The sequence below is a fragment of the Protopterus annectens genome, chromosome 8.part0 (assembly GCF_019279795.1).
Source record: "Protopterus annectens isolate FY-2018-M chromosome 8.part0, PAN1.0, whole genome shotgun sequence".
NCBI lineage: Eukaryota > Metazoa > Chordata > Ceratodontiformes > Protopteridae > Protopterus > Protopterus annectens.
In genome coordinates, this window is record NC_056741.1 from 1,618,265,515 (window position 1) to 1,618,337,603 (window position 72,089).

Genomic DNA, 72,089 nt, shown 5'->3' on the forward strand with positions numbered 1-72,089 from the left:
GTGTGTTATGCGAGGTTCAGAACTGCATGTCCTCATCAAAGTGAAAAAGTTCAGTATGTAATATTTACCATTACTTCATCCTTAAGGAAAGGAGAAGAAGTGTCCATCCTTAATCCCCAGTCCTGTTTAGTTTTGAATGTAGAAGGTGAAAGTTGGAGATAAGGGGGTGCCATCTGCCCTTACTAGTGGAAGTTATTTAGATTCACTGCCATCTTATATGAAACACATTCACCATCAAAATGACGCATACAGGGACATATAGAATACCTTCCTTCCTTTGGATGTTTATCTTGTGACTGAAGTAAAAGTGATTCATGGTTATCACTTGGCACAGATCTTTTCCCAGGTTTGAATTTGGTCAGATAATTGTCAGATAGCTGCTATCTGAAATTCACTTGTCAATATTAAAGTAGTCTGATGGAGGTTTTCTCCCCAGGTCTCACAGTTGGACTTTCCCAGATAACAAAGGCAACAAAATAAATAAATAAATAATTAAATAAAGTACTCTCCCTCCCATTCATTTGCCTGTGAATTCACTGATCATAAAACAAAATAAGATATAAGGCAGAGGCTGCTGAAAACTACCACTATAAATATCATGCACCTTTTTTTATTTGCCTCTTACAATAAAATTACAAACACAAACTCACTAACAAGTACACAGAAATCCCGATGTTTATGTGCCGTTAGAATCATACAATTGAAAGGAATTTTAAAATGAAATTTATGAAAGCAATCATTTTGCAAATGCAGTTAAAAAAGATTGCTACATTCCTTGTCAGTTTAGAAAAAAGCTGCATGACTTGTGCTAACACTCATATTATCAAATCGTCTCAAGATTAACAAACCTTTAACAGATGAAAAAGTGTCTGTGAATGTGTGGGTCTGTGAACTTGAGGTTGTGACTTATGCTGATTTATATTAGAGAGAGGTAAATCATTCTTGCATTCTTCAATTTGTGTACAGAAAATGTATGCCTGCATCATACTGATAGTTGCTTACACCATGGTTAGACACAAGAGCAGGATCTAGGGAAGCTATTGTTTGCTCTCAGTGTGGGAGGGGGGCATTGCTGGGTCACATAGTCTGAGTGATCAAACTAGAATCTTCCACCATGGGTAAATATGCAACTTGCTGTCATCCTGGTATGATGTGCTACTATTATAAAACAGTGTTATTAAAAAAAGAAAAAGAAACTTACCTTTTTAATAATGTCACTTTATAAAATAAACTCTTTATTTCATTCATGTCTTTGCACTGATATGACTCAGCAGAGACACCTAGAGGATGTACTGTGAAATACCCTCTCCATGGCTATAAACAAGACTAGATACAAACAGTAAGAACATCATTTTGATTGAAGTGACTCCCATTGATTGTGTGTGTGGGAGAAGTTTATTTTATTGTTTTTGTATGTGGAGGGGGGAGTAATATGGTTCACAATGTGTCTCTTGAAGCTCCTTGAACAGATCAAATTCTTGCAAGAATGTTTTTAACCTTTGCATTAAGAGGTAGCTGCCAATTTGGTAATGACAGCAAACTCTATGTTTTACTTCAGTGCTGAAAACCATGGCTAACTACAATGTAAGAATATTCCTCCTGCAAAATTCTGTGTTAAATTATTTCTAAGGAAAATGTATATTTCACATTTTATAATTTGCTTCCATATGGGAACATAGAAAATACACATGAACACCTTTTAAATAGCCTGTTCCCTGACCCCATCCTTGCATGCTGCTTTTTGTTCATCTTGCATGTTATTTGTGATTTATCATTGGTTATCCTTCATCCCTACATCGTCTTTTATGCAAAATTCTCAACCAGTCATTTTCCATTCCCCTACCCTACTCCCAATTCCTACCTACCCCCACTACAACTGCATTTATTTTAACCTCATCGCACCCACTGCACATAATCATCCAATCACCACCTCAAACCCTCCCACACAACCAATTAGCCACTAATTAACCATCAGATACATCCTTTTTATCTCTCCACCTTACCCCTTAGCATTCATTATCAAACCTGTACATTCCCCCAGAAACTATCCACTCAATAATTCTTCACTATCTTCACCCATAAAATAATACACCACATATAGTACAATGTTACACTTACATATTTCCATCCTGAGCTTACTCACAATAGTCCTACAACTCACCTCATATCATAATCACACAATCAGAAGCATCCACTCTCCCACTTACCCCTTCACCCACCCACCCCATACCTTTCCATACTAATATTTACATAGCACCACACCTCTTTAACACCTCCAAGGCAGAACTATTTACATACAGATATACTTAACTACAAGTTTCCCCAAAACCAGCCTGTAAATGTACTACACCAGCACCTAAACTCTCACACTACTTCTTACACACAAAAAAAAACAAATAAAACTAAGTGGCAACATCTACCCAAACCAAGGCCCCAAACCCACACAGCAAGTACATCTCAGTCAAAGCACTACTCACCCCCCACCAATCTATGATGCATCAGCTCCAACTTCTTATTCATTAACATGCATGTGAGGAGCATCCTAAATAAAATAAAGAATTTCATGCTACCTCTCCCTTTACACCCCCAGCATAGCAGTGATAACAGAAACCTGGCTAAAACCCCTTATAAAAGACAATGAAAGCCTACTCCCAGGTTACAAAATCCACAAACACTGAGGAGGCATAGCCACAATATAAAAAGATTCTCTAAAACTTGAACAATTACAAGTAACCCGCAAGGCCTCGATAACACTGAAATACTAACTGGCTGTCTTGAAGTCAACCCAAAAAAACACATTGTCATCATCTCAGTCTATATCCCTCCTGGAAACAATCCATCCATTATTGAGAACCTTCTATCGTGGTTATCTTCCACATTTAATCAAGAGACCATAATAATGAGGGATTTCAACATTTACTGGTATACCTGTGCTCCAGATCACCCCTCCAATTTCATAAACGTATATGGTTTTACCCAATTGATTAATCGCCTACTAGGATGGATAAACATAGTAGCAGACAGTCAATATTAGATTGGTTCTTAACCAACAAACCTGCACTGGTCTATTGCTCTTGGTGCCTACCAGATAGCCTAAGTGATCAACTGCCCACCTATCTACTTAAGCATTGCAACCCACCAAAAAGGTCATTTACAAACAGCTCAGCAACATAAAAGAATTTTCAGCTGCAACATTTAATTTACTATTGCAATGCTGTGACTGGACCCCTTAATCACAACTACATCGAGACTCAGCTGTGGTATATTTTAACACCAAATTCCTCAACATTCTAAGCAGTCTAGCTCCCCTAAGAAAGGTCTGAGTTAAATCTAACTAAACTCTATGGCTGACCAAAGAAACTAAACAGTTACCCAAAGAAAGAGACAAAGCTTGATTCCTATATCGGGTAACAAAAGCCAATCTTCCTTCAAAATCTACCGTCATTTAAGAAACAAGTCCAAAAAAAATCAAAAATGACAAAAAGCATCCTATAGCAAAATACAACAAACACATCTAAATACCACCCCCCCACACACAATTTCTTGCACTCTATTAAAAAACTCCTACCACCTGTTCAGTCCTTAACCCCAACCTGAACAACCATAAAAAATCAAGACAGCATAGCCACCCAGTTCAACTCATTCTTTGCCAGCTCAATACTATCCCTGGTGAATAATAAAAACAATACTCCCCTATTTATTCATTCCATGTCATCAACCACCAACAATTCCTTCTTTCTAAAACCAATCCAAACAAGCACCATAAAAAATTGCTAAATAAGCTAAAGTCCACAACCCTAGCCACAGATGTCCTACCTAAAAATATCTGAAGTTAGCAGGTGATGCCATTTCCTACCCAATCTCATTATAGAGCAATTGATCAATCACAGAGCAATATATCCCCAAAATCTGGAAAATTTCTTATATCGTTCTTCTACACAAAGTTGACACCTTAACAGAATTTTCCAGCTATAGACCAATAGCCATTTTATCACTCCTATCAAAAATCCTAGAAAAAATGCATACACTTGCAACTCATGAACTATCTAACCAGTAACAACTTGTTAACAAACTCCCATCATGGTTTTTACCCCAAACATAGCACCACAACTGGCCTCTTAAGCTTCACTAACTCCATAAACCAACTCAAAAATGAAGGCCCCCATATCTCCTCTATTTTCCCAGGTATGTCAATAGCATTTGACACAATATCTCACCAAAAGCTCCTCACTGAGCTCCCTTTACTAAATCTGTCCCACTCAGCCCTCTCTTGGTTTCAGAATTCCCTATCAGATGGACAGCAACTGGTAAAGTGGCAAAATGAACTCTCATCCCATCTACCCATTACAGCTGGTGTCCCCCAAGGATCAATTTTAGGACCACATCTCTTCACCATCTTTACCAGTAAACGTCACACTGCCACTCATCTTGCAGACATAATTCAATAAATTGATGATTTCACTCTAGTTTGAGCTGCATCTTCCCTCCTGCAATTACAAGCAAAAAATCCTTCTCAACCATAAAATCCTACCTCTCCAGCCACCAGCTCATCTTAAACCCAAATAAAACCAAATTAATGATTTTCACCAATAAAAAGTCCACAGATCAGCTATCACCCTTTTTCATTTATTCAGCCAGCAAAACAATAATCGTACCTGTCTCTCAACCCAAAATTATTGGTGTAACTATCGATATCAGCTTTAGATGTGATAAACACATAGCAGTCAGCAACAAAAAGACCCTCATCAAACTAGGCTCACTCTACACAGTCAAGCCATTTCTAAACACCACCACCAGACTGGAAATTGCCAAGACCCACCTTCTTTCTACTCTGCTGTATGCCTCTCCTGTCTTCAAAAAACCTTAAAAAACTGACCTGTCCAAACATCAGGCATACTACTACAAAATCACCAAATTTGCCACAAATGTACCATATAGATTTCACCACTTTGCAGCCCTACACCAACTAAAATGGGTAGAATTACCAAACCTTGTGTCTCTAAATCAAGTCACAACTGTCCATGCCATCATAAATCAACCACACAAATGCCTAGCATTCCAAAATCTCATTCAACCCTACTCAAATAATAGAACACTAAGATCTGCTGGCAAACTCCTGTTAAAAGTCACCAAATAAAATAACAGCTTTGGTGATTCTCTTTACTCCAACACTATTTCCAAATCCTGTAATTCCATCCCCTAACACATCCTTAATACTCCCAGCCTAACTAAGTTTAAGCAACTTCTCAAGGCACACTTAACTAATAACTGGCTCACCTCATCCACTTCCCTTGGCTGACTGATGTATTAACCCCTTTCATTTCCTGCCTCTTCTCTCATTAATCTACAGTTCAAATCTCATCTCACATTCTCCTCTTCTGCTTGAAAGACTTTCCCACTTCTCCACCACCCCACCACCCTTCAACCGTCTCATCACCTTCACCCCTACCACTTTCACCCCTAATTCCCTCTAATTGTCTCTCTCTTTTATACCATCAGGAATGTATTAATGGCAATTCATCAAACTTAGATATAGATGTTTATTGTTATATAATATTAGTCAGTCATCTTGTTCTCATCACTTGCATCCAGGGTTCAATGGCCCACCTACTGTATTCAACATATTGTACATTGTAAATACTATTGTATATACCTATGCCTTCTGAATAATCTGTGCTAGTCATTTTATTGGTATCATTTCTCTCCATGTGTAAATTACCTACTGGTACTATTCTAATTATTACTGTAAATTATGTTTGATGAACTCTCAGTACTTGACATAGTGTTCTATGAACTTTTACAAAGAATAATGCATTGCAAATCATTCTTGAACTCAGAGCTTTTCTCCCTGGGGCCTGCAGTGAAAATGAGCTACTAGCCCTTTTGGACCTCCCAGGTAAACAAATGTTAAATCAATCAATCAATCAATCAATCAATCAATCAATCAATCAATCAATCAATCAATCAATCAATCAATCAATAAATGTATTGTTTGTAGCATTATATATGAATATTGGTAATAATATATTCATGATTATCATAAAAATGGTATGCTGTACATGTTAGGGTACGATATCATCTGAGTAAGATACTATTGTGTAGCTATCAGTGAGGCTTGGCATCCAACTGCTGCATTTAGAGACCAGATGTTTGCAAAAGTTAATATAAAGCATAAGCAAAATTTCCACATTCTGTAATTATTTTAATATAAATCTATAGGAGTGGCATGTAGGTCATCCACACTGTATAAACAACACTGGTGAGGTAATATTTTCTGGCAGGTAGTGATACTAAGAGAAAAAAGGCAATATTGTTGCTTCTCATCACTGATCTGGACTGACTACCAACGGTGCTTACCAACACTGATCTGGGATGACTATAAATGGTGCTTCCCAACACTGATCTGGACAGACTACAAATAGTGCTTCCCAACACTGATCTGGACTGACCACAAATGGTGCTTCCCAACACTGATCTGGGCTGACTACAAATGGTCCTTCCCAACATTGATCTGTACTGACTACAAATGGTGCTTCCCAACAATGATCTGGGTTGACTACAAATGGTGCTTTCCAAAACTGATCTGGACAGACTACAAATGGTACTTCTCAACACTAATCTGGACTAACTACAAACGGTGCTTCCCAACACTGATTCTTCCCAACACTGATCTGGGCTGACTACAAATGGTGCTTCCCAACACTGATCTGGACAGACTACAAATGGTACTTCCCAACACTGATCTGGACTGACTACAAACGGTGCTTCCCAACACTGATCTGGACAAACTACAAATGGTGCTTCCCAACACTGATCTGGACTGACTACAAATGGTGCTTCCCAACACTGATCTCGGCTAGCTACAAATGGTCCTTCCCAACACTGATCTGTACTGACTACAAATGGTGCTTCCCAACACTGATCTGGGCTGACTACAGATGGTGCTTCCCAACACTGATCTGAACAAACTACAAATGGTGCTTCCCAACACTTATCTGGGCTGACTACAAATGGTGCTTCCCAACACTAATCTGGACTGACTACAAGTGGCGCTTCCTAACACTGATCTGGACTGACTACAAATGGTGCTTCCCAACACTGATCTGGACAGACTACAAATGGTACTTCCCAACACTTATCTGAACGGACTACAAACGGTGCTTCCCAACACTGATCTGGACTGACTACAAATGGTGCTTCCCATCACTGATCTGGATAGTCTACAAATGGTGCAGGACTCTGTGGCCAGGTTACTTATTGGTATGAGTCATTACTTACATCTTACCCGTGTTCTGCACTGCCTTTATTGGATGCCATTTCAGTTCAGAATTATCTGTAAAGTTTTGGTGTTGGTATATTTGTCCATTCTTTTTCTTGGGTCTCAGTTAGTTGATTTTCTGGTCTACTATTCAAGGCCAACTAGCTGTTCCACAGATGTTTCTTGAGAATTCAGGTGTCCGAGTTTTTCCTTTTCAGGCCCTGCACCCATAAAGCTTATTACTGCATTAAATTCAGGAGTGTTCCTACTTGCTTGGCTTCTACAAGTCACTTAAAATGTGCCCTTTCAGGATGACATTCTGTACACAAACACACACCTTCCTCCTCACACACAAACACAAGCTCTGTCCTACATAAAAGCAGGGGGGCAAGCCCACCTGCACTCCCACAACTTCCTACTTAAATATTCTAACTCCGAGGTCGGACTACATACCAAAACACACAAAACACCACCTCACAAGCTACATTCTCCTCGCACGCACACATCACCACATCACAGCAACAAAACACACTAACACACACCACAACCCCTACCCAAAACCCTTACCACATAAACACTTACCTGAATCTAGAACCACAGTGAAACACCAGAAGTGCTAATTCAAAATCTCCTGTATGAGAGGTTTTGTATTTTGTGCTTCTGAGTTTTCATTCTTTTCAGGATTCTACTTTATGGGTGTGAAATACTGAATTTCGATAGTTCAGTATTTCGAGTTTCTAAAGTGAATTCATATATATATATATATATATATATATATATATATATATATATATATATATGTATAGACATACTTCCATTTTTTTAAATATTTAACAAGTAATTGAATAATACCAGCCAATCATCAGATGATCAAAAAATGCACAAAAACAAACTCAAACACTTTTTTAGCGTATTAAGAATAAACTCCACCTTTAATGACACATGACAGCTTTATATCCATCTGGGGCAATAGTAAGCCATGCACTGCATGCTAATTATGTGTGGGGAGGTCCATCTGTCTACACACACACACACACACACACACACACACACACACACACACACACACACACACACACACACACACATATGTAGACACACATGGGTGTTGTAAAGTTATCTATCCTACAAGGAAAAAAAAGGTCAGTAGATACATGAGACAGATGGAGCCTGAGGGCTGCAGGAAGAAGTGGACCAAAAGTACCTTCATAACACAACTAAAAAATAAATCAAAATCAGTGTTTTATCTTCAGACTGTTATTCCCTTGTCTGACAGCTCTGACCCCCTTCAAGCTAAGCTTTATCTAAGGACATTAAAACACCTCTGGTGTGTGCCACATTTTGCATTTCCATGTACCTCAAATTACACTTAAAATGTGGTATCATACAAACATAAAATATACCCTGCCAAATGTTGGAGTTTAAATGACATAGAAATGATTTGCGCATAAAATATATTAAATATGTTTTACAAAAATAATCAGATATTGTAATATTAGAAAGAAGACTTGCAAAGAGAGTACTGATTAATGGTTAGCAGACATATATTTGTTTACATTTATTATCAGTCACAGTATTGTATTTCACTCAGAAAGATGAACCACACAGCTTAGTTGTATCTCTGCAGGTCAAGTAAAAATTAATTAGACTCATGACTCATATTACATGAGAATGAAAAACTAAACTGTCAAGGATGCTTTTTTATTATTTTTATTTTTATCATTAAATTTAACTTAAACCATGTTGTTTTAGAAGTGTTTTGCATTGCATTACTGCTTCAAGTAACTGGGGATCTGCTTTACAGATTGTTCTGATTGTCATTAGATTGCCTTCAGTGGTACATCTAGGCTCCTGACCAAAGGCTAAAACTCCATGAGGCATTTTATTCTTACAAAGACTTGGCCGCCTTTCTTAACAAAATTAAGCCTGAGCTAATTGTGCTCACAGAAAATGACATTTTTTTAATGTAACTCTAGCATCACTAGATGTTGATTGGGGGAAATAAAGAGATCATTAATGTATCCATTTTAAAATCTATTGATAGGTTCTTGAAATGTTATTGTTAATTTATATTATTTATTCCATTGTGCAAGCTATTACATCAATTGACAGAAATACCTATTGCAATTTACAATAAATGGAAAAAGCCACTCTTGGTTATTAGAACATAAATCTCAATGCAGATTCTAGTAGGCTTCAGAAAAAGCCTGACATCTATAAAACTGGGTGGAAATGTCATACAGACACACCATTTGGTAAAAACTGCAAGAAAGATCCAGCAAAGTTAGAATTTAAGGCTTATTTTTAAGCTCTGTATATAAGTATGATCAAACAATCCAAAAAGGGTGAAACATGGATGTCGACAGCTAATGGAATTTCACTTCATAAGCCTCAGTGCACCAGTTGTTGTATCTTTTGTCTTTTCCCAGTTAGGGGTCACCACAGCAAAACTCCGGTCCGCTAATGATTGGCAGAAGAGTTTTACGTACCGAGTTGCCAGCCCTGAAGTACAACCTTCAACAAAGGTACACCCATTCACGCATGTCTCCACACAGAAGATGCTTTAGCTGAGAATCAAACGGGACAACGTCTTGCTGTGAGGCGACAATGCTACCGCAGCACCACCACTGCAGTATAAGCCTCAGTGCACCAGTAAAGACTTAAATTAAAAAGTCATGGACATTCAGAAACTATGTAACCAAAACACTGGCATGTACTTAAGGGATCACTTGCATATATCCCATGGGCTTCCACTAGGTTCATAGCTGTTTACTAGCTAATGACCACAAGTCCTTTTTAAGCCTAGCCATGCATCCCAAATCTCTGTCAAGTTCTGATGCCCTTGATAAGTGTAAGCATGGGCCTGAAAGATGAACCATTTACATGTTACCTGTGTCCATTAGAGACATAAGTGCCAAACCAGGGATGAATTTCCAGTTTCCCATCCAATTGTCAAAGTTGTACTTGAATTGGGTTACGGAGAAACTCTGCTTCACATGGATGGGGAGCCAGTTCCATAAACGCAGTAGTCTCTGCGATACATACCTCTCTCTCCAGCAGGTCCTATTTATATCACAGGCAAGGTTTAAGCCTTTAGAATGGTAATTCTGGTACTGTTTGTTTTGTGGATATACAGGGCATCCAAAAACTACAGGTGGTTTAAGGTATTACATGGTGAAGACTCTAGTTTTTCTGGGTCTTTCTTGTGGCCAGTGTGTATGTGTGTGTGTGTGTGTGTGTGTGTGTGTGTGTGTGTGTGTGTGTGTGTGTGTGTGTGTGTGTGTGTGTGTGTGTGTGTGTGTATATATATATATATATATATATATATATATATATATATCTGAATGTATTTCCATTTGTTAAAAATATTTAACAAGTAATCTAATAATACCGGCCAATCACTAGATTATCCTTCTGTTCATCTTCCCATCCCTGTTCCCACCTCATTTTAAAGGTAACATCACTGTATCTTTACACAAGTGGTTCTGAGCTCTGCAGTTAGCTGATTTGCAGACACTTTCCATCTAGCAGTCCTCTCTGTTTCTCCCACTGTCTTAGCCAATGTATTTCTCTACATCCCCGAAGTTAGCAGGTGTAGTCCTTTATCTAAATTGTCTAGTTGGATTACACACTGGTACTTGTAAAACCTTATAAAAGACCAGTGTATAACACAGGTTGTTACCCACTGCCAGTACCTTCTTGGCCCTTCTGTTCAGTACTTCCTGTAACACCCTTAGAGCTCGGTGTTTCTCACTTGCAAGTCCAAAACAAATTTATTTTAACTGCACACTACTACACTTCTGGTTTTTCATTATGAAGAGTCAAAACATATGTTTCTAACTGCCTTCTTCCCCTCTTATTTGTTTGTGCAAGTGAAAAGGACTCAAACAAAGACATTACTATTTCAGTGCAGCTGACCTGCTTGTGATCACCATCTACATTGTTCCTTACAGGTTCAGACAAAAGGCAGCCATTGATAATGTATTATTCAAAGACCAAGCTCATATATTCTGCCTTTCTTACTTTTTTTAATCAGAACTGTACCTATCACCAGTGTTTGATTACAAAGTAGTCACCAGCAAAGCTGTTATTAGTTCAACTGTCTATCCATTTCCAGGAGTGCTTCTTGCCAGCTAGTTGTTGAAAATGTGAGTCAAGGGTTTTATCTAGCTGTAATAACTTGCTTTTAGCTTGTTGTGCTGACAATGTTTTTCTACCCTGACCTCGATGCCTTCTTGTTGTTGTGCTTTGCCCTCTGCACTTCTGGTTGCTTTATTCCCATCTCTCCAACATGCTGCACTTTTATTTTCTTTTTCCTTGGCTTTCTACAATCATTAAATGATGAGATCTTAATCAGATCATGGAAACAGCCAAGCTGCATTTTATGACAACATTTGAATTGTTGGTGAAACCACACTAACATACACTCTCATTGGGATTCATGAAGCTTGCGCCAGGCGCAGGTGTAGCGTTGGCGTTCAAACACCAAATAAGGCCGGTGAGTGATCCAGGTATGAGCTGTTTCCATGTGCACTACCTGTGAATGCTACCCCTGCACAGCTCCCGGCCTCTGTATGCTAATTACCCCATTTGCAGCAGTGTAGCATGCAAATGAAGGTATTTAGCGATCCAGGAAGTGGTGCAGGCATAGTGTAAGCATGCAAAAATGTAAACCGTAAAAAATGGTTTACATTTCTGCAAACATAAAATTGAAGCAATGACAGCCAACCAAACACATGTATTATATTGTTAATATATGCCAATGGCTAAATATATAGCCATTAGCATAAAAAAACATGTAAAAAATATAAAAAAAACATTTAATTTTATATTTTTCACTATCATGAAGTTTAAGCGCAGGGCTGTGGCGCACAAATGGGATCACAAGGAAAATAGAAAAATATAGACTAAAACTGCAATGTAACAGATACCATGATTTCCCCATAATAGTCAATGGCAGGCATGTTACACCACACCACGGTGCAAGGGTTGCTAAGGGACTGTGACAGTGTTTTGCATGGTAGCTAGGAATTAGTAGGCAATGCCATGCAAATAAGAGGAGTAATAGTGAATCACAGATTCCCTGCTGGTGTAAGGATGCACCTCACAGTGTAGCGTTATAACACTGAGGTGTGCCCTTGAGATAAAAATGACATCAAGAGAGGGGTGTGTCACCTTTGCTGTAAGCAGATTGGAGCATTGCTAATCCAGTTTTCCCGTAGCTAAGCAAAGCTGCAGGAAAGGGGTGTGATGTGTGATGAACTGGCTATAGCTTTGCTTAGCTGAGAGCACACAAGGTAACTGAGTAAACATGTGAACGGAGATTAAAAAGCGCTTAAACTCGGTAAATGGGTTTGCGTGGTACGCACCGGAGCTGAAACAGGAAGGATATAGGAAAAAAATAAGGAAATGCTGCAGCAGGGAAATTGGAGTTCAAATGACTAATTAACACCTAGGAACCTACAGTGGGCCATTGACAACAGCTACAAGGCTGCAAGCAGCTACCTTGCAGAACAAGAAAGGGGAGGGGCTGTACTTCAAAGAAAACAGTAAATTGTCACAGCAGAACAAAGCAGAATTGCATTATATCAGCTACAAAGCTCATTTTGCAACACATGACTGAATAGGGAAAGTACAAAACAAGAATGCTGTCAGGTGGATGCATGCCTGACAATGGGAGGGGATCCAGATTTAAAAGTGGATTAAAGAGCAACAGATTAATCAGGAGAGGCAAGCGTAACTCTGCACTACAGGTCTCACACTTGCAGTATTCACTGTAACACCCATAATTAAGATACCCTGCAGCTGGAATTGCTCATACACAACCAATGACATCAGCAGCATCCATAGCACAATAGTATAAAGTGTGAAAGCACCTCGCACACACTTGTGTATTCCCATACACTCTGCACCATTGGTGTATACATACGGGGAACTTTTAATATGTACATGTTAGGGGCTGCCATAGCTTTGATCCACCAGCATGTGTTGGAGACTGAAGGTGGTGTGGAGGGTGATGCTGACAAGCACCTCAGGCACCAGAGGAGGAGAAGACTGTTCAGACCCAGGGTAACCTACCAGGGGCTACATGATCTGGAGATAGCAGAGCATTACAGGGTGACCAAGTACACCCTACAGCAACTTGTGGAGCTGTGCTGGCCACACCTAAGAGCCAGAACAAACAAAGGGGAACCCATCCCAGTGGATACAAAGGTATGTGTAAGCCTGAGAATACTAGCCACAGGTACCTTTCAAAGGCCAACTGGGGATATCATGGGGATCTCACAGGCATGGGCATACAAGGTACTTCACCAGTTCCTGAATGCCATGTTACCACATGCCAATGAGCACATATACTTCTCCCAAATGCAGGAGGAGATGGCCAGCAATATGCATCTCTTCCACCGTATGGCAGAATACCCGGAGGTACTGGGTGCAATAGACTGCATGCACATACACATCAAGTCAGCACCCGGTGAGCAGGGTAGATGCTACATAAACTGCAAGGGACACCCCTCCATCAATTTCCAGGTCATGTGCAATGCCCAGCGCATTATCATGGATGTGTGTGCTGGCAGCCCTGGAAACTATCATGACACCCACATCTGGCATGCCTCACAGCTATATCAGGTGTTTACCAGAGGGGACATCCCAAATGGCCACCTGGTGGGGGATGCTGGCTATAGACTGAAACCGTGGATGATGACTCCCATCAGAAATGCACACACACCCATGCAAGAATGCCATAATGAGACACACGCACAGACCAGAATCATCATAGCGCGTGTCTGGGATGCTGAAATCATGGTTCCATTGCTTGGACATATCTGATGGAGCCTTGCAATACTCTCCAGCAAGTCATCAGAGTATGCTACACAATATGATCCTGCAGAAACAGCTGCAGCAGGGACAGAATGGTAGAGGCCCTCACAGCCCACCACCATTGTCAAGGGCCCCACAGGCAAGGAGGTACTCAGACCACGAACACCCTGAGCCAGCCCCAGTAGGCAGACAGAGGCATGCCCAGTATGCCCATGCCTTGACAAGATGATAACGTATAGCACACACACTGACAGTGTAGGCACCTAGGGATGACACCTTTCTCCACCTTCACACACACAGTAAAAATGGATGGCACACACACACAAGACTACCTGTAAATTGGCATGTATAGGCAGTCTACTGTGTGGATCCAACATAGGCAGCCCTCAACTATTGCACACACAACTGCTATTGGCACAAGGTTAGTCAACACCTGAACAGTAAATTAAGCTATTAGCATGTGCTGATACTGTATGTATAGGTTATAGGTTCATAGGTAGGTACTTGGCTAACTGCCCAAGGGCATTCATAAGCCTAGCCAAAATGTGTCAGCTTTTGCCACCCCATTGATTAATTAACTGTCTCTCTGTGGAGCAGAGCCAATGGCAGAATCCTTGGGCTGTATCTACTGTTCCCCATCCATTCTTCAAGGTTTCTCTTGAAGAGTGTTAGTGAGGTGCTCTGTATAATTTAATTAGGGATGTTATTCCAAAGCATGGGGAGTTTCTGTGACAGGAATCTGTCCCTCCAGCATGTTCTAATTATTGTTGTGGGAAGGTTTAGCTCACTACAGCATGTGGCTCAATGTGACATGGATTCCCATAGGTGAAGCATATCCATTAAGCCTGAGTTGGACATGGCTTTCTTGGCCAGTAGAGATCATCTCTGAGTAAACGGGATGCCACTGAGTAAAGCAGGAGTTTATTCAGTCTGGCTGCATAGGGCATATGTTTGAGGCCAGCAATTCTCTTGGCAAGGTACATTTGTGGACCTTCCAGCTGTCGGAAGCGTCTTCTGAGGTACATCCCAAATGGGTTATCATACTCTATGATGTGACTGATGAGTGACGAGTAAAGGGGCACTATAACCTCAGTATGTCTAGATGTGAACCCTTTAGTAATCAGATGGCCTACATAGAAGGATGTCCTAACTACTTTGGAGATATCACAAAGACAGGCACAAGAAGAACCAATACCAGCTAAAAGCCTAACAACAAGTTAGACACGTCCGTAGCGTCTGGTTTAGATGAACTGAATATATTAGGGCTGGTAGGGCTCTCCATGAGCGCAAAGACAGACTGCTGAAGTAAACAAAAAGAAGCACCAGTTGGAATCCACAAAGACAGGCACAAGAAGAACCAATACCAGCTAAAAGCCTAACAACAAGTTAGACACGTCCGTAGCGTCTGGTTTAGATGAACCGAATATATTAGGGCTGGTAGGGCTCTCCATGAGCGCAAAGACAGACCGCTGAAGTAAACAAAAAGAAGCACCAGTTGGAATCCACTTTCATCCATCAGTCTTTGTGGATTCCAACTGGTGCTTCTTTTTGTTTACTTCAGCGGTCTGTCTTTGCGCTCATGGAGAGCCTTACTGTTCATCAGCTTCATCGCGTCTAGCTGGTATTGGTTCTTCTTCCTGTCTTCTTGTGGATTCCAACTGGTGCTTTCTTTGTTTCAGCGGTCTGTCTTAAGGGGAGCCCTACCAGCCTAATATATTCGGTTCATCTAAACCAGACGCTTGGTCTTTGTTGAACTTTGCTGGTATTGGTTCTTCTTGTAATAATTCTCCAACTGGTGCTTCTTTTTGTTTACTTTGGAGATGTGATTGTTAAAGGAGAGATCACTATCTACCTTAGTCCCCAGATCCCGTATTACCTCGTCTTTATTAAGGTGGCTGCCACTTATGTGTTAATATGTGGGTGTTTAGTTTTTCCCAAATGGAATGACCATGCAGTTTGTGGCAATTAGCTTGAGGCCATGACTTTGACACCCTGTGTTGGTCTCTGTGAGGCCATTTGAAGGATGTCTGTGTCAGCTGGACTGTCAATTATGGCTCCCAGTTTGCAGTCATTGACAAACATGGTCTGCCGTAGTCCACCTGTGTTTGTCTGTACCTCTGAGAAGTATATGCCAAACAGTAGGGGTCCCAGGACTGAGTAATGTGGGACACCAGTTGTGACTGGTTAAGAGATGGACCTGGATGTTGCTAGTGTTACCACGTGGGTTCTGTGTATAAGCCTGTTGGCAACCCATCCTGTGATGTGTAGGTTCATGTACAGGCTGATGAGTTTATCAATAATACCTGAGTGGGGAATGGTGTCAAAAGCCTTGGCGAGGTCCAGGTAGTATGTGTGAACCACCTCTCCCCTCATCTAATGCCTTGATGACTGTCTGTAAGACGTGAAACAAGTTCAGTAAGCATGGTCTGCATTCAACCAAGCTGATCTGGGTTGGGTCAAGTGTTTGGAGGTTACCAATGTCTTTGTTAATGAGTGCCATGAGGATGCACTCCATAGCTTTGCAGACCAGGCTAGTCAAGCTTATGGGGTGGTAGTTAGTTGTGTTTCCACCTTGGTGGAGTGGAATAACTGTTGCTATGCGCCATTGTATGGGCATGTAGCCTGTGTAGAGGCTGAGGTTGAAAAGCTTAATTAGGTGGGGGGGTTACTTCATCTTGTAGTGTTTGGAAGACGTAGTCTGGAACACCATCTGCCTCCACTGATGCTGTGTTTTGTTGTTTGAGAGGGCTATTTCTACCTGTGTGTCTCTGATGTCTGGGATACTGTACTTTATGGGTATTGTTGTGGGCTCTTTAGGGGCTGAAGTTTGCAGTGATTGTATCTGCAAGGATGTTGGCGATATTATTAGGTTCAGTATATTTTGTGCTATATTGCACCGGCAGAGTGCAAATGTGTGTGTTACCACTTAGATCCTTGACATAGCCAAAGAAGGCTTTGTGGTTATCTTTTGAATACTTGCCTATTTTCCTGTTGAAGTTAGTCTTGGATGATTTTATGAGGGACCTATGTTTCTTAATAATACTGGTCATGGATGTCTGCCCTTCTTGGGATTTGCTGTTTTTCTGGACTACTGTCCTACTTCTGTTATATAGCCTGTTTATTGCAGCGGTCCACCAGACTGGTGTCCTTGTCTTGGAGGAGCGAGTCTTGGTTTACCAGTGATGGCACAATCCATACATCCATGTAGGTGCTTATAGAGTGCATTTGTAAATCTTTCTGTATCTTGAGCAGTGTTTTCCCTTACCGTGGGGGCTGTGAAACCTCCCACCTCTGTCTTTAGTAGTGTAAAGTTAGCTGTAGGAAAGATTTTCACTGTGGTTACCTTGGGTGGGGGAGATGGTTGGGTGTGGAAATCATCAGTGAATAGTTCATGGTCAGATCTAACCAGTGACTGGTTTACCTCTGCTGTGGTGCACCTGTTGCCCATTTTGGTGATTACCACTTCTACTATGTGTTCACCTCTGGTTAAGGAGTTTACCACCTCATACAGGGCATTTGAGGTGATAAATTCCATGAAGCGCTGGGCCTGGAAGTGAGTACTCGAGTAGGTTTCCCAGTTAATGGTAGGGTAGTTGAGATCGACCAATACCAGGGTATTTGGTAGGACTGTCATGCTTTCCACTGACTCCAGGTAGGTGGAGTGGTGGTCCTGGGTCATGGAGGGTGATCTGTAGCAGGCCACAGTTTGCATTGCAGTTGTGGCTGATGTTAGCGGCACATGGATGATCTCAGAGGTATCATGCTGCCCCACTAACCTGGAGGTATAGGTATCCCTGATGAATATGGATAGACCCCCTTCATGTCTGTGTCAGTCCATGTTTTGTGGCCGAAATGTGTGGTATGGGTTGTGGTACGGTATTGCTGGTGTGCTCTCAGCAGCCTTAAAACTGGTTTCAGTTACTCCACAAATGTTGATGTTGTCCATACTGAAGAGTGCTGTGAGTGCATGCATTTTGTGATTACAACTCCTAGCATTGAGTAGCATAACCCTCATTGATTTTGCTATTGTGCTGTTTATGGAGGTGGGATTCACCTGTGAGACTTGCCTAAAAAAGGCACCATGGGGCCGCCAATAGCCTTGGCCAGTATTCAAAAGTCTAAGGTTGACACATGCAAGCTGGTATGGTATTGCTGCATGCATGTTTCCCATCTGTGCTTGTTTCTCATCATTCCTGTAGGTAACCTACTGGTAAGAAAGACAGCCTTAAACTGATACAAGTCTTCTAGCTTCCAAGATAGGCTTTTGGAATGACTAAGTATCAGTGTTCTGTATGTTCTTGCTGTACTTAACTGTTTTCTGACTACATGGTGATTTCTCACTGTATATTGTGATCTGAAAGCTTTGTTCATTCACATATTATTTCTGTGATGGCCTGCACTTTAGAGGTTCACAGATAGGTAGTAGGCTATCTGTCCAAGGGCATTTAGAAGTATAGCTACAGTGTGTTGGCTTTCTCTGCACCATTTATGAAGTAACTAAGCCTCTGTCAAGCATAGCCAATGAAGTGATTCCAGGCAGAGTTGCCAGAAGCTGTTAAAGACTGGGGTGGTGGAGGGTGATAGGGGCACTTAGTGATCTAAAAAGGGCATGTTAACATGAAAAATCAACACCATTCAATTTCCCCAACAGGTCTTTCAGCTGTAAAACTGGAGGGACTCCCCCTCCCCCTGGCTGTATGGTTCTGGGACACATGATCCCAGGGGTGCATATTCTGTTACCCATTCACACATCAAGGTTTCTCTTGAAGTGTGTCAGTGAAGGGCTATGCCTAATGTAGTTAGGAATTTAATTTATAGTCCCACATTTCATTTGTTATGTTTTGATTTCAAGAGTAAGTGAAGCTCAGTGGGTTTGGGCACCTCTGCCCTTTGCTTAGCCTAGATTACACATAGAAATCATCTAAATAGGAAATAGGCATAACAATGTCAATGTTAATAGTGTAATGGTTACAGCATTCACATAGTATCTGTGCATTTGTGGTTCAAATCCCAATAAAGTCAAAGATGTTTTTCATGTTAAAAAGTATACCTTAACCACAACTTGCATATTTAGGTAGTATTCTTCAGTATAATAAAACTTTGAAACACCCATATAAACCCATGTGTGCCGGTCCAGAGAGTAAAGTCAACAGAGATTGTAATGTTATGTAAGAACATAGTTTGATGTTACTTCACTGAAATGTATATATCCTGAGTAGTTAGCAGATGTGGCCGTGTTTGTACGCACAGGTCATATGTTTTTAAATTTTGTTTAACCACGTTTAACTGCTGTTTTAATGTCGCACAAACACTTTTAAACATGCTTACAACTGCTTAAATGAGCCTTATTCTGGAATAAAAAACATTTTTAAAGCATGGCATGTCTTGAACCCTGGACCATGGACACCATAGTCATGGGACTTACCACTAAGCCATCTGAGCTGCATGCATGCTTTATAGGTTCATAGGTTCATAGGTTCATACTAGGCTATCTGCCCAAGGGCATTTATAAGCCTAGCCCAAAGTTATGTGGCTTTCGCCACCCCTTTAGTTTGAAGAAAACTATGCCTATTATTTTGCTGTGCCACTGTCAAGCAGTGACACTGAAGTAATCCCTGGGGTATATCTGCGATTTCCCATCCATTGGTCAAGATTCCTCTTGAACAAGGCCAGCGAGGTGCTCTGCCTCACATGTACCGGGATTTTGTTCCACAGCACAGGGAGTCTCTGGGTGATGAATCTGTCCCTCCAGCACGTTCTATTAATAACCGTGTCAAGGTTTAAGTCTCCCGCCCTTGTGGTTCTGAGGGATCTAGATTTTTTGAGGTGAAGCATATTCATCAAATCTGGGTTTGACATGGCCTTATATGTCAGGCACAGGTCACCTCTGAGCAAGCGGTATGCAACTGAATAGAGCTGGAGTTCTTTCAGTCGGGCAGCATAAGACATATTTTGAGACCCTTTATCCTTTTGGTGAGGAACTTTTGGGGCCTTTCCAGCTGCTGCAGGTGTCGGGTCAGATACATTCGAATGGGGCATTGTACTCAATCATAGGTCTAATGAGTGATGAGTACAGGGGACGATGACCTCCCTAGATCTAGATGTGAATCCCTTCATGATCAGGTGGGCAATGTAGAAGGTTTTCCTAACTACTTTGGCAACATGAGTGTCAAACAAAAGGTTACTGTCAACCTGGGTCCCCAGATCCCTGATGACTTCTTCTGTGCTCAGTGGATTGCCACCTATATGGTAGCTAGGGGTAATCTTGTTTTTCCCGAAGGGTATGACTATGCATTTCTTGGCATTTAACTTTAGGCCATGGCTCTGGCACCAGTTATCCGTTTCTGTGAGGCCCTTCTGAAGGATATCTGTGTCAGATGTGTTTTCGACTATGGCTTCAGTTTGCAGTCATCTGCAAACATTGTCAGCCATAACCCTCCTGTGTTTGCTTGTACTTCAGAAAAGTAGATGCCGAACAAGAGTGGTCCCAGGACTGAGCCCTGTGGGACACCACTTGTGACAGGCTTTGAGTCTGACATGGCTCCAGCAACCCAGCAACTCTGACTCTGTGGGTTCTGTCACTTAGCCAGTTTGCAACCCATCTTGTGATGTATGGGTTTACATTTAAGCTGATGAGTTTTTCGATGATACCTGAGTGGGGTATTGTGTCGAAGGCCTTTGCCAGGTTGAGGTAGGCTGTATGAACTGCCTTACCCTCATCAATGGCCTTGGTGACTGTTTCGAAAAGTCAACCAAGTTTAAAAGGCATGATCTGCCTTTGACAAAGCCAAACTGGGTTGGATCCAAAGTCTGCAAGTTCCCTATGTCTTTATTTATGAGTTCCATTATGATCCTCTCCATGGCTTTGCAGATAAGGCTTGTCAAGCTAATGGGACGGTAATTCCCAGGGTCGGTGGAGGCACCGCCCTTGTGAAGTGGGACCACAGTCGTCGTGCGCCACTCCTTGGGTACGTATCCTGAGGTGAGGCTAAGATTAAACAGCTGTCCTAACTGCGGGTTTAATTCCTCATTGAGTTCATGGAGCACACAGCCGGGGACACCATCCTGCCCATGGATGCTGTGTTTTTTGCCTTGGAGAGAGCAGTTCTCACCTGGGCGTTGGAGATGTTTGGGGGGGCTACAATCCTCTGGTATAGATATCTCTCCTTTTGGGGGGGGGGAGTTTGCACTGAACCTGTCAGACAGTATGTTGGCAATGTGTGTAGGTTCGGTAATCTTCACATCATTTTGAACTAATTCTGAGCATATCTGGGAGTTTCCTCCTAGGTTTCTAACATAGCTAAAGAAGGCCTTATGATTGTCTTTTGAGTCCTTGGCGATTTTTCTCTCAAAATTTGCCTTGGATGATTTTATGAGAGCTCTTAGTTTTTTACTTATAATGGTCAAAGGTGTCTTACCTTTCAAGGATTTTGCTCTATCTTGTAGTAGCTTCCTCCTTTTGTTGTAGAGCTTGTTTATGGCTGGGGTCCACCAGACTGGATGCTTGCCTTTGGTACAAAGAGTCTTAGTTTTGTTTGGGATTGCCTGATCCATGCAGTCCTGTAGGTGCTGGTAGAAGGCATTTGTAAGTGATTCAGCGGTTTGAGTAATGTTTACCACTGGCTCAGGGGCCTTAAAGGAGATCACACTAGTTTTTAGAAGTGTGAAGTCGGCTTGTGAGAAGTTTTTCACTGTGGTCTTTTTATTTCAGGTGGGGACGGGATGAGGACCTCCAGCAAGATTAGTTTATGATCTGATCTCACCAGTGAGGGGTATACTTCCGGTGTTGAACATTTTGATCCCATGTTCGTGATGATGAGATCAAGTATGTTTTCTCCTCTTGTGGGGATGATGACTAGTTGTTCCATGGCATTTGAGTTTATGAACTCCAGGAACCTTTGGGCTAGAGTGTTTGGGCTTGAGTAGTGTTCCCAGTCTATATTAGGGTAGTTGAAGTCACCTAGTATGATGGTGTTTGGAGATACATTTTACCCCTCCAGTGTTTTCAGGAAGGCCATGTGAGGTTCCTGAGTTTGAGAGGGTGGCCTGTAACATGCTACAAATTGCAGAGCAGTCTTGCCTATGGTTAGTTGCACCTGGATGGTCTCCGATGCATCGTGCGTTGCCACCAACCTTGAGGTGTGTGTGTCCTTTATGAATATGGACACCCCCCCTCCTTTCTTGGTGTTGTCCGGATTTTGGGGCCGGAACGCATGATATGAGGTGAAACCTGATAGTGCTGGGGTGCTCTCAGGAGCCTTGAACCAGGTTTCTGTCACAGCACAGACATCGATGTTCTCCATACTGAGAAGGGCCTTGAGTGCGTGCATCTTGAGATTGAGACTTCTGGCATTGAGCAGCATTACCCTTAGTTTTTTCCTTTTTGTGTTCTAGGGTGGTAGGTTTAGAATTTGAGCCTTGCCTAAAAAGGCACTATGGGGTGGCAAGAGCCTTTGCCAATATCTGGAAGCCCAGGGTGACAGGTGCAAGCCGTCCTTGCAAAGCAGCGTGGCTTGTCCAGCATGTCATCCCAGGCAGACAGACATTGGATCCCTTTGAATGACACCAGAATTTAAGCCAATTATTAAAGCTGATCATCTTATCACTGTATTGTGGCATCATTCTAGGTGAAGGTAGGATACTGCTCAAGGTCAGGGTCATACCTGCCTGGGCTACATAATCAGAGAGCTCCTTGATGTCTCTTTTCATGTAGTCCAAGGAGGTATGTCTCAGGTCGTTGACACCAGCGTGGACAATGACTGAGTCGTACTTGTACCTGCTGTTGAGAGACCTGAGTGCTTGCGTTATGTGGCAGATTCTAGCGCCCGACAGGCAGCTTACTGTGACCTTCTCCTTACTCAGTCTGGTGGCGGAGCGGGCATCAGTGTGCCTGACTATGGAGTCACCAATGACGAGTGTGTCCGGCATTGTGTTTGGCCTTAAGGGCTGTGACTGTTTGACACTCTGACTGTGTGGTCTATGTGTTGCATGTGTTGGGTCCTGAGGTGGTAGTTGTTTGGGTGTCTGCTTTGGTGGCCTCTGCTGTTTTGGTAGATTTTGATCAGAGCCTCGAGTATGTCTTTGTGTGATTATGTGTATGATTTGAAGTTGTGATGGTACTATGTGTGACTGGGTATGTAGTGTGTGTGGTTACCTTCTCCTCCTGTCTGGTCTTGCCAGTACTATGTTGAGAGAGCTCAGCCTCCAGTTTGGCCGTATAGTTGCATCTCTCGCATGTATTTGTGTTTTGTGGGAGAAGGAGAGGATTGTCTGTGTACATGAGGCAATTGTAACATTGCCTCAATATTCCCAGGTTCACCAGTTGAGCAGGAGAGGACACTAGCAGCTGATCCCTCGACATGCTAGAAGTAATAGATAAAAAACTTACAAAAGACTCCAGGGGGATGTGGGTTCTAGGCTGGTGGGGTACTATCTATAATAATAGTGCTTTATCAAGGTGCAAGTACTGTAGGAGCAAGTGCTAGGCTTTACAGGTAGAGAATAGTCTACTTGGGAATCAAGTAGAGATGAAGTTTTTAGTTATAGGATACGCTGGTTAGATCGGCAGTACAGTTTGAGGAAGGTAGTTTTAAGGGAAAATTTGAAGAGTGGAATTTAGGTAGCCCGAATAGTTTAACCTTGTTTAACCGCCGCTGCTCTTGTGTGCAACAGTGGCAACTCACATAAAGCTAACGCTGCATTTTATACCAGGGGGCTGGAAAAAACAGGAAATAACCCAAAATGGCCAACGAATTACTAGTTGCAGTCTCTAACCACTCCTCTGTGGACAAACAAGCAGCTCAGTACTCCCCACTCCCACTGGTGAGTAAAGAAACTACCTCTGGCCACACAAGAAAATGGAGGAAACAGGAACCAAATACAAAGCCCAGGGATCAGCAAAATCTGATCTCTGGAACAACTAGCTAGGAAAGTTTAGGAAAAGAGAAGTATTTTTTTGGTTTTTTTTTTAGTTTTTTTGCAAACAGACAGAAAAAATACAGTAAATGCTTTGGTATTCGACTAAATTGCTATCAAAGGCTGGTATGGTCTTTACACTACACCTTTTACTATAGGCATTCCACAGTACTGACCACAAATGGAACAGTCACTTTGTGTACATATGTACAGTACATTGTAATGTACTGTAATTTGTGAATCAACATATGCAAGTCTACATATGCAGAACCGTTAGAAATTAATACTAAATATATATATATATATATATATATATATATATATATATATATATATATATATACGTCAGTGATGTCTGCACATAGATATAAATATGTATATAGATATATATATATATATATATATATATATATATATATATATATATATATATATATATATATACACACACAGTTACATCTATAGCCATATATATAAACATCTATGAACACACTTCGTGACACAGAAGCAATCCAAAGGAATTGAAGTGTACACAAAACACATGCAGCTCTGGTATTATAACTATTAATATTAACTTAATTCACCATAGAAGGGATGGTTGTTGTGTTTGTGGAGATTGGGGTGGGGGAGGAATGATGGGTAATGAAATTATGCATCAAGGAGACCCTGGGTTGGATGCTCAATAAGTGAACTGGAGGGGTATACATGGAGTATGGGACAATAAAAAAGGACACAAAGCAAGAACCATTCTCATCCATAATATATCCTGTCAGGTCACATTGCAACACTCAATTACACAAACATATGAACATTAACAAGTACCATACATATGTACACCAACTGACTGTCACATTTGTTTTCAGTAGTGAGGAATGCCAGTAGTAAAATGTATATTCTAAACACCATAACATTTGTACATATCTCAGATGCCTTAGTGGTAAAGTCAGTGACTGTGGTGTTTCATGGTCCCAGGTTCAAGGGCTGTTAATTTATTTTGAGGGCCAAAATAAGGACTGTTGGATGCAGGCTGATTAAGGTTTTAAGCAGTTGTAAGCAGTTTTGTGCGGGTTTGCACGAAGGTAAGTGGCACTTAAACACGGTTAAATGGATAAGCACTTCACAGGTGTAACCTTTGCTTACCATCAAGCAGACCATGGGCAAACTTGCTTACAACTGCTTAAATGTGCGTTAATCACACTTTCCCTACCCGTGCCTGCTCTGAGAGGTAAAATAATAACCACTTCCAGGATTAGAACCTGCCAACATGTACACCATCCTCAAATTAACCTACCAGCAAGCTACCTGAGATGTACTTATGCCAGGTGTGTATTCAGACAGGTTAAAAAACAAAAGGGAGGATTGTGTGGAAATATGACAAACCGCCATGTACCCAAGGAAAGGTGCATGCTATATATATATATATATATATATATATATATATATATATATTATATATAAACAGATGTACATATACATATATATATATATATATATATATATATATATAAATAAAGAGAGAGAGAGAGATACATAGATACATGTCGATATACAAAGATATACAAATAAGTAGATATATAGATAGGTTAAAAACATCTACACATCTATGGAGGTACATATAAACGTATGCAATAATATATATTATATATCTATATCTATATATATATATATATATATATATATATATATATATATATATATATATAGATCTAGATATATATATATCTATCTATATATATATATATCTATATATATATATATATATATATATATATATATATATATGTGTGTGTGTATATATACATACATACATACATACACATGTGTATACAGCATCTAAAGTGTTCATATCTGAGTATAACATAGACCATAGCAATCACACATTCTGCCACCCCCAAACAATATGAACATAACATATGAAGAGTATATGCCAATACACTATTACAGATATGTTCAATGGACATGAGCCAAATAGGGTTAGTCACTAACACAACTACAATGACTGCAAATATCCATGACAGAAATACACAGACATCTTTCATTTAGCAAAACTTTATTACATTCCGATGTATTGCCAAAAGGATTCAAGGACTAACATTACCTGCATCCTATACAGGAAGCATTTGACAGTGCCTTAATGAATCAGCCTGCAATTACCATAGTATTAGTCCACTAAGGGATAGGTGTTCACATAGGGAAGGAACACCCACACATACATATACAATATGTATAAAAGCAGTTCCTACACAACTGCATCTGCTATGTATGGCCACCATCTCCCCCACACCCAAACTAATTACAGAAATTCATACTGTCATACCATAACCAATTTTTCACCCACTGTATGACATCTGCTGAAACCTTGACATACCTGGTCATAGACACACTAACATGGCCCTATGTAAAATAGTTGCTATTATACAATGGAACAGCTGTTGATGTCGCAGGGTTTGTTTGAACTAATCCTGTTTCAGAGGATTGAAAAGTAATTACACCAGGAAGTGTTACCAATTACTGATTATCAGCACAGTATGATACACATTTACACCAAACTAAAGACGTCTGGTGAGCACACTGTAAACCCCCTAACATAATATGCATAGCCATACAGCCTTGAGCTGGTCAAACATCCAGACCAGACTGAAACATATGCAGAAGTATTAGGTACCGACAAACCCTGCACAAGTAGCAATGTTCAGAAATATAACAGCAGTACTCACATTTAGACCAAATCCTCTAGGCATTACACACAATATATTTGCATTTGTCTCCATACAGCTGTTGCAATAGATTTTGGACAACACTTACAGGCTGTCTTCCTCACAAGTAAGGCAAAGGGACAACGCCCAAGTGGAGTACTCAATTATACTTCACTGTTGCCATGGTATTGGCTAATGGAGTAGCTGAACAGCCAATGTGCATGTAATTAACTACATCGGAACACCAGATGGTGATCAGGATAGCACATGTTACTGATCTCTAACTATAAAAGGATGCCTTGTCACACATTCAAACCATCTGTATATACCTGCAGAACAGTGCAAAATACCAAACAGAAGATTGAAACACAAACCGAAAAAGATTAAAATACTAGTCAATAACACCTCCAATTACCAAGAAGGTATGTATAACATTTAGTATGTCTGTGTATGTAGTACCTGTTCTGTAATAATTACATTGTAATCAATGCATATAGTGGAAATAGCTATCTTGTAGTGATGCATCATTGAACAGTAGTAATGCTTGTAGTATTCTATGTGTGTACTGCTGTAGGTCACAAGGCAAATTCCTCATACACCACAATGGATGATATATATGGGCTTGGAATTCATCAATTCTTTTCCAGCCACTGTCAGTGTCAGGGTTGGTCCAACAAGTGTGTGCTATAACAGGGGATATTATATGTTGATATATTGTAACAGTAGATATGTGTATGGGTGTATTAGTGAGATGAACATGTCAAAGGTGGGCTTACTGTGCAAATATGATTTGCATTGTGGGATATTGTGCCAATAACTGTGTAATGTACAGTATTATAGGCAGATCTGTATTCCGTTTTACATAGCATTTCTGTTATGTTATGCAAACATTAGTTATGTCTATTGGCAATTACAATACTCAGTAACAGGATACATATGAATTGTAGTCATCTGACAGTTTAGCAGCTTGATAGCAAAGAAAATTGGAAGAGCTAGGTAACTATCCATGCACATAACATATGTAATATCCACCTCTCTAGTATTGTTTGCAAGCAATAACAGCTGTGCATGTGTACATGTTATGCAAATGTGTAGTGACCCTTGTTACAGGGGCTGGGCATAGATACATGTTGATATACAAAGATGTACATATATGTAGATATATAGATAGGTTAAAAACATCTACACATCTATGGAGGTACATATAAACGTATGCAATAATATATATATATATATATATATATATATATATATATATATATATATATATATATATATATATATATATATGTATGTGTGTGTGTATACATACCATACACATGTGTATACAGCATCTGAAGTACCAACACCCGTGCTCAATGGCTACGTGCACACCTACATAGAGTGGATATTGAGAGTAGAGACACATTGGTTGAACATTCAGGTTTGTGTAGCCTAACCTCTCAATGCGAACCTTACAGCCGCTTGCAAATACTGTATGTAAGGTTGTGCACAGTACTGGTAGTGAAACAAGTTGCATATCATCTTTAACTCCAGTGTAACATCTGCAGAAGGAGTGTAAGATGTAGGAGAATGTTTCCCATGTGTAATAGCCGCATCATAGGTGATGGCTTACACTATCTGATTATATTCTGATCATGTTGATAGTGGCAGAATAGTCTATTGATACTTAAATCTGTTTGGGGAGTGGGTGTCCATGCCCAACAGAGCTCATGGTTCTGGTGGATATGTGAGTATATACCCAGAAAAGGATACAGACCTGTTGACACTTGCATCATCTGTAATCAACTGTCAGGATGTGATGTGCTCCTCAGATGAGGATTGCTGCTAAAGGTAGCTATTATGTTTCTATAATAGCCAGTGATGTCACGTCCATAACACAAATATTTACATGTGAGCATCACTGTCTAAAACATGTTCATAAGCAATAAGTAAACTAAATACAGTACTTGGTACTTGTAGTACTGTATGCTCATACAGGCATGTCCACTAGTCAGCTACTGGTGTTTACTAATGTCATATTTGTGTATGTGGCCATCCTGGGGGAATGTAATCACTATGCCATGTACACTGCCAAACCCACCTAACACCACACCCCACACATTGTCTGGGATGCAGCTACAGGGGTAAGCTGGAAGGCAGTCCTGTATACAGCCATAACTGGACTGGACAGTTATGAGGTGTAAGTTAACACATGCATCTCATCACCACAACCAACACACACCCTTACCAGAACATAGTAAGGACACCCACACATACCACCAGAAATCACACACATTCACAGAAGCTTCTAAGTATCTGGCCAAGCAAGAGACCTCCCAAGCTGGAATAGACAGACAACATAATACACAAACTGTGACATAGTTTGCCAAATTGTGCCACCCCTCAGAACACGTGGCCAGAAACATGCCCAACAGTACTCATTTGTAAATGCAAACTCTAGCACTATGTTACACACCAAGCTATACAGGGGCAAACATACTGTCAGCTGCCTGCCTGCCATGATTAGCCACATACCCGTACACTCAGACCACCTTTTGAACTATACACATGGCTCTGGCATATTCCATGTTGTTGTGCAGGACCTGTGATGCAGTAGCCTGGACTGCATGGAAACACACATGTAGGAACTGTCAGGTCTTGTAGCCCATGCAGGTATGTCCCAAGGCCTGGGTAGCATTCTGTCATTGGCCATAATGATACTGCAGTACAGGGACAAAATGATTGTATTCCACAATTGTCTAATGTACTGGTGTAATTCAAAGGGTATCCAGTATCTCTCTGCCTGGGATAACATGGTTGATAGACCATGATGCTTTGCCAGACAGGGCCTGCACCTGTCACCACTGGGAATCTGGATACTGGCTAGTGCCTTCATCATGCAAAGTTCAAGTGAAAGTCCACTGCTGTAACAGGGACAGCCAAGCGGTCTCGCTTCTCAATTATACATTTCAGAAACTCAATATGGACTCACTTACGTCAATCCTTAACATGGAGAACATATCTGTGCAGTGACTGTGATATGGTTCAATGCTCCGGAGAGCATCCCTGCATGACCATGTTATAACACATACCTCACCTCTTGGCCATTAGCCTTTATTGGAACACACAGGCCACAGGTGTGTCTACATTCCTGAATGATATGTACACCCCCATGCTAATTGCACTTGCATAACTTCAGATGCATTATGCTGAGCAACTACCTTTGTGCCAAAGTGGAATCCAATTTGCACCTTGCAACAGATCACCCACCATGCCTCAGAATTTCTAACTGTCATATTGTGCTGCAATGGGGAATATTATGTTTAAGACAGAAAACCATAATAATGGCTATTCTCAACTATCCCATTATGAACTGGGAAGACTCCTCATGTACCAACACCCGTGCTCAATGCATGTTGGATTTCATTTACCCCAATGACCTGGATCACCATAGTCACACAAACAGGGCTAACAGTATGCTACACATAGTCAGTCTCCAAAGCCAATGTTATGCTTCTCAAGAGCGACATGGTGACTGTCATGGCACCCATGCAGATGGACAATGCATGTGTAAATGTTGAATCCTACACAAATGCACTTTACGCACTCACATAAGTGCAGTGATTCTGCCATTGAAACAGAACCAAGATTCAACCAAACACAAACAGGAAGGCAAACAGGTGATACCCTTCCTTAAACTGTACCACAGAAGGTAGTAACTGTTGCAAGGGTGAACACACAAGTGGAGGTGATCCCTGGTCAGCCTCAGTAAGATGCAGATACACCATATAAAACCACACAAAGCTACTGTGAAACTAATCAGCCACATATTATGAGGCCAACCACAGAGCATTCTATAGCTGTGTCATGAATCGTAATGGCAACAACAAGACCTGCCGTGCTTCACAGCACTATGGCATGAGAAGTACTGCACCTACAGAAATAGCACTTGTTCATTCAGATAGGATCTTGGATAACCTAAACCCACTCTCACCTCCCCCCCCAACAGGTACACATATTTATATATCCATGTACACTACAGAGCCTCTATAATAACAACTATGCAGGTACAAGCTGCACTCTCTAAAGCCATACATGCAGCTTGCATGGGACCTGTCAACATCCCAGAGTGTATTTTACACAAATATCAGCACAATTTGCTCTCCACATACACATCATGTTCAATCATAGCTTCATGTCAGGGTGTGTACACACTGAATGGTGCACAACAACAGTTATCACACCCCACAAAGGGGGAGTCACCACTGATAATGGGGAATAGTGCACTACTACCCTGCTGAGTCTGGTCTGTAAGGCCATGACTTTTGATCAACTTATTTGATGTAGTCAGTACAGATGTAGATGACAGTAAGTTTGATTCACACAGCATATCATGACCTTCCAGGTCTTAGCACATCATCACCCATACTGTGTTCCAGCTACACTCAGTAAACTAGGTGTATATTCCTATGTCACAGGACTGGTTGGCAACTGGACTGCTGGCAGAACCAGCACTACAGAAGGTGTCTGACTAATACACGTACATCAAACCAGTGCCAGCTACAGTAATGCAGGATTCATTCCTGGTACTCCCCCTCTTTGTTATCTATACCACACAGATTAACACAGAAGGCATCTGCCTATTGAAGTTTGCAAATGACTATGAGCTAGGAGCAATAGTTGACTCAATGAGTGCTGCGGGCAGATGTGTGGTGTGTGACGTATGGCCACAATCTGACAGCTAAGTATTGCATTGACATCCCCTATGTTAAAAACACTGTACCCATGAACTACCACCTAGGCAGCAGTCAACATAATGGAAACTGTGTCTGTATGGGATGCAGCTGGACAGTAGTCTTTTCTTTGATAGTCACTTCACCACACCAGTCAGGTAGTCATAATTGGCATCCCTAATCATAACAGGGTGCCATCCATGAATATAGAAATCATTGTTCAGCCATACTCAACACTCATGTGACCCATAATAGATCACATATTTCCTTTAAGGGTTATTGGCCATGTTCAGATGGCCTACACATGCCTTCCCAAACCCTAGCTCCACTATGTAGCATGATGCCTACCCTGAATAAAGCCATGTCCAACCCAGAGATGTTGGACATGCTACACTCACACATCCTGATTTCAAATAAACACATACTTCATGTACAATATTTAACATAACATCATATGCAAGGTATGTATGCACACATGCCACATACTATAGTTTGCTACTCTATGCATGCACAGGTGTGCATACTCCACAGTATAGTCTATTATACTGGCTTATGTGCTAACATGCACATTCTACCCTGTAGCTATCACACAGATGTGGATAATGATCTTACTGCTGTGACACTCCTATTTAGGTACCTCTGGCATTTTGCAGCAACAGCAGCCTGTTGCAGGTGAGATTGTTATTATTTATCAGGCTTGATAATGCACGGATAATATTAATTGCATGCTATATGCCATGTGGCCATTTAACAGACGTACACGTAATGTATGGTGGTATGACTGTCGCACAATGTCATGTGCTATCCGACATGTCCATGACATTTTGTGGGCTGACTGCAACACTGGTTAACTATCCTGCAAAACATGATATCTCTCATCCCAAACATACCATCCTTTGTCTGCAGAACCCTGTCCTCAGTGGAGCATATGACATCTACAGGTGTATGTCATATGGGACAACACTGACAAGTGGAATAGATGCCCATCACAACCATTGGACAAAACATGTTTACACATGGCCATGGAGGATGGCCAGAGACATGAAGCAACACACACAGTAGAAGGGATGTACGTGTGTACACCCTGTTGTACATTGGCTCAACACAATGCAGCTATGGCCTTTGTGTAATGGTGTTATTGCAGATGTGACACACTAAACATCATACAGACCTGTGCACAGCTTGTGTAGGTATGACATCAAGCCACCACATAACATTTCTTGAACATCTTGAGTGTGTCATGACATGAAAGCTTTTACCTATAAAGTATCCAAATATATACATGTGTTGCACAACATACACATACAACCACATCAGGCCACAGATACAGTACAGTCACCTTGCTGGTGTCAGACATCACTGTCATGCTTGCTGCTCATGTGTGTGAGGTACACAGATGGCATGTGGGACATGGAGTACTGCTAGGTTAGCCATGTCTGGGCATAGTTGCCAGGCATCAGCAATATGGTTGCAGATGTGCAGGGGTGTCATCTGTATACCCTTCAGTGACCTGTGTCACACATTCCACATTAGGGTTTAGTGTGTATAAACCTCAGTGATGTGGGTCACATTCCACATTAGATATGTATTGTATCTGAACACAGTCATGGTTATGAACTGTGTCTGTAACTCACACTGTATAGTAATAGTGAAGTTATATGATGCCCTGCAATGGCTATGCACATCAGTTCAATGTGCAGTATGTCACTGTATATATGTTGGGCGGACTGACAACATTGGTTCAACTGATGGTCCATGCTAGTATGACATCCCTGCATTGGGACACCATTACCTCACTGTATATTTGAAAGGACACCATTGTGTTAAACATGTATGCATGTCATTCAACACATCAGCAGAAGACATGTCATACTACATGTAATTGGCAAGGTCATATGCCACACATCAGGCGGGTGTACTGTTAACCTGTGCTGCTCTGTGGCACCATTGCAAAGTAGGGACAGCCATGTCAAATGTGCTTACAGCCACATGCACATTGTCTGTAGACTTAGCTCAGGGGTAAGCAGAATAATGTTGAATAGACATGCACTACTGTGGGGGAGATATGGAAGCTAGGGCTCAGGCAAACATATTATTCACTCAATATACCCTTCTGCTCATGTCCTCGTCACACATAGGGGCAGTGCCCAACACAAAGCATCAGTGGCAGATGTACACAGGTCAGTGATGGTCTGTTAAAATGTGGGGTATGTTGCACAAAACATGCCAGTGCAGTGCAATGGTGCATAGCACATGCATTGTATTGCAGGTTTGGAGCATGACCTACTAACACAAATGGTGCAATACAGGGATGTATGCTAGCTACTACTATAATTGTGTAAGATGCATACCTTCTGCTATAACACATGCATGCTGTTGTGTGCAACACAGGGATGTATGATAACTACCACTATAATTGTCTAAGCTGAATGCCTTCTGCCATATCACATGCATGTTGCATGCTGTTGGGTGCCATATCATGTGTCTCTGTCTGTGTGTGTGTCTGTTTCTGTGTGCCTGTGGATCTGTGTGTCTGTGTGTCTGTACTGTGCTGTATAACTTGTAATGTACAGTTCTTGTCTCTGCCTCACAGGTGTTGCTGTAGGTACGTTGCCCTCCTGCAGTCCACCTAATGTTAGTGTCCCAACAGACTCTAGCAATGATGATGAAAGTATGATTGAGGCACAGGCAGGGTTGTCAGGGGCTGAATCTCTGCCATTGGTTGCCATTCCACCTGTATCCCCCTCATCCTCACACACAGTTCTCATGCCTACACACACCCCATTACCAACCAGTGTCCATACAGGAAGGACAGTTCGTGGGTGGTAGCATGGAACAGGAATGTGTGGAGACTATGGAAGGTGTGCCTGCACACCATGATCCCAGTCAACTCACTGGTGATGTCCCACACAGGCATGTACCCAGGGCTGCTCGTAGGAGGACCTCTGGCCATCAAGCCCCTGCAAGACATAGCACATCAGCTGGTGTCACCAGACGCATGTTTCAGGCTATAATGGAGGCACAGGCACATGCTGAATGGCCAACAGAGAAGGTCTGAGGCTTCAGAGGGCTTCTGTCCATTCTTTAACTGACAACATCCAGGCAATTGCAAATGCTCAACATCATCTTGCAGATGTTTTGGATAGATGATTGGGTGACATGGTGGGAGTCCTTGACCATGGCATGTCAATCCTGGAGTGTGGAATGTCTGTGGTGGAACATCTGGGTGGGAGTGAAGCATCAGGCATGTGGATGTAGGCCAGCTACATCACCTGTTGAAGGTCTACGTGAACATGCTACATCACATGCCAGCTCCCATAGTGGCAGTAGCAGCAGCAGTGCAGCTGGTGCTGTGCTGTCCACCCCAGGACACAACAGGCTATGTACACGTGGTCCTGGATGGTCCCAAATGGGACACGGTTCCAGTGGACATGTGTCATCAGACAGTACTCAATCTGGACCTCTGCCTGGCAGTGCTCATGCAACCCCTGGCAGACGCAGGTCACGTGGCCATGGCTGGACACTGTGAACTGTAAACACTGTCCTGTACAGTCTGCATACATACACACACCAGTAACAAATGTAAGGCACCTCAACACACACAGGCATAACATCCACACACTCCCAATGAGATAACAGGCCCTAACCCACACACATGATGTCATCCAATGGTGCAGCCAAGGCCTCTGGCAAACATTATCACCCTGTGAATATGATGATGCCTGTGCTGCATCCCTGTCATCCACACCATTGGTGCAGGGACATGCTCATATGGTCTGATGCAATTGTAGATTAACATTGGTGAGTAGTGTTGACAGTCAGCAGACATACCATGTACTACAGTTTTAGAATGCATTTTGCACTTTTGACAGTATGTATCATGTGTAACAACAGTAACTGCATGTTGATCCTGATGTTCTTCCTTCCTCTTTCAGGTGTAATTGCATGTGCCAGGGGATGTCAGTGTTTGCGATTAGTGTCCCATATGTAAATGTAGACTACTCACAGGTCTGTATGACAATACCTGCATGCACTTTGTAGCTTCCACATCACAGTTATAATCTCCCAAGTTTCAAACATGTTTACTGATCTAATGATCCAAAAGCATGATAGCTGTGTAATAAACTACTGTGGCCAGAGCCATCACATCCATAGTGGGTGACATCACAAGTATAGTTACCTGGGTGTAGGGAGGAGGTAAAAGAATGGTTTAGCAGATGGCAAGGGCAAAGGCTAGTGGAAAAAATGGTTTCTCATTGGGAAGCAGTAATACCCACTCCCATGACAGAATGCAAACACACATACACACCCAGGGATTTACAGACACAGTAACACACCCACACACTCAGGGAATCACAGACAGTAATACACACTCTGACACACACAGTTGCTAGTGTTGGGATGAGAAACCCTGCCTATGTGCAAATTATAGTACTATGCAATTACAAGACGCACCACAGAGATTACACATTTACAAGTAGTCAGAATGGCCTAAGATCGAGGGATACTAGAATGTGGTGAGTGTATGTGGGGAGGGGGGTTCATCAGTAGGCTATGTAACAAAAAGCCTCACCCCAGGGTGTACATGTTTACAGGTGTTTAGAATGCCCTTCTAACATTGATGATATCAACAGGGATACTAGATTGCATTGAGTGGATGGGGGTGGGGGTCTTATAATTTCACTATGGTAAAATACAGCCTCACTCCAGGGATCAGACAGCCATACATACACACACACACACACACACACACACACACACACACACACACACACACACACACTATGGCATTCACAAAGATATACACCTATGTCACACACATGCAGACACTTGACATGTGTGAGATTCAAACTCCTGCCTATGTCTTGCTTTCTAGCTTTCTACACTTCACTCTGTACAGATATCTACAACAATGTACAGGAGAGTGAAAAATATTTGGGATGTATTCCCCACCATATGTGACATATATGGACACACACACACCCACACGTGCCAGTACTGTTAATCAAACACCTGCCTATCTCATGACAGGTATTACAGAGTTACAGCACTATCACACTTGCTACAAAGCATACTGGCTTTTTCCTTTGCCAACTGTGCTGATATATACACAATATATGCACAGGAGAGGTGTTACTGTTACAGGTGTCAAGAGGTTCGCCTTCACTGTCACTCTTACTGCATTCTACGTTGTGTGTCTTCCCCTTCAATTAACAAAACCATAGCTTAGCAGTTACACAGGTTATTGTAGGAATGGTTGTAACACACCTGTGAGCTGTCCTCAGTAATCATTCATCTGCAAAGTAGCCCCACCACTTAGTAGTTATGTCCAAACATCTGTCCATACCTAAAGTACAGCTTTGAGCATATCACCATATATAGTTGACAATGTTGAGGCAGCATTGCAACTGCATGATGTACTAAGATAACAGTCACCTTCAAACATCAGACACTGCACATGCATGGAATCTAAATACACATCAATACATGTACACATATGCAGTCTCCATCAGTAAGTGGACTAGCAGGTCATGAGGATACATTCCACACCTTCCCCACACCATGTGTGAAACCTAGCTGAGCATTACACCATAATGGATGTTGTGTTTGTGTACTGGTAGGACACACAACCACCTTCACTGAGTAGCTAAGTGTACATTTATGCCAACAGCACATATCAGCAAGACACACACACAGCAATATTCCATGTCATGATCCCACAAACTGTTAGTTGACAGTTCCACTGTGAAGTCAGGGCACTGTAATGGTCAACAGTGAGCACATAATATTTGCCACACGCACATCATATTTGCCACACACACCTCATGATTACTGGAAGAGTGCCAGCAATGTGCTCTGTTTGAGCTAGGCATTACACTTATTCAAGCATGTGCAAGGTCTGTGGCTTGTAAACATCTCACCCCAACATGTTCTGGGTATTGTGGTAATAAGGTTAATGTCCAGACAGCACACAGCATGCATCGCTTGCAATTGTTGACATGGGGTGTATGTAGGAGCTGTGGGTCACACATGGCTGTACATGTCATGGACATATCACCTGTAACTACTCAGGAACATAGAGAGCATAGCTGTATTTCCCTGAGTCTGTCAATACAGGCCATGTGTGTAGGTCCTATGATCCTGTTATTTGGGTATGTTTGTAGGCATTGCATTTGGTGGACATGTCTAATGACATACATGCCACATGGGTTGTTGTATGATATGATAGGTGTCATAGGTGACCAGTAGAGAGGGAATATTACCTCTGTCAACATAGATATCAAACCTTATGTACTGTTAGCATTCAGCAGCCATGGACCTATCTTCCATGTGCAGGTGTGTAATGAATGTGGACACCTGTATGTACAAAGGACAACAACAGCTATGGTATTTTCATTTATGTTGTATGAGTGTGGGATGTACATATCCAGGGCAGGTACATCTAGGTCATATCCAACCATGAGGGTTACAAACAGTGGTATTATTGCATTACATAACACATTATGCAACTGTGTCAGTACATGGGTACTTTGTACAGTTGATGTAGGGCTAGGTACAGTCCACCAGATGAAGGTTATTTGGTGTTATACCATACTATTTCATCCCACATTTATGGATGTGTGTTGGTAGTCTGAGGACATGGTGGATGTATATGAGGATACAACCTAGAATGCAGCTTTTGCCACTATCACCTGTACCTGACTCATCTGTGATGCATTATGTTGGAGTAGTGGTCATTACTTGTGAGTAGCCTATATGAGTATGTGGACACCACGACCTGGAGTGGTCCATACCAGTATTATGGCCCACATGTCTGGATCTGAGTTATATGGTGGTAGTGTTATTGTGCACTACAGAGCCTTCAGCCAGGTGTTCCTCACTGCACATATGTCAGTATTCCCCATTGTAGGTTCTACATTGAGCAAATGGATTATGACAGCCACACATCTAGCACTGGTTAGCATAAGCATCCAATGCAATTGTTTTGTAGGTGTCATGGTGTTACTTCTGTGTTTAGGACATTTGCCTTGGAATGGCACTATATGGGTAAATGCAACCTAGGTATTATCCACACTCCCTTGAATCATGGATGCATGTGATCTGTGACAAAGGCTTGTCTTCTTTCAGTCATGTCATCTCGGAATGACAGACACTGGACAACCTCATAGTTATAACAGGACATTGGCTCATTGTTTTGGTCAAGCGGTTGCCACTCGTACCATGACATCACTGCGAGTGGCAGTATTGTTCTTGGTATCAAATGCTACATCTAAGGTGATGGATAGCAGCAGATGTTGTGTAGATGACCAATGTTAGATGTACTTAATGGAGCAGTCCTGCTAATAATGACAACTACTAACACAGCCGGGAGAGGTCATCTTGACACCTGCACCTCAGTACCATCAGACAATGGGGCTCACATATTATGCATGCACATGCCACTGTTCCAAGTATAATGCCACTGCCCACAACCTGATATCAATGTATGCCTTTCAGGGCAGCAATATGTGTGAGAGATGCTGTACTTTGCATCCACCTGTGTGTCCCAGTTAACCAGTTGTCAGTCACTTCCACACATGCATGATTGTGTATACTTCACATATATATGGCAGTACTTCATGTACATGTATGCATGTGTATCACACAGCACAGAAGCAGATATATCATTTACGGGCCACATACAGGTATCTGGTAGCAAATCTGTAGGATGTGCATATATACTGACAGTTAAGATGTACATAGCTGTAAACTTGTGTGTTTACAATAGGAGTCCATTACAATGTGTTCTGTACATCTAAGTGTATGAGCATGCACACTGTGGCCTTCTGTGGTTAGAATCAGAGTGCATTCCAAACAGCCCTGTGCAACTAAGTGTATGAGCATGCCCACTGTCACCTTGTGTAATCGGAGTCAATGCATCCAAACAAGTCCTGTGATTCTATGTGTATGAGCATGACCACTGTAATCCTGTATAGTGATAGCAGTTGCCCATTCCACAGATGGCATATTCCAGTTCAGGGCTTGTTGTGCTACAGCTATACCTCTTAGGCCTAACTATGTCTTACCTGCAGATGATGTGTCTGTTTGTGCATACAGGTTGTAATGGACTCCTACTTTAAACACACAGGTTTACAGCTATGTACATCTTAACTGTCAGTATCCCTGTTGATGTCCTCAATCTTAGAAGGCATTCTGACTGCCTTGACACGTGTAATCTCTGTGGCACATCTCACATAACTGTGTAGTACTGTACTAGTAATCTGTAGATAGGCAGGAGTTCTGATCCCACCACTGACAACTATGTGTGTGTCAGCAAATTGCTGAGTGTGGTTGTGTGTGTGTATTTGTGTCTGCACCCTGTCATGACAGTGGGTTTTACTGCTTTCCAAAGAGATATCACCTTTTGCACTGGCCTTTATCCTTGTCATCTGCTAAACCAACCTCCCCCCCTCCCCACTGCAAGTAATCAGTCCTGTGATGTCACCCAGCTCAGAAGCAGAATCAGATTAAGTGTAATTGTATTGGTTCTGCGGCACATACCCCAACTGCATACCACTCTACTAGTTACCTTTACATAGGCAAGACTTGTAAGTACAATACTGGCAAGTGTGTGTGTCTGACTACCCTGTAGGCAGGCATACACATGTGTTATGTCTTTTAACATGCTGAACACCATGGTAGTTATCTGTGGTGAGTGGCGTCTACAAATTATTACATAGTTAGGAACAGACAGTCAAGAATGACTACTGTTGGGTATGTTATTTTCCTGTGCCACTGTCGAGCAGTGACACAAAAGTGGTCCCCGGGGTGTATTTCCATACCCATCATTCCCCCACCCAAACTCTGCAATCCCCATGGTATAGTTCCTTAGCCATTATTCCCCACCCCAAGCTCCACATACACAACAACTATCCCTTCTCTGGTGAACTTATTAAGATTTAAATGTTATAATACAAGAGTTGCCTCTGTTTTGTGCACACGTTAATTTCTTTGGAACCCTTCTGTGCCACAAAGGGTGTTCAGACATGTTTATATATATGGCTATAGCTGTGTCTGTGTATATGCATATATATATATATATATATATATATATATATATATATATATATATATATATATATATATATATATATATATATATATATATATATATATATATATGTATATACATGTGTGTACACATCCCGTAAGTGCATATATGTATTTAGTATTTAGTTATAACAGTTGTAGATATGTAGACTTGTCTATGTTGTTTCACAGAGTACAGTACATTCAAGGGTACTGTACATATGTACACAAAGTGACTGTCCCATTTGTTTTCAGTACTGTGGAATACATGTAGTAAAATGTGTATTATAAAAACCATATAAAATGTGTACACTTCAGATGGCTTACTGGTAAGTCCAGTCACCTTGGTGTGCATGGTCCAGAGTTCAAGACCTGCAAGGATTGTTGATAATGTCACTTAGAATAGTATAAGGCAGTTGTAAGTGGGTGTACCTGTTTTTTTTCAACAGTAAGCAGTGGGTACAAACAGTTAAAAGACATGTACAACTCGCAGTACACTTGAAATGCCCTTCTTTGCCAATCCTGCTGATGTCACCCACCTAAAAATACACCTCTTGGACCCAGTCACCTCTGTAGCTTGTCCTGTAACTGTGTAATGCTGTTGTGCGATAAGATAGTTTTGTAGGTGTTCTAATCTCAGACTTGCCCACTGCATGTGTCTCTGTCTGCCTGAGAAAGGAACAATGCTTTTTTGAGTATGTACACTCCTTACAATTCATATACTCAACTTTGGCAAGGATGCTGATGTCACCCACCTAGAAATACACCTCTGGGACTTTTGTCTCGCAATGATCGCTGTAGTGCGTCCTGTAACTGTGTAATGCTGTAGTGTGATAAGTTAGTTTGGCAGGTGTTCTAATCCCAGACATGCCAACTGTGTGTGTCTCTGTCTGCCTGAGAAAGGAACAATGCTTTTTTGGAGTATGCACACTCCTTACAATTCTTATACTCAACTTTGGCAAGGATGCTGATGTCACACACCCAGAAATACACCTCTGGGAGTGCTGTATCCCAGCAATCTCTGTAGCACATCCTGTAACTGTGCAATGCTGTAGTGTGATAAGCTAGTTTGGTAGGTGTTCTAATTCCAGACTTGCCAACTGTGTGTGTGTGTCTCTGTCTACTTGAAAAGAAAACAATGCTTTTTAGAGTACGCACACTCCTTACAATTCATAGACTTCACTTTGGCAAGGATGCTGATATCAGCCACCTAGAAATACACCTCTGGGAGTGCTGTAATCCAGTAATCTCCATCACATGTCCTGTAACTGCATAATACTGTAGTTTGATAAATTAGTTTGGTAGGTGTTCTAATCCCAGACTTGCCAACTGTGTGTGTCTGTCTGCCTGAGAAGAGAGCAATGCTTTTTAGAGTATGCACACTCCTTACAATTCACCTACTCAACTTTGGCATGGATGCTGATGTCACCCACCTAGAAATACACCTCTGGGAGTGTTGTAATCCAGTAATCTCTGTCGCGTGTTCTGTAAGTGTGTAATACTGTAGTGTAATAAGGTAGGTTGTTAGGTGCTCTAATCCCAGACTTGCCAACTGTGTGCATGAGTATCTGTCTGCCTGAGAAGGGAACAATGCTTTTTAGAGTATGCACACTCCTTACAATTCATAAACTCAACTTTGGCAAGGATGCTGATGTCACCCACCTAGAAATACACCTGTGGGACTACTGTAACCAGGTAATCTCTGTAGCGTGTCCTGTAACTGTGTAATGCTGTAGTATGATTAACTAGTTTGGTAGGTGTTCTAATCCCAAATTTGCCAACTGTGTGTCTGTCTGCCTGAGAAGGGTGCAATGCTTTTTAGAGTACGCACACTCCTTACAATTCATATACTCAATTTTGGCAAGGATGCTGATGTCACCCACCTAGAAATACACCTCTGGGACTGCTGTAACCCAGTAATCTCTGTAGCACGTCAGGTAACTGTGTACTGCTAGAGTGTGATTTAGAACTGTGGTAGGGTTCCATCTGCAACCATGGCAGTTATGTGTGTTTCAATGCCTGTGTAGGGAGCAATGCATTTTAGCCTACTCACTCGCAGGACATTTACAATGCCCTACTTTGGTAATCCTGCTAATGTCTTTCTTTGTCAAATACATCTCTGAAGAACAAGTTCTCTAGTAATCCTTGTGGTGCATCCTATAACATCTTCATGCAGTAGTGTGATATAGATCTTGGTCATGGGTTCTATACCCATGCATGTCAGTTGTGGGTGTGTTTCACTGTCTGCTTTGTGAACAATGCATTTTAGGCTACTCACTTGTTGGAAATTTGAAATACCCTACTTTGGTAAACCTGCTGATGTCATTCCTTGTGAAATATGCCATTGGGGATGGAGTAGCCCAGAAATCTCCGGAGCGCATGCTATGACTGTGTAATGCTGTAGTGTGATAAACTAGTTAAGTAGGAGTTCTATTCCAAGACATGGCATGTATGTGTGTGTGTGTGTGTTTGTCAGTCAGAGCCTGTGTGGAGGTGGCTGTGAGTGTCTAACCACTGGACATGTTGAGGAGCAGGTTTTGTAGTTTTCCTATATGGTGGCCATATTAAATGTCACAATGTCCACCTCACGAGGATTACAGATTTCAATCAGCCAAGAGACTGGGTTGGCAAGCCATACCCCTACATCTGGCAAAAGGCCTGGTGAACAAAGTAACCAACCCTACTATTACCCAAAATACGGCTGAACCCATGTGTCATACACAAATACACTTGCCTAGAAAATCCTGCTATGTTGCTAGTACCCTGCACATTGTTGACAGATGGTAGGCATGGTGTGATTGCAGTGGGCTGTAGAGGGCATGGCACCTTGTCCACCAGTACAATAGTTACATAATTGCTGACAATGCGCCTTCACTGTGTTCCACACTGGACACCTGCAACATATGTGGTACCATCAAATGTGATCCACAAAGGACATACAATGCCTTACACACATGCCCTATAAGGACAGATGCCACTGACACCCAGGAATACCTGTATCATGCTATCAATTCAGGTGCAGGGTCAACCTGCTGTCTATTAGCAGGTCCTGCCACACCAGGCCAGGATTGGCGCATCTGATGATAGCAGTCTGTGTACATAATATGTGCCAGGCAAACCAGGTACACTTAAACATGTCACTGTACATTAATGTGGGATGTGCATATCCCAGTCAATGTCCATGTCAAGGACTATCAAACACAGACATGGCATGCATTGCAAAGCAATGGCCGCACACAATAGTAACCAGGATGACAGGACGGTTAATACAATACCCATCTGTGTGGGACATTGCAGACACTACACCCCTGTACCACACTGCAGAACATTGTCAGGTGGCCTGATGCCAAGGATTACCCCTCACCCAGCCTTGTACAGCCATCTTGCACAGCCAACCACTGCACACCCATGAAGCAATACACACATGCATGTCAGTACTGGCACCTTGTGTCTGCATGTGGGGTATGATGTTCCCAACCACAGTCACACCCAGTATAACTCCCACTGGCATACTGATTGATGTCAGACACGTTCACATGCCCTAGCCCATAGAACCTCATGATAACCCCTGTGGTGCATATAATACTTGTGCATTACTGTAGTGTGGCAAACTAAGTAGTTAGGAAGTGTATTTGTGAGCCTTCCAAAGTGTGCCAATGTGTCTGAGTCCCTTAGAGAGTGTGGTTGTGTTGACAATGACATCTGTTCATGTGGACAGCCATGTGTGCTACACCTAATGTATGTCTACTATATCTCTGTTGCAGATGTCTCTCACCAGCACACATATATGTTCTTACAGCACACCAACATGTCAGCTATGTGACACATGGAGTAACTGCATGCACTTGTAATAGTAATGGCTAGTCAGTAAGGGGGTTGAACCCCTGTACCGGTAGGTGTGTGAGAGAAGATGTTCAGGTTTTAGTCTCCCAGCCCTTCTCTGATGTACTTTGCCTCTGTCTGTTCCTCCCACACACTCTCTGGTGGGTGTGGAAATGTACACCTGCTCAACAGCAGCTTGTGTTTTGTAAGTGATGGTCATGATCAAGTGATGGCCTCAGCACCTATTGCAGTCCTCTTCTAGCTGATTGCATGTGGAACAGCTGTGGTGACATTCCCATAGCCAATTGCATGGAAACACAGTACAATATCTAGGAAGATCATGTTGGTGTTTGCCAATGACAGTCGCTGTGAGTGGAAGCTGGATCTAGCGTTTGGTAAACAGCATCACAGTGGAAAATAGCCTAAAGACAGGAGGGTGATGTGCCAGACATGACTGCAGCATGTAAGTGTAGCTATGCTTCATTCAGACTACTGCCAATTTAGCAGGTTTGTGTGTGGTAATGGCTAGTCCACATATTTTAATAACTGACAAGAAAACCCCCATCTGTAGAGTCATCTGTGGACTGGTCAGTGTGTGGAACCATTTGTTTCTTGTGTTACTCACAGAACACACATCTGTGAACTGCAGAAGCATAGTGTGAGGATTGCAGTCAGTACACAGTGACAGTGATGAGAGTTACTGCCATCACATCCCTGATTGGACATACATCACATGGAACAGTGGTATGACAGTCACTGTCTGAGGTTATCACAGTGACATGCCAATAATGGACCACTGTTCATAGCTGCAGTCACAAGTCATCTACGCTTTGGACAGATGTCATGCAGTATATATGCATATGTTGTGCTCCCTCTGCAAATGTATGACATCTGTTGTCTTGGGTTGATGGTAATATCTATGCATGCTGTTATAAGTAATCCTGGATGCTGTTGACTATTACTAAGCCTTATCTGTGTTAAAACTGCAACCACAAGTCAAATAAACAGAGCCAGCACAATTCAGTGTGGAAAAATATATTATAAATAATACATGGTGTATTAAAAAATACACCTGACCAACAAATACATCAGATCTTTGCTCACTGAGGAAGGCAGCATTGCCAAAACCGGTCTGATGTATTTGTTGGTCAGGTGTATTTTTTAATACACCATGTATTATTTATAATATATTTTTCCACACTGAATTGTGCTGGCTCTGTTTATTTCACTTGTGGTATTCAGGATTTTGGGCCCTTGCACTAGCCATACTTGCCGGTTTCTTACAGTATCAGTTAAAACTGCAACACCATAGGCTGTATGGGATTGGAGGTCCCTGCGGAACTACATGTCCCACTTCAGCAGGCCATGGCAATGGGCACCAGCATGTCTGGGGCCCAGCCTTGGACCTCCACCTCTGTTGGCTCTGCACCACCTTCTGGGGGAACTGCCACTGAGGATGGGGCTTGCCCCCCCTGAGAGCAGGTATAGACAGGAACCTGTCAGCTGTCATACAGTCCAGGCCATGGTGCGTAGGGGTCTCAATAAGGGGTTCTGAGGCCAGCTAGGCCAGCTCAAGGGCAGAGTGGCACATTTAGAGGGTGAGCCTGCCCCACCTAGACAGCCCCCAGCACAGCCACCTTTGCAGCTGTGAAGCAGTGGTGGCTGCCCATGGGTGGGGACCTCCATCCCAGTTTCTATTTGGGGGCTCATGGGCTTGTGACTGCCAAACACCCCTCCCCATCCAAGGTGTATCCCCCCTACATGTGTCATATACCACCCCTGTATGCTATCTTGTCTGTCTTGTCTGTCACTCTACCCAACCTATCCTCTACGAGCATACCTACTCTACTTCCCCAACATCCCACTCTCTCCTTACGAAAAAGGAAACAAAAGGCCAATCTTTTCCCAGAACAACTTTTGCCCCATACATAGCTGTCCATTTCACACATGTGTCCACTGGACACATGTAACCTTTTTAATTTGCATCACAACATACTACTTTTGTCCTCAGCCCACTGTCAGGCACAGGATCCTGGTATGCACATGACTCCTAAAAGTTCCAGGTACATGTGATGCAGATGACCCCATTGTACACACAACACTACCGGTCACTCTATGGTTACCCCATTTAACTTTTTAATGATAATGATGTTGCACACAGCACCTTGAAAAAGTACTGTCCTCGCATAATGATTGGACAGGAACTGTTTTGTTAATGTAAATAAAATGCTCAAAGTAATGTATTTGGGCAATGTACAAATGTTTGCATGTATTAATGACACATGTCTGTCTGATGGAGTCTAAATATTACATAGGACAACATCACTACATAATACAGGCGCTGCTGGTGTTTCCCTTTTCATTCTTTTTTAATGCTTTGTTGTCACATGGTATGTTCTTGATATATCTATATATATCTATATTAATTTATGTATATATATCTGGACATAAACACACACACACATACATCAACATAATGAAATACATTTCCTATACTGTTGAATGACTGTGCTGGATGATATGTTTGTGGTAACATACGATGTCTGTATATCTGCCATGGCTTAGTAGTAAATCGCTGTGGTGTGCAGGGTCCTGGTTTCAAGCCTTGCAGAGGCTGTTTATTTTGTTGCTAGGCAGAACAAGGGCCATTGAATATGGAGTGATTAAGGCAATTTTAAGCAGTTGTGAGTGGGTGTGAGCGGCTTTGCATGTTGGTAAGCAGTGGTTACTTTTCGTTACAGTTCCTTATACTCAGTTACCTTCTTGATTGATTAACCTGTGTAGGCAGTGCTTACCCACGCACAAAAATGCTGAAACCCACTCACTGCTGCTTAAAAGTACTTACTCCCGCTTACCCCCATGCTAATTTCTTTAAAAGAAAAGAAAAAAGGGGTGATAGGAAAGTGGTGAAAAAGGAGCAGAAAGAGGGAAAGGCAGTAGACAAGGTAGCGAGGGATGTGCAGGAAGGGTGTAGGGAAGGTCCATAGCTGTCCATTTCTTCTACAGCAACGGCTGTGCATATGCAATAAATTTGGCAGTACATTTGGACACTCAAAACCCTGAGAGAGGGGTGAGGACAACAATAGTATGCTGTGATGCCAATTAGAAATGTTTACGTGTCCAGTGGACACGTGTGCAAAATGGACAGCTATGTATGGGGTGTGCTTTTTTTTTTTTGCAGGAACAGATTGCCCTTTTTTTCTTTTATGTTTAGGTGAGAGTGGGATGTTGGGGAAGGAGAGTAGGTATGATCAGGGAGGATAGGTTGGGTAGGATGCCAGACAAGATAAACAAGATGCATACATGGGCGGTATATGACACATGTGGGGGGAAACACCTTGGACGGGGAGGGGTGTTTGGAAGTCACAAGGCCATGAGCCCACAAATGGATACAGTGGGACTGAGGTCCCCACCCATGGACAGTCACCACTGCACCTTCACAGCCCAGAAGATGGCTGTGCTGGGGTCTGTCTAGGAGGGGCAAGCTCACCCTCTAGTTGTGCCACTTGGCCCTCAAGCTGGCATAGGTGGTCTCGAATCTTCCTGTCGAGCTCCCTAAACACAACGGCCCGGACCGTACCACGGGTGACAGGTTCCTGTCTGCTCCCGCTCTCAGGGTGGGGGGGCATCCCCTGCAGTAGTTCCACTCGAAGGTGGTGCAGGGCCAACAGATGAGGAGGTCCCAGGCTGGGCCCCAGATGTGCTGGTGTCCAGTTCCATGGCCAGCTGAGGTGGGACTGGTGGGGCCGCAGGGACCGGCCTTCCCATAAGAGCTATGTTGCAGCATGTTTAAGGCAGATATGGGTTAGTAATAGTCAATAGCTTCACGATTAGTTATAACAGCATGCATAGGTATTCCCATTACCCAGGGCACCAGATATAAAATAGTTGCAGAGCAGGCAGAACACATGCATATATGGGTAAACAGTGGCCATTACAACAACACACAGGTTTCATTGAAGGCAACATGACATCAATATGGGAGTATTTTATCATGGCACATGCACAGAAACGAATGTGAATATTTATAAACCAATAGGACATATGTCCCAACAAAGGTTAGGAGTGTAGACATATCAAATGAGTTGTGTAAATTGGTTATTGTTGCACATATGGTAGGGGTGAGAGAGAGATAAAGTTCAATTAACAACTAACAAATCCTTGAATCCTTGTAGTTTCCACAACATTCGTAGTCACTGCAGTGGCCTGTTCCTTACCTGTATTATTACACTACCCAATGGCGTTATATTGTACAGTGGCATGTTTGTAGATTAGTATGTGCAGGACTTGTGTCTTACGTACAGGCTTGACAAGATGCAGGTGTTAATGCAACATGTTTTGAGACTGCTGTCATACACTTTGGGTAAGATGCTGGAATGACAGGTATGTTTGCATGTACATTCTCTGACTATGTACAGATCTGACTATCAGATATATGTCGTTAACAGCTGCCTACATTTCTTGGATCATCACACTAATTTGTCAGGGGAACAGGGCAAAAGGCAGGTGATGTGGGCCATTTATCAGGACATACTGGGCAGATTGGAACAGTTGAGGGGTATGAATATACATACCACTTTCTATTTGAACATTCTAGCAAACTCTGTACAGTTGTTAAGTGTATATATGCATACAGCTTTCTCTCTGAACATTCTAACAAACTGTGTGCAGTTGTGTGGAATGATTATGCATACAACTTACTGGCACTCCTGGGATCCAAAACCCTGCTGTGTGTGACAAGAGCATTACAGTTACGATCACTGTACACTATGCTATATCAGGCAATTGTTGTGAGCCTTTGCAATGTATTTAGTCTAATATGACTGACCTGTTTGCACTTCCAACATTGTTATACAGCACTTTATACACATTTCATCTGCATACCACAGTGTGGGTAACACTGCATAAAACAACAGTACTATTTAATAACTGCAACAGTACAACAACATATGACTGCAGACTAAACAGTAGCAATGCAGGGGCTACACCTTTATTCGCAGCATATTACACAATTCTGTATACTGGTACAACACTTTCTAAGGCTCTTACATTTATTTGTTATGACAGTACATGCAGGCTATTTACTAACCTGCCTCGCGACACATCCTTTGCAGCCTAGCATCATAGGCTTGCTTGTTCACAGCACGCTCATCTGCAGCTGTCAGGGAAGTACAGTGATATTTAGCCATACCTATCCATCCATAGTATACACAAGCTAGGCAATTATTAACTACATAGTAGAAGGAGTACTTACTCAGTTCTGGAGCATTCTGCATCTGCCTTGCTTCCTGGATCCACTGTTCCAGAATATCCCCCCTCTGCCGCTTCAGGTTTGCATGGTAGTGCCTGACCTGCTCACCAGTCTGGGGGATACATGTGGCACTAGTGAGGTCACGGGTGAGACTATCCCAGGACTCCATTTTGTACTGTGAGCCCTGGTACTGGCCCTGCAGTAGTCTCCTGTCATGGTGCTTTACCAGGAGCCATACCATGAATTTGAACTAATGGATACCCCAGTGCTGTGCTCTAAAGCGAGTGCCTTCTCCCACTCCAGCGATTCTACCTGCAGGGGGATGCTACAACCAGTTATGAGCTGTATTCCCACCTCTTTGGTTTAAGTAGGGCCGAATTCCCACACATTTCCATAATTGGCCGGTTTCGAAAAGGCTAAACTACGTCTTATTCATTGCAGGTTATATATGTGTCTGGTATCTGTGATTCATGTGTACATACACTCTATGGGTTCCTGGGGACTTCATAACTTTATTACAGTGACACCTCAACTCTATGTTTACTGCAGTACTCCAATTCACATATTTATGGTCTGTGGCAGGTTATAGCACATTACACTGTACATAGATTCAGTTCACATGTTTGATTTGATTTCCCTGTGGTGAGGATTAGTTTGCTGATACCTCCTTTATATGTATTGCTATCATCGCATAGTGGTTAACTACTGTGACTGTGATGTACAGGGGCCTAAGTTCTAGCCTTTCAGAAGCTGTTTATTTTGTTGCTGGACAGAACACGAGCTGTTGTGTACAGAGTGATTAAGGCACTTTAAAGCAGTTGTGAGTGGGTGTATGCGGGTTTGCTAGGAGTTAAGCAATGCTAACCTCCGGTTACAGTTTCTTACACTCAGTTAGCCTCTACATTGCTTCATCAGTGTGGTACTCGCATACCGGTGGCCAAACAGGCTTACACCTGCTTGCTCCTGCACTTGCAAATGCACTGCATTTGGTGTTTGAAACAGTCACTCACAGCCCTGGGTGGGGGTGATGACTGCAATAATACCTTGTGATCCTTATTACATTGGCTTACATGCCTATAGTGGGGTGTTGCGACCATGTTTTTATAGGTGTGGTGTAGTGGGTTATGCAACAACAGATATAGTTATACCGTACTTAGCCATATAAACTGGACTGTGCTGCAGTGGGACACATATCGGGAATGCCCATTAGGCATAAGCATGCCGGTTGACTGTACAGAATCCCCGGCCTGTCCAGAGTTTGCTTCATACTATTGGTGTGTTCCTGTTACAATCTGCACCTGTCTGGCAAAAACCTGGGAACTGACACCATTAAATACAGACAAGTAATTGGGTTTAGGTCCCACATCCTTCAGCTGAATCATGCTAATGCATAACCTATTATTCTAACAACTTTCTAAGGTTGTAAGTGGAATATGTGCTTTCTGTCTGTCCAGTGGTTTTGGTCTTAAGGGTTGAGAGGTATGGGTGTAAGCTCTGCCCATTTCGGAATATTACTTACAACCCCGGGGCGGTCCTAATACAACTGCGCCAGCCAACACCTGCACACTTAGGCCCATAATTTCATACCCATAGTTCCCCCACCTGCCCCTCCTCTACAGCACTCATTCTTACTGTGGGTGCAGGTGGGGTCTAACCACACCACTACACATTGCCCACTCTCCACATTTCAGGACCCATGTCGTACATTGTGTCGACCCATGGGTCATCAGACGTGCACAACCTACTTGTCCGTGTACGTATACAGCCTGGTTGGATGAATCATTACGGGGACTGACTGAGATGATCATTAATATTTGGGGTGTCCCATAAGGGACACTGATGTCTTTGTTTCAAGATTAGACCTGTCAGGTCTCTCCCACTGGTAGTATCCTGCCTGTGGTCTGGGAAGCAGTGGTGTGTTTACTTGTATTGTGTGTATGTATGTTTCACCTGTCTAGGTGGGGGGATTGATGCTACATGTTACACGTTTGTTGATTGGACCCCTCACCCCCATTTGCACGGCCTGTGAACATATGTAATTTGCAACTGCTGTATCATATCCTAGCTATTTACATGTGTATATTTACACACACACATATATGTGTATGTATATATATATATATATATATATATATATATATATATATATATATATATATATGTCTACATTACTATATACAGATATAGCTGTATATGTATACATACATGTATATATTTATATATTGCTGTCTATGTATATCTAACAACATATGGGTGTATGGGTGTCTGCATATGTATATATCTATATGTGGGTATGTATATGTATTCCATCTCTGTATGTATATATTTGTACTATGGAGAGGGAGAGGTATAACTCCATGTAGCTATGGGTAGATATACACACAGACATTCCTCTACATATATACATCTACATCTGGTTATTCCGTTGTTTGCCATGTAGATTAGACTTTGCTGCAGTGGGACTCGTAGCGGGTGTGGCTGCACATTGGGCGACACCTCTGCCCAATGAACACTTTTGCTCACATCCCAGGGGCTGTCAGTATAGACCCACATCAGCCAACACCTGCACACCTAGACCCATAACTAGCTACCCATAGTTCCCCCACCCACACCTCCTCTACAGCACCCAACCTTCCTCTGGATGCAGGTCGGGTCTGAACACACCACTACATACTGCCCACTCCCCACTTCACGGGACCCATGTTGTACGTTGTCTCGACCCATGGGTCATCAGGCTTTCCCACCCATTTATTCCAGATATGTACCCACCCCAGCCAGAATGGTCATCGTATCACCTTCCTATGGTTGTATGTCAATTTTTGGGGCATCCCGCAAGGGTCGCTCCTGTCTGTGTTCCAAGATTAGATGTCACGGGTGCACTCTGTACTCCCCCCGGGTTCTATCCTGCCTGTGGTCTGGGGAGCAATGGACTATTTACATTATTTGTGGGCTTGTGTGTATGTTTCCTCTGCCCGGCTGGGGGGGGAGGTCATGCTACGTGTTACATGTTTCTTGCTTGGGCCCTTCACTTCCATTGGCATAGCCTGTGAACATATGTCATTCTTGTGTGCTGTTTCCTATCATAGCATAGCTGTATATCTGTGTATATCTACACACACACACACACACACACACACACACACATATATATATATATATATATATATATATATATATATATATATATATATATATATATATATGTCTGTAACCTCTGGTTACAGTTTCTTACACTCATATAGCATCTACTTTGCTTAATCTGTGTAGGCAATGCATACCCCAGTGCAAACGCGCTTAAACATACTTACTGGTGCTTATATAAGCTTACTGCTGCTTATTTATGCTTAAACCACTACACTATTGCTGTGCTGCTTCATTTGCATATATACCCATATACCCATAGATCCTACTTCCCCAAACACCCACCCCATCACTTCACTGACACAGCAGTCATCCATTCTCCATTTGGATATGCGGTGCATCCACACCACTACACATTGGCCACTCCCTACTCCTGTAGACCCATCCCATGGGTTGACTCACTCCACATATCCTCAGACATCCTAAACTTTTAGTTCACAAGCAGTGGTGAAATGAGTGACCAGTAGGACACTATTCACAATTTTTGGGTTGTCCCATGAGGGACATGCATGTCTTTATTACAAGATTAGACTCTATACTTGATTACATCATTACTCCCGTTAACAAGTAACAAGACACTACAATAAATTAATTACTATGACTATGTGGTAACACACACATTACACATGAGAGCTAATAATGTACGAGTTTGGCGACATTATATTACAAATAGGACCGGTTTAGTGATTGGCGTTGCTGTAGCAGGTAGATCACAAGAATGATTGCACTATTTCATAGTGAGAAAGTCCTCACAATTTATTTTTTTGATAACAGCACTGACTTCGGACAAAGTAATCACTTCTGCATTTTTGCAAATTTGTCCCTTCCCACTTATGCACAACCTATTATTCTATCTACTGTCGAGGTTTGTAGGGGCACTTTCATGTTATTTATGTCTGCAAAATGAATACATGTGTTACAGGGACTGTACTTCTGCATATACATGCATGCATGTGTGTATGCATATATACTTATAACAAACTCGCTGACCTCCATGAGGCGGTCCAATTAGAACCAGGCTATGCAACCCTGACATGCCTGGATCCACAATTTCATACCCATGGTTCCTCCACCACACCCGAGTTCAACATACACGCAAACCATCCATTCTCCGGCTGGTATCACAGCCATGACACACCTCCACACATCGCCCTCTCCCCAGCGTTAGGGACCCTACATGTATGTTGTCCCAACCCATGTATTATCAGGCTCTCCCACCATTTGGTCCTTGAACATTCCTGCCCTTGCTTGTGTAATGGTCGGAAATCCACACCGCCTAGTAATTTTTGGGTAGTCCCACCAGGGACTACCCTGTGATTGTTTGTAAAGTAGACTTAGCAGATCGACAATGTTGCTCTCACTGGTAGTGTCCTGCCTGTGGTGTGAGTAGCAGTGATTTGCTCACCCCTGCCCAGCTTGATATGACATAAGCTGACAGCACTAAATAATACTGGGGTTGCTGTTGATTCCCTTCTCATTCTTTTTGTATACTATATTGTCACGATGTTCATTCTTCATATATATATATATATATATATATATATATATATATATATATATATATATATATATATATATGTGTGTGTGTGTGCATTATATATCTGTACATACACATGCACATACATAATTATATACATTTCCTATGCTGTTGCATGACTGTGCTGGACGATATGTTTGTGATAACATCAGATTTATGTATATCTGCCATGGCTTAGTGGTAAATCACATTGGCTGTGGTGTGCAGGGTCCTGGGTTTGCCTTTGCTGAGGCCATTTATTTTGTTGCTGCCAGAACAGAAAACAGAAAAGAAGGGCCATTGGATACAGAGTGATTAAAGCACTTTTAAGCAGTTGTGAGTGGCTGTGTGCATGTTTGCATGATGGTAGGCTGTGCTATCTTCCAATTACAGTTTGTTAAACTTGGTTAGCTTCTACTATGCTTAATGTGTGTGGGCACTGCTTACATCTGCGCAAACGTATTTAGACTTGCTTACTGGTACTTATATATGTTTAATAATACTTATTTGTGCTTACACCTCCTTACTGGTGCCTTATTCATTATGATACTACCACTTTGATTGAATGAATATCGGCTTGTATATTTAGATGTTTTATTGTTTTTACAGGAATTTAATTTTCTTGTATCTAAATGTCATTGTTATACTTTTTTTTGTTGAGTTTTCCCCTTTTCTCCTGAAAAAAAACATGTATCCAGTTAGATTAGCCCGGTCAACAAATGTAAAATAAAAATAAAATAAATAAAAATGACATTAGTTAAACATTTTATGCAGTACTCCAGTTCACATTTACATGTTATTATGTAGGTTATACAGCAAAAGGATGTATAAATATGTTCATATACACATTCCACATGGAAAATATGTGCTATAGTGGGACTTGAACTGTGCATGCCTGTTTGTTAAGCGGATGCTCTAACCACTACACTATTGACGTTAACGTTGATGCCACATGTTATTTTCTATTTGGATGATTTTGATGTGTAAGCTACGGTAAGCAGAGGCCAACGATGCGCGAACACGCTGTGCTTCGCTTACACTTTCAATAATGAAGCAATACAAATGTAAAATAGGGACACAGGGAATCTAATTGTGATAGTTCTAGGGATGGGGCTCAACATTCCACTACGTGCTTGTGTGTTAACTACTTTGATTTTATTTCAGTGTTTGTGGACACTCTTGTATGCTTAGCATACATTTCAGTATCCACGGACACTGAATTAATTGCTTACTATTAGAGGCGGGCTCTAATAGTAAGCATTGTAGGTTGTGCAAATGTGGGGGCATGTTTAAGTCTCTGTAGAGCACTTAAACACGCCCCCTGCACTCACACACATTTCCTGTGCACGTCAAGGGTGCGGCAGCGCGCCCTCATAAATATTCATATGGTGCTGCTGCACCATCTGTAAGGAGGATGCTCGGCGCATGGCTAAAACCATCCTTGCACCAAGCTTCATGAATCCTTGGGTCTGTTAAACTTCTTACTTAAATAACAAAAATGTGTTACATGAAAGCCATCAAACTGCAGAACATTTACAGATGTCATTTGCTGTTGCATTTTGCAACTTGTGCTTAGAGTACACAGTGTCTTTCCTTTGATCTTCTTTCATTTACTACATCTGCCATTCTCATACCCTAATGAGATGGAAAATGGAATGGAAATTCTATAAACTATTTAATATAAGAATATCAATTCTATCAGCATCACTTACCTCAACACCCAGTAGCATTAAGTGAGATATGCTGTATATTTATTTTCCTGTAGTATTTGTTTCTCTGTTTGCATCACGTGCGCACACACACACACACACACACACACACACACACACACACACACACACACACACACACACACACACACACACACACACACACACACGTACACCAGGGCCAAATTTAGACATGGTGAGGACCTAAGCTATGAGATTCAGTAATGACCCTCTTTAGCAAGTGCTAGCAGAGAATAAGGTCGTGTAACAACTGAGTTTGGCAAGAAGGCTGCCAAGATGGAAAACAAACCTGTGTGTCTAGTACGGGAAGGCCTGATCCATTACAACTTTAAAAATATGCATTTAGTTTTGTTTGTGTCTCTTTCAGCTTTTCCCGGTTAGGGGTCACCACAGCGGAACACCGGTCCGCAAATGATTGGCAGTAGATTTTTACTTGCTGGCTTGCCGGGCCTAATGCACAACATTCAACGAAGGAATGCCCATTCACGCATGTCGCCACACAGAAGACGCTCTAACTGAGAATCGAACGGGCAACGTCTAACTGTGAGGTGACAACACTACCGCAGCACCTCCACCGCATAGTTATTCATATGAAATTATACTAGAGCTGTAACAAATAAAACAAAAATGTTAAATTTTTGACTGTGAATGTATGCACACACACACACACACACACACACACACACACACACACACACACACACATGCACAACATAGTTTGAACAGTTTATGACTGAAATTGGTACATAGTGCATTGAACTATTTTCAAACAACACACATTCTATAAATTTCTGATTAGGCTGGATACAGTCTAATTTGAAAGGTACAATACTGTACAACAGCATCCTTTTAATGCAATGAAGACATAGTGGCCAAAAATTATATTAATGCATGATATTCTTTTATAACTGTATTGTAATCTAAAACAAACATACTTTTAAACCTGTGCAACAAATATTTTCTAAGCATTTACTAGAGAGCTTCAGCTATCAACACTGATGTGTATCAGATGCTCTGGGTGCTTTTATCTGAAAGTGCTTCTCATAGATATAAAGGCATTGCTTTTCTCCTTTCATACTCTTCTGTACTTCATAAACGATGCCGCATTGTTACCCATACCGCATCAGTTATTCAAAATTCATAGAGCATTATCTCAGTGTATATTATAATGGAGTCTGAAATCATCAACTGATATGTTTTGGCATCCAAAGTATTTCACTAAAACATGAACTCATTAAAACATCACAAGAAAATACTATTTAATTAGCAGAAGCAGAGCTAATGCTATCAGTCATAAAATAATTTCTAACAGCTTCTAAACTGATAACTTGCCTCATTTTATGTTGCTCTCAGTTGCCCGTTAAGACTTTCAAATTCCGTTTTATAAAAATCATAAATAACACAAAGACAAGGTAACAAAGAGCATAATTTTGTGATCTAGATTACAGAAAAGTGTTGATCACATTTCAGTCGTCTCTCTACTGGCATTAGCTACAGTTTTTCCTTCTCAGAATTTGTTCTACATGCATGTTTAATAGCAGAATTACTGCGGACTGCCCAGTATGTCTGGTCTCATCATGTTTCATGGACAGTAGGTTTAGAAGCACTGGAGTTCTTTAGACATGCATAATTCAATAGCCAATTACACAGATTTCTCACTGAGATTCTCTTTTCCTTATCAGACAAGCCTAATGCGTTTCAGAAAAAGAAATATTCTGTGCAGAGGATGTATGGTTTCCTCCAACAAATAAGGGATAGCTGCCATCACGCACTGGTAATCAGCTGAAAGCAAGATTTTAACAACTTTTCTGAGTATTTGAGTCAACGGCAGCTTCCTCTTACTCATCCATTTACCTGCATCACTAATTCTGTAATTAAGCCCCATTAAACTAGTCGCCTCTGGCTATGAGACCATATCCATTAGCCTGTACCAGTTTCCACCTGGATAGATTAATATTTCAGGAAAGTGAGCAAACTTAGAGTGTCATATCTAATGACATCAGCATACCATTAACTGGTGAAACCTTTATTTAATAATGGCACACTGTTTTATGATACTGAAGAAAGAACAAGATTTGCCCTAAGTGGACATTTTTACTGTAAAAGTTTGTATGTTCACTTCATTGTTAGATTAATTCATTCACCTTCTTTACAGTGAAGTCTAGTAGCGACAGCGTATTTTTTTCACATTTGACATTTCAGAGTCTTGTCACTCACAATTAGATGTATTCTAAAACATTTGTTATGCAAACATAGATAATTCCAGAATGTGGGAAAATGAGTTCTGAAGTCTTCCTTCCTATTGTCAGAACAAAATTGTCCAAAAGATTTATTTTTATTTTCTTATTACTTTCCCATACTTTTATTTTGCTTAGACAATATCCAGAAATATTGTTTGTTGCTTCCTGAAAGACTTTTTCAGCTGCTAACCACACTCTCAGCCGAATGGTAGATGATCATTTTCTTCCATTTAGAATACAGCCACCCAAGACACAAGAGAAAACCGGAAGGAAGAGGGTTATCAGGCTGTATATCATTCCTTCAATATGTAAATTCACAATTTGCTGATATTTTTCAATAACTATACTGTATTTTGGTAACTTGCAGCTGTTTTCATTAGTTTGAGAAGGGTTTTTAATGTGTTCTCTTTTAATGGCTAAATCTTCCTAAGTTCCTAAAAGAAATAATATAAATAAAGTAAATATCTGGCCTATTTCTCTCTCTCTCTCTCTCTCTCTACATATATATATATATATATATATATATATATATATATATATATATATATATATATATTATGTACACACACACACACACACACACACACACACACACACACACACACACACACACACACATATATATATATATATATATATATATATATATATATATATATATGTATATATAGCTGTGTCTACTTTAAATCTTAAAAGAGTGGAAAACTGACTTTCAGTATCTTGAGACTTAAACACCAAAAACCCCCCTATACTGAATTTAAAAAAAAACAAATGTCACTATACCGAAAATTCTTAATATTGAATTTTCAATGAGTGACATTCAGTTTTTTAATATAACCTCCACTACAACATCACAAACACCACCTCCCCACTAAACCCTATATAAGACACTAAACACACACACCTACAAAACTTATGCATAAGCAGGGGGGCAAGCCCCCCTGCACCCTCCCACCTCCACTGCTTATATAGACAAACTCCGAGGTCACACTACCACAAACTACAAAAAAAAATACCGTTACGCACCCTACACTTAGTTCGCACACCATCACAAATACACGCAAAAAACATACATACTACACATCCAAAAAACACACATCCTTCAATACTAATGCACACACAAACTCAGCCATCTAATCCATTCAACTCCCAAAACTTACCACAAAACTAAAAAACAAAAAACCCTACTCAAAACCTTAAACACTTACAACCTACCTGAATCTCCTTACACAGCTACACATCATCTGGCATATCTGACTCCCAGACCACAATGCACCACAAACACAAACCACAACATACCACACCAACAGCAGATTCGATAACATAACACTCGGTAGAGTGCAGTTTCAATTAACTGTACTTTTGATGTTTTAGTCTCGAGATACTGAAAGTCAATCTTTCAGTATTTCGATATTTAAAAGGGATCCCGTATATCTATCTATATCTATATATCTATATATATATATATATATATATATATATATATATATATATATATATATATATATATATATATATATATATATATATATATATATATATATATATATATATGCAAAATCCTGAAAGTCAAAATCCTGAAAACACAAATAATGCTAATATGTCACTATAAAGACACTAATATCTACCAACTGACCATATGGCCGAGAGCATATGTTCAAAGTTTTGAAACGTCAAAATAAAAATAAAAAACACTAAAATAAAATAACTTAACTTTATGTTTTTAAAGGGGGCAAGCCCCCCTGCACCCCCTCACCCCCCTGCTACTTAAATATACCAACTCCTAGATTCCACTACAGTGAGGAAAATGGTAAATCCCAAGTTATGTCCTGTATGGTGAACTCAATACAAAGTGCTCAAAGTTTAAAAACTTTGAATATATGGTCTCGGCCATATGGTCTTTGAAGTTTTGAAAGTTTGATAAACTGATAGAGATCTATATTATATATGTGTGTGTGTGTGTGTGTGTGTGTGTGTGTGTGTGTGTGTGTGTGTGTGTGTGTGTGTGTGTGTGTGTCTGTATGTGTGTGTGTGTGTGTGTGTGTGTGTGTGTGTGTGTGTGTGTGTGTGTGTGTGTGTGTGTGTGTGATTGTGTGTGTGTGTGTATAAAGCTCCTGCAGCTGCACAGGAGAGCATCAGATGGGGACTTTATAGAGCATGAGTCTGTTTCAATGACTAGTAGAGATATTCAGGTACTCCTGCAAGAATATAGACTTCAGCACTTTTTCCTTTAAAAATCTCTAATAATAAATGCTTCTGATGCTTCAGGTAATAAAGAACATTCTGGAACTGTTATGTATTGCAACCTGAGAGCATAGCTAAACAGATCAGTCTTTTCTCCTCCTGCATTTCCTCCTCATCCTCATTTCATAACAGTTATCCTGCTGAGGATCGCAGTGGTAGGAAAATGTTTAGGACATACCAGACTTTCATACATGAGTGGGTCATGAGACTGGCTACTGGACTGCAGCATGCCAAAGGAAACAAATTTAGCTTTTTCCTTTTATTAAAAAAAAAGTAGCTTTAGCATTATTATTGTTATTTTTGGCTGATTCATTTAATACTTGTGTTTTCTTGGAAAATCAGTGAGAACTGCAGTCAGTAAATAATTACAGACATTTAAATTTCAGACTTAGCCTTCAAAATATGCTTAGTAAGACAAAGCTAATTACTATGTTTTGCATTACTGTGCTTTTCTCTGAAGAACAGTAATGTTAATCCTATTATTCTAGCAACCTTCTAGTTCTGTAACAGAAATAACTGTCCCTGATTGTGGTCCTTTGTCTTTCCCTTCCAATTATTTTATAGCTCTCTCCTTGGAGAGATCCTTGGGGTAAGAGATTGAGAGGTATGTTGAAGAATCATGGTGACTTGAGCAATGTATTCTGAAAGCAGTGAGCCAAGATGCAATCCTGTGAGGTAGTAATTTTTTTACATTTATTTATTTGTCTGCAAGTATCTGAGGTTTAAACTTTATAGTCATAGTCATACAAGTGGCTGTATTTGATGGTCGTGTGTGTGTGTGTGTGTGTGTGTGTGTGTGTGTGTGTGTGTGTGTGTGTGTGTGTGTGTGTGTGTCTGTGTGTGTGTGTGTGTGTGTGTGTGTGTCTGTCTGTCTGTCTGTATGTGTGTCTGCGTGTGTGTGCGTGAGTGTGTGTGTAGGTGTATTAAAGTAAATTATTGTGGCCAATTATTATTGTCTTGTATTACAATTTCATATTTGAAATGTGTGCAACCGATACATTTGGCTTTAATTACTGAGTACTGGGGATGTTGACGAATACAAATAACTGACAATCTGTCATTTGGAGAGCTTAAGTAGTCATCATTCCTGCTTTGCAGAACTAGGATGCATTTATGTGAAACCACCTAAAACACTTCACTGTGTCTGTTTTTTAACACAGAAATCCAAGTTGAGCATTTTGAATAAAGTTGCTGTAATTGATGGATTTTGAGTTTGTCTGTGATGAAAAGAAATGTATGTGAGGGGAGGAATTGTAGTGTACCTAAAATTTACAAGTTGGCCATAGTTTGTTTTGACATTCCACAGCAAACATCAAGATTGTAAATAATACGTGATAATTATTGCTGGTTTGGGAAAGATCTGTACAGAAGCAACTCATCATTGGAATAGCGATCAGCAAATTGCATTGCTATTTCATAATGCCTGGTCCTGTGGTTGAGTTTTTGGCTGTGAGTCCTCTATGTGGAATCTGCTTGTACTCCCTGTCTCTGTGTGGGTTTTACACAGGTACTGTGGTTTCCTCCCCTAAACCCTCGGTGGTATAATGTTTACCAGTGGCCATCTGTGCTTTTACTTTCAGCACATTCTAACATCAGTTAGGTACACAGAAAACTACTATATTGTTTTGGAGGGCTAAGCAGGCAGATACATCCATATAGAATGTATATATCTTTACAAGCTTTTGCCATTTCAGTTTATTGGGAAGTACTGTTTTGTTAGCTCTGAGCATTAAGCTTTAGGCATAATTGGTTTTCCTTGAAAGAAAACAGTTGACACTTAATTTCTTTTTGTACTTGTGTTTTCCATATAGACTATTATTAAATCAAAAGCTTCTGCAAAACAAAAATCTCTAAGATGGCGCCTCAAAGAATGGAGAATTCTATAACTTGGTCACCCCAAGGCCCCAGCTTAATAGGGTAACTTTCTGCACACTTGACTACAGCAGAGCCTTGGCCAGTTATTGTAGGTTAAAAGTTTAGAGGAAAAGCTAAAATGTAACACAAAATGTAAAAAAAAGTAATTTATCTGGGTTGTGTGGAGCCAGGATTAAAATAAAATGGGGGAGGGGTTCTGTGGCAGTGCAGGACAGACAACTGTGTAATGAAGGTATGAAATTCTTTGTCTACTGCTTTATTTCTCCTAAGGCTGGCCTTGTGCTTTTACAGTTAGACATCTGAGGTGCAGATAGCCCATAAAGTGTTTAAAATCAGTGGTTACAAAGATAGTCTGTGGATGAAAATGATTGACACCATCTGTTGTTTGATGCCAGATGATTAATGATACATTGCATGCAGTACTGTTTCTGTTACACCTGGTCACTGGTCAGTCACTTAGTTCTTGTTAACAAAACTCCTAGGTACTGAAACTCCCTCACCTGAGGTAGCTGATCCTCCTCACCTAGAGAGCAAACTCCACGCAAGAACCATGAGTTAATTTGGAGATGCTGGTTTTCATCCCAGGTACTTCACAATTGGCAGTGACTCACTGGAATGCATGCTAGATATCACAGAAAGGCAGCATAATTTGTATACACTAATGTTGTAGCTCACAGGGATGATATAATCTGCAGAAAACAAAAGTTATAGCCCTCATACCTTCAAGCAAGATATTCCTCCGACCTTGGCTGCAACAATCAGGTGATATCTTGTCCATGAAAATCAAAAACAAAAGGAAAGAAAAGAGACATCCTTTTTTTCTTTTTAAACACCTTTATTGAATTATCACTTGTGACATAGGCAAATTTTCATTTATACAGAAGTAATCAAATAGTATTAAATTAATATTAACAAACATTATATTTCCCATATATTGCTATATATCATATAACCTAAGCAATGTTACATATATTATTCAATTCTTGTCCTTTTTTTAAACAAGAAACATCTCTATTAAACCATCATTTATGACATAACCAAGCATATATTTATATAAAAGAAAATGAACCGCACCAACACAATCCTAGTTGCAAGCATTTTACATCATAAGCCACACTGACACACATCCATTTGCAAACATTACACATCACTTATAATCTAGTCAATCATTTTCAGTCAAACATTACTTAGCTCATTTAAGTCCTGCCTTCTTTTAATCCTCATTCCTCTCCTGAGACATCCTTGGCACCCACCTTGAGCACCTCTGATTTAATGCAGAGTATGTGGGGGGGGGGGTATTGATGCCATTCTTCAAATACAGGAAATGCAGCAACCATCTGTTGTAGCATGTCCAGCAAGGCATCTGGGGGTACATAAACATATGCCTTCTCCAAACCCACAACATACACAATAATGCCATTGCTGAACTCCCATGATCCCACAGGTATCTGTGAAAGGACAACAATTTGATCTAGTGTTCCACTGCCAGACCTCAGTCAGTATTGTTTTTGCTGAATCAGAGTCTAATAACCTTATTCCATCTTGCCTTCCATATTGGAATTACACCTGAGCCCCACCCAAGTAAAATTTCTTTGCCTGCAAAAAAATTTAAGTAGTTACATAATTTTGTTTATCCTTGTTTTGCTATTTGAAATACTGTGTTACATGTCTGGTTAACTGTATTATTCCGTGCAATTACAATAACACAAAATGAGCAATTTTCATTGTGCATCAGTTTCTTTATTCAGGTGAAAAACACATCAAAGATTGAAACAATACTAATTTCATGAACTTTAATTGTACTTTGACTTAGGAATGGAGTCCATTCCCATCATAGTATTACAAACTCCAAAAACTTGGAGAAATTAAAAAGTGAAAAAACATGGTAGGTGCACTGATGCCAGTACTGGAAATATTTTCAGTGCAGAATCCTCAAAATATGGAAACATTCTTACAATGGGACCAGGCCTGGCCCAGGTGGAGGATGATCCCCTGTTGTAGAAGGAAGTAGGAGTCCACAAAAATCACAAAAACTGATAGGCCAAAGAAGAGCCATAAAGACAACAAAGTGGACTATTGAGGATAAGAAAGAAATTATGTATTGTTACTATTATGCAAAAAGCCCAGAATTTCCAGACACAAGATATACAAAAAGATTAAGAGAGAAGCCATTGGAAAGAAAAATATTTCCACAAGAAAAAACTGTCAGAACCTTCAAATAAAAAATTGTGTTCATTAATACAATAGATTTGTGAGAAACATTATATAGACCAACAAACTTTGATCTGTTTGGAAAAAGAAGCATTTGAAGAAGTGCGAGACTATAAACAACAAAACATAGAGATTTTTGAAAAGTATAAAAAAGAAATATGGACATGGGAAAGAAAAAGAGATTTGATATGGTGCAATATTTATGTAAAGTTGAACGCCAAATTAATCAATACAAAAAAGGCATAAATACAAAAAAGTTATTTGAAGAAAAATACAGGCAAAGGCATCCAGATATGGAATATTTCACGATAAAAAATACCACAAAGAGGGAATGTAGAAAAAAAGATTAGTCAAGTAGAAGTAAAAAAAAATTAAGCTGAAGTTATGGAGTACCTGCAAAGTGAGGGATTTTGTATAGAAGGTCTAACACAAGTTACATCCCAGCATGATGGAATGAGTCCCCAAAGTGAGGAGAAACAAGAAGATCAGAAGACATCTGAAGCAGAAATATGGATATAGGAAAGAAAATGAGATTTAATGTAGTGTAATATCTATGGAAAGGAGAAAGCAAAACTAAACAATACAAAGAGAGCAGCACCAAAGATATTTGAAGAGAAATACAGGCAAAGGATTTTGGACATGGAAAACTTTACAATACAGAAAATAAGAAGACAAAGAGCAAAAGTAGAAATAAGGTTTGGAACAGACCATTTTGTCCTGGGACATCTTCAATTGGGGTTAGATACGTAGATTAGCAGGAATCAAGAGAATAAGGGGAGGATAGGGTTAAATGGGATGGATGGAGATTTAGGGGGAAATAAGGTAAGGATAGGGAGGGACTTTGAGGGTTCTGTGAAGTGTTGTCTGTCCTATATATATATATATATATATATATATATATATATATATATATATATACAGGAGACTAAAGAAGGTAAGTAATCCCATTTCAATATATATATATATATATATATATATATATATATATATATATATATAAAAATACACTGCAGTGAATAGAAATATGTGGGGAAACAAGGCTAAAATAAACAGGACGGTTTTCTTACTACAGCTGTTTCTCATCTTCATGCTTTAATGTACTGCTAATATCTTCTGAAGTTTACATACTGTGTTGAATTGGGTGTACATTTCTGACTTGTGCATGGCTGCACAGAGGTGGGGAAAGGCTCCCTGCACACCTCCCGAATATTGTCATGGATTAGTATTCACTAATAGTAAGTAGGAAAGACATTCTCTGCAGACATTGGGGTTTAATTGTGTATTTAACTCTTGCCTCTCAACTGTCTGATTTTATGGGCCAGCCGCATAACTCCCAACTGTACAGATTTTTGCAGAATGCCCAGATTTTGCCCCATAATTTTAGTTCATTATGCATTAAATTATGGTTTCTGGCAAATCACTGAGGGTTGAAGTCAGAAAATGACCGACATTTGAGTTTCATTCTTCATATCATTCAGAAAAGTCATGCTAATGCAGAACCTATTCTATCAATTGTCTAAGTTTGTAAGCACGATATTTAAAGTGTCCCTATTTTGGCCCTTTGTCTCCCCATTGTGGTTGGCTTTGTCCAGATTTCTTGCTCTAAGAGGTTGAGAGGTATGGCCAGCCCAAATTACACCTTTATTCTTACTCCGCCTCTCCTAAAATTGTTTTGTTCTCTTACCACATAATTTTCCTGCACGTCTGATTATACCCTGCTGTAATTAAAATAAATAAAAAAAATAAATAAATAACAAAATCCCCTCCCTCCAAGATTATCTCAACCGAGTAACACAGAGGGCACTCATAGCCTCTTGTGAAGGCTCTCACCTAGATGATTAAATGCTGCTGACATTCGGTGTGTAATTCTTTCCATTACGAAGATGAGGAACAACACTGCAGTGGTGTGTAACAAATGGACAAAAGGTGACCACTCGCTAATGCATTTTACTTGTCTTTTTGTCACAGATGGTGGTGTGGTGACGGGCATTAGAGTTGCTGCACTCTGAGGAAATTACTGTTTAAAAGTGCTACTTAACCATAGTTGCATGCCATGGTTTAATTTGGGTTCAGAACTGATATCCTTTAGAGGACTTCTGGCTCAACATCAGCTTGGGGGAATAGGATGGCTCTTTCTCATTGATAGATGGGTATTTTTCACTTTTTATTAGGTTAGCATAATTACAGTGTGGTATATTCTGAAATCTGAGGCTGGCATGGTAAGGTTATGGGATGTTATGTTAGGTAAGCCTCTCCTTTATGCCACTGCAAGGTCCATGATTTACAGTACTGTCAGGGTATGGAATGGGTGTAGAAGGCATCATGCAGTAGTTTGGAAGTGGGTTTGAAGGCAACAAGATCTGTTGTGATTGGCTGTTACTGCCACTGGAATGGAGCACAATGAGGTTGCAAATGGTTGTGCTATGAGGGGTGTTTCAATGACTGGAGTGCTACGCAATTAGGTCACAGACCTGCCAGGACAGAGCTGTATCAGCTGGAGGTTTGAAAGAAGGGGTCCCTTTAGGTGATGGATGTTGCTGCAAAGGGGATTTGAATGCTGGAGCTACATGCGGTGAGGGCACAGGTGGGAAGAGGTCAGTGGCCTGAAGGAAGCAGAGCTGGAAGGTAATAGACTCTGGTGGGCAGACATTCTGGGTGGCTGGAGTGGCATACAGTGAGGTCTCAGGTGATCCTGCTTTAATCAGTTATTGTAGTTTGGGTTTCAGGAAGTCTTGCAGGTATGCAGGTGCTTTCAGGATATTTCTGGAACTGGGTGCTTTGCCACCATCAGGAAAGTCAGAAGGTATAAGTAAGGTGTAGTTTGGGGGTTTTTTTGTAGATGCAAGCCAGATTTCAATTTCTTGCTAATTGCATAGGTATCCTATGGGATGAAAAGCTTTAAGGGAGAGGCTGAGGACAAGCAGATTAAGGTTGCAAGCTGGGAGTTTTGCAATTCATTTGGAAGATAGGGTAGGCTGTGGAGGGATACTGGGTTGAGGTGTCATAAACAGTATGATGATAATTTTGTTATTCTGCACTTGAGGTGGTTTCCAGACTTGTGGTTCTGAGATTTTTCATAACCTCACCATATTATAAGTGAGTTTTCACAATTCAGAGTGCAGTGCATGTTGCTCATTGTTAAAATGCACAAGAGTGTATGCTGTCCTTGTCCTAAGGGCATATAGGTGGAGTTGGAGGGGGAGTTTGTATCTTTTTTTTTTTTTGTAAATGGCTGTACAGTCGGATTGTGGCTAGTTTTCATTTTCTTGGGCTAGTCATTAATTTCATTGAGAGCTCCTGTGTTGGCAGAATGCTGCTAGTGTTAGCTAAAAAACAAGACCTTGTTTTATTTAGCAGGGTATTTTGTACTGTTACTAAGGGAGTTGGAAGGTAATTTTATGGGATCTTTTAGGACATTTAATTTTCAGGGGTGTTTTGCAACTGGTACGGTCTGCATTTTATGCAGTTGATAAATGAGATATGCCTTCGGTGGTGTATAATAGTCTTTAAGAAATTGGTTTATGTGTGTGTGGAGTACTTACAGTTTTTTTCTTTTACAGATTAGTCTGACTGCAGATTGGGACATGTAGAGTTGCTATTGCTTGCAGGAGTGAAGAAATGTGGACTTGACAGGTGAGAGAAGAAACAGAGGAGGGTTTCAGCTGTTGGAGCGGTACAACAGGAGATAATGGGTTCCAGCAATGCAGTGATTACAGAGTTATTGGTTTGGAGTGTTTTTCTTCCTGCAGGCACAATGTAATGTCTTGTTTCTGTTTGATCTTGTATGGGGAGCATCAGTGTGGAATTTTACAGTTTTATGGATAGTGGGGGTCTTTGGAATGGGTCAGATATTCTTGCAAGACAGCAGAGGTAGGGGATTAGTGGTTTGTATTGCGTCAGTTAGGCTTGTGGTGGTGGGGTTTGATGGTTGGATTTAGCTATGAGTTACTGTAGTTTCAGGGTAGACTGGGCTGGGTTGATTCACTATATTCTGGACAGTAATAGCATGTCATGGACATTGTATGACCTGGGGGCATCGAGCATTCTACAGTTTGTTGGTATATTGTATTGGTTAGTTTTGCCTGGCTTGATCTATTGCTGGTGATGCTGGCCATGATGATGGTGTTTTTGAGGTCATACTGCTACCGGCCATGATGGTGGTTTAAGTGTCTTACTGTTTATAATGGGTGGTTGGTGTGATGGTAGCATTTTATTAACTGGAACTTAGAAGAGATTTAACAGGGGTATTAATTCTTTGAACAGCAAAAAAAAAAAATTTCATTGGCGGTACTATGAGGTTGCAATGTGGCATGGTGGTATGTATTTGCCTCGGCGTGGCTTCTATGGAAGTGGGCTTAGTAGTGGGTCCAATGGCTAGTAAGGCTGTTGGTATCATTGCGAGACATCCTATGGTCAGGTGGTATGGTTTAATTACATCATGGCAGTAACTATGATAGGTGATGAGGTTATGGATTGCTACCTTAGCATAGGTGAGGGGTTAGTGGTTTGTTTTCAGTTGTTAGGTACTTGGCTGTTTCCATTAGTTAGGTATAGGGTTAGAAGTTAATGACTTGAATCCAGCTTGGTTAGGGAGGATGGGTACACCGAATGATGTTTGACCTAGTGTCTTGCTGGTGGTTATTTTGCTGGAAGTTTGGTTAGAGAGAGGGGGAACAGCCTGGTTAGCCTGGTGGGTGGAGAAGAGGGGCAGGCTTGCCCTCATCTATTCCCCCTCTGGTGTTGGATGTGCAGTTCAAAAAGTTGGGAAGGAAAGTCAGCAGTTGCTCTGTTGGATAAGTTAATAAGCAAGCACAGCTGCTTATTTGGATGGTGGTGTGGTGATGTAATTCAATAAGTTGAAGGTGAGTGGGGTAACGCTGCCTTGTTAGTGCAAAGATAAGTGAGCAAGTGGGGGATGCTGCTTATCAAGGGTGAGTGGATACGCTGCCCTTATGTTTATTTTATGTTTTCTTTCATGGATGTTATTATCACCTGTGTCAGGTTTTTGGTTGAAATTTATAATTATTGGTTAACAAGCATGTTTATGGAAGTTTAATAAAGGTTGTCAGATGTCATTCGGTGTTGTGTGTTTATTGAAGTGGACCAGGACAAAAGAAAATTAGTAATGGAGAAGTTAAAGAAATAGAAACTGAGGTTATAGAGTACCTGCGAAGTGAAGGATTCACTGTACAAAATCGAACTCAGAAAGTACCACAGCAGGATAGAGCAATGGACGTCCAAATTAAGGAGAAACCAGTGGAATGGGAAGCCATTGGTCAGTTGCCACATGAAGGGATTTTGGAGCCTTCACAGGAAAGCAGTATAAATGTTCACTTGAAGCTGGACAGCAAGGGAAGGAACAGGAAACTGTAGCAACTCTGACACAGTCAATGTTGAGGAGTGATAGACCAGTGAGTTCCCATATGACAGAGCAATGGATGACACAGGATGAAACTGAAGAGAATGTGCCACAGGAAGATGCTATAGAACTTTTTATCACAGGAAATGGAGAACAAAAAATGTGCCCTCACTTTAGAAGAAAATGAGCTAAGAGAAGAATTGCTTGATTTAATATAGATAGACATTAAGATCAATAAAAGAACTAAACTGCACAACGTCAATAAAACCCAAAAGTTCAAACGTTTGATAAAACAAATGAACGCAGTAATTAGGACTGTCCACAAAGATTCATGTGATATAAAAGAAGTAAACAGGATATATTACTGTGCAGCTAAATTAATAACAGATAAAGTTCTACCACAAGAACACAGAGTAGTGAGGGAGAGAAAGGGGAGAAATCAAATGCCATTATGGAAGTATTGAACAAATAAAGCTATAAAGCAATTAAGACGAGAAGAGTCACTGTTAGAACAGCATAGAAGGAACAGATCAACAAAAATACTCAGAAAGATAGACATGATAAAAGCAATGAGCAGTATTATAACATATCAGGATTTATCATGCACTATAACAAATAATAAACTAAAAATAGCAGCACAGGCAGAACAATTTAGGAGATACACGGATAAATATAAAGGAAAAGTAGAAAATAAGCAATTTATTGATGACCCCAAAAAACCAAACTTCTCCTCTTCTCCCCAACCTCTCGGACCTCCCCACTAAACTTCACCATCTTGTCTAATAATGCCACTGTCATCACCCCTGACTCTACAACTAAACTGTTAGGAATAACTATCGATAATAATCTTACTTTTGATCATCACATCAACAACACCATCAAATCAGTTAACAGAAAAATAGGATCCATATACCGTATTAAAACCTTTCTAACGCCAGCTACCAGAGCTACTATCCCATCTCTTATCCACTCTATTTTATGCATCTCCGATCTTTACCAACCTTAAGAAAGCTAACCTAAACAAACTAGCCATTTGCTACAATAACATTGCCAGCATCGCCACAGGCAACCCCTTCAGAACCCATCACTGTCATAATTTGAGACTTTTAGGCTGGCTGGAATTACAAAACTACCTTATAGTCTCACAACTCACTATTGCCCACAAAATACTGCACCAACCTGGAAACAACCCTATACTCTCTCAACTATTAATCCCTTACAACAATCTAACCTCCCTTAGATCCTCCTGTAAACTCTTGGTCAGTTCTACAAAGTCCAACAACTCAGCTGGCAACTCTCTTTTCACAAATTCTGTAGGTAGGATATGGAATCTGTTACCTAGGGATATAACACTAATTACTTCTTTGCCTCTCTTCAAACATAAAATTAAACTGTACTTCCAAGAACACTGGCTTTGTTCTTGTAGTACACCTGACTTTCTTCACTCTACCCTATCATCTTATCTACTCTGATTTTTAACCTATCTCTTCAGCTCCTACCTAGACTAGCCTCTGCACTTGGACTCCTTCTATCCCCATATCTACTACTTTCCTCCTCCTCCCACTATCCTCTCTGTTATAGACCTTTGTATGTGCTACCTTTTCTGTCCTTTCTAATAACAATATGGGATTAGGAATTCTACAGAGTATTTAGTATTTTAAGTATTATACATTTTCTGTAAAAATGATGTAATTTATGAACTGTACACTTCTATAAAAATGCTTCTGTATTGTTAATATCCTGCATTCAATTAGTTCTTAGATCCTTATAAGCTGTATCTTATAGTAATTGATTTTATGTAATGTACCAGTATATAGTGGAGCTTTTCTCCTCGGGCCTCTGCTGAAAATGGACATGTATCCAGCCAGACTAGCCCGGTCAACAAATGTAAAATAAAATAAAATAAAAAGTAAAATTTATAGAGAATTGGGAAACAAGGTAAAAGGAATTGAAAGACCGACAAAAAAGAAGAAATAGATACATTTTGGAGAAGCATTTATGAAGATCTTGTGGAAAATAGCAAAGATGCTAAATGGATAGAAGGAAAAGAAAGAAGTTCTAAGGTACAGGATATAAAATGAGATGAAGTAACAGCCAGACAGATCAAAACAAAGTTAAGAAAAGCCTCTAATTGGAAAACCCCAGCCCCAGATGCAATACCTAAGAATTGCACTCAAGTTCTCCAACACACAGATGCGACAAATGTAAATGCAGTTCCTGAAGTA